At 38.1% G+C, this 72089-nt stretch overlaps 1 protein-coding gene and 1 long non-coding RNA gene across 2 annotated transcripts; one reads left to right on the top strand and one right to left on the bottom strand.

The window, feature by feature from the left end:
• Positions 1 to 43585: 43585 nt before the first annotated feature.
• On the bottom strand, positions 43586 to 52980 carry LOC144377705 (uncharacterized). The gene is made up of 2 exons (XR_013438719.1): positions 47714 to 52980; positions 43586 to 43788 (listed from the first exon to the last, which is right to left on the bottom strand). It is a non-coding gene; the product is annotated as an uncharacterized LOC144377705 (long non-coding RNA).
• On the top strand, positions 52813 to 69493 carry Spesp1 (sperm equatorial segment protein 1). Its single transcript, XM_013358763.4, has 2 exons — positions 52813 to 53206; positions 66328 to 69493. Exons 1-2 carry the CDS (start codon positions 52945 to 52947, stop codon positions 67410 to 67412), a joined length of 1347 nt encoding a protein of 448 aa, XP_013214217.2. The 5' UTR covers positions 52813 to 52944; the 3' UTR covers positions 67413 to 69493.
• The last annotated feature ends 2596 nt before the right edge of the window (positions 69494 to 72089 follow it).

The raw sequence follows: 72089 nt of genomic DNA, 5'->3' as shown, positions 1-72089 counted from the left end.
GAGAATAAGGTTCTACCTCTATTCATAAGGTGCACGGGCAAGGGGAGGAAAAAGATGTTCCTGCAGTTTTAAACTGGTGGCCCTTTATTGGACGCCAGTGCACTATGAATTAATATCCTTATAATTCTCTAGTAATGTGTTAAGGTTGTGTTTCTTTTGTATTTTTCAAATGGGTCGCATTCATTGCATATAAACATTTAAATCTATTCCAGCTTTTGAAACTCTTGCTTTAAATTCCTGTATTTTGCAATATGTGCTTGATAAAAGGAGGAAATGGGCTATCTATGGAGAGAAAACAGTTTCCATTCACACCTGAGCTACTCAAGGTGCAGGGGACCCTATAAGGATGTTTGGTTTCATGCTCCTAGAAAGGAACCAAATATACTTAATTTCTTCTTGCACCAAAATAGACTATTACGACGAATGGGGGGACAGAAAGGGAGAGAGAAGGGAAAGCCTATGGAAATGGTAGGAGACCTTCAATGATACACAAAATTATAAGAGGTTATGAGGGGCAAGGGGGAGGGAAAAAAAGGGAGAGAATTGAACAACAGCAGAGGAGGTAGAGAGGGAAGATGGGAGGGGAGGGGAGGGGAGGGGGGATAGTAGGGGATAGGAAAGGTAGCAGAATACATCAGTCACTAATATGCCATTATGTAAAAATGTGAGTGTGTAACCGATGTGATTCTGCAATTTGTATTTGGGGTAAAAATGGGAGTTCAAAACCCAACTGAGTCAAATGTATGAAAGATGATATATCATGAGCTCTGTAATGTTTTGAACAACCAATTAAAAAAATATAAATATAAAACAAAAAACAACAAAATAGACTATGACTCTAGAAGGAGAGTTGCCCACACATACTTCAATCATACCCCCTTCCCCAAACCTGACAGTGACCCTGTGGACTTACCAACTCAGAGAAATGTTTAACCACAGGGAAAAGGAAAAAAAAAAACCCAACCTCAAACGACTTCTGCTTTCAGTCATGACAGAGTGGCTGATATGGGATTTACTCTCCTCATGAGAACCATTATGAAACTAGGTGAAAGAGCTCTCGTCTCACAAAAGTTGTTTGAAAGCCGTGGAGAAAGAGTAAGCAAGACTGCTGGGACCTGAAGGACCAACAACCTGGAGAAAGAGGAGTGCACGGAGTTGTTTTCCAGATTCTTGATAGTTTTTCAAGTCAGGGCATCTGCACAGCTCCCACCACAGAGGTGGAAGGTAGAAAAACACATGTGTGTACATGTGTGTGCACATATACATATATGTCTCTCTCTCTATATGTACACGCATGCAGACTTATTTCCTTGCTCCGTCTACTGGAAGGGCCCGGGAGAGGAAACAACCCAATAGTGAAGAGCCGCAGGGAAGCCTGAGACATCTTGTTGTATGCGAATGCCAGAAAGTGCTCAAAAAAAAAAAAAAAAAAAAACGATGGGAATATGTCAAACACAGAAGCAAACTTGAAGGGACTCCCGCTAGCCAAATCCAGGATAATTTGAGAATAATAATATTTAATGATAGTAATGGATTATGACTACTTAACTAAACAGAAAGTCATGGGTCCATACTGATCTAAATAGGTAAATAAATTCTAACTTTGATGAGTAAGGATATAGATATGATTTAAAATTATTTTCCTATAAATTTGCAATTTATTAATTGCAAAGGGCAATTCTACATACATACTTTAGCTGCTGCTGAATAATTCTATTTATATGACATCTTGCTCCAAAGCATAAAGATGTTTTGAAAAAGGCAAAACCATAGGGATAGAGAAAAGTGGTGGTTTGGTGTTCATGAAGTGGGAGGGCTTGGCTACAGAGGGGCAGCAAGAAGGAATATATCCTGGGGGGATGGAATTGTTCCTTATCTGAACTGCAGTGGTGGTAACATGGTTCTGCAAAATTTGTCAAAACTTACAGAACTGTACACCAAAAAAGAGTGAATTCTATTATATGTGAATTAAAAAAAAATTTCAGTTGTGCATGAACACATTACCTTTATTTAATTAATTTATTTATTTTTATGTGGTGCTGAGGATTGAACCCAGGGCATCACATGTGCTAGGCAAATGCTCTATCACTGAGCTACAGCCCCAGCTCTATATGTAAATTTAAAAAAAATTAACTTTATAGTGGAAAAGGCTAAGCAATAGCTCAATCAAATGATCAAAGAGGACATCATTAGTAACTGTGCTGAGAGCATGCAAAGTGCTGGCTTCTTTGATTGTACCAGCCAGGGTTCTCTAGAGGAACAGAACCAATACAATGTATTTATAATTATAAAGGAGATTTATTAGATTGTCTTGCACAATCTAAACCCAGATGGTCCACAATGGCAATCTGCAAGTTGGAGAGCCAGAGAAACCAGCAGTTGGTCAGTATAAGAAGGCAGCAGTCTCAGAACAAGAGGTAGCAATGTCACAGCCCTGTCCCAGGCCTGGATGCTCCCTGGAGAGATGCTGGTATGAGTCCACACTGAAAACCTGAAGGAGCTGGAGTCCCATGCCCATAGGCAACAGCAGCAGCAAAAGACAGGAACTCTAGAAGAATTGAGCTCACACAGAGTAACAGTCTCCCCTCCTTCTGCTTCTGTTCCACCCAGGCCCCTACTGGATGGTGCCACCCACAATCAGGGTGGGTTTTCCCCTCTTGGTTTGCTGTTCCACGTGGAGATCGTGTCTGGAAACGTCCTCACAGGCACTCCCAGAAATGTGCTTTACTAATTTCCTAGGCATCTCTCAATCTAATCAAGTTGACAATCAAGATAACCATCACAGTGACATTCCTGACAAAGATGCATACCCTGAAGCTAATCATGGGGAATCATCAGACAAGCCCAAATTGACCTACATTCCACAAAATACCTGTCAGGTATTTTGTATCAAAGCCAGGAAGCCAAGGAATTCTTTTGTAATTTTTCAGCAAACATATTTTGTTAGATTTATATCTGGATTTTTTGGGAGTGATTTAAATAGTATTGTGTTTTAAATTGCCGCATGCCCGTTGCTAGTATATAGAAATATGAGTGATTTTTGTGTGTAGATATTTTATTTTGAAGTTTTTCTGAACTTGCTTATTAATTCCAGGACGTTTTCTTTCTTTTTAAACGACTCCTTGGTATTTTCTACATAGACAATCATGAGATTTCATAAGACAGTTTTATTTTTACCGTTCCCATCGGTACATTTTATGTTTCATTCTCTTCCTCCTTGCTCTGGTGAGGATTTCCAGTACAACTGAATAAGGGTGGTGATAAATTTAAAAAATAATAATTAAAAAAAAGGAAAAAGTAAGGGTGGTGAGAGGGGACACCCTTGTTGATCCAGATCTTAAGGAAAAAGCATTCAAACTTTCGCAAATAAGCTCAGTGTGATCAGTGGGTTTTTAGCAGATGCTATCAAGTTGAGAAAGTCCTCTATTCTTAATCTGGGAAAGCTTTTAGGTGTTTTGTTGTTGTTTCTCAGATTCTTTCATGAATGAATATTGGATTTTGTCAAATGTGTTTTTTTTCTGAACTGATTGATAAAATGACGTGACATTTAATCTTCATCTTGTTAATGGAGTAGGTTATACCGATTAGTTTTATATATTAAACCAGCCTTGCATTCTTGGAACAAAACCCTCTTATATACTGTGTTTATATTTAGATTCACTTTGCTAATATTTTGTTGAGAATTTTTGCTTCTGTGTTCATGAGAGATTTTGATCTGTTTTACTTTTTTTTTTCTTATACTGGGGATTGTACCCAGGGTCACTCTATCACTGAGCAACATTCCTAACCCTTTTTATTTCATATTTTCAGTCAGGGTCTTGCTAAATTGCTAAGGCTGGCCTCCAACTTGTGAGCCTCCTTCCTTAGCCTCCCAAGATGCTGGGATTACAGGTGTGCACCACTGCATCCAGCTGTTTCACTCCTTGGTACTTTTTGGGGGGGTCTGGTTTTGGTATACAGATTATGCTGGCCAGATACAAATTAACTGAAAAGTGTTGCTTCCTCTCCTGTTTCCCATAAGAGATTTATGAAATTAGTGTTAATTCTTTAGTAGAATCATCTTTTAGTAGGATCATTTGACACCATCTGGACATGGAGATTTCTCAGACTTCAACTACAACAACAACAATAACAAAGGTATAAATTCAATCTCCTTATTAGTTTTGGACCTATTTAAATGACCTGATACTGGATGAGTTTTAGTAGTGGTCCTTTTCAATGAGTTAGTCCATTTCTTCTAAACTGTCAGATCTATGTATGTGTACAGAGTTGTTCACAGTATCCCTCTTTTATCCTTTCTACATCTGCAGGGTTTGTAGTGGTAGTCCCTGTTTAATCCCTGAGATTAATCATTTGTGCCTTCACTAATTTTTTCTTTGCTAATCTACTAAATGCTCTCAACCTACTGATCTTTTCAAAGAACTAGACTTTGTTTCACCACTTTTTTCTTTTGCTTTTCTGATTTTTTAAAAATCATCTTTCTTTCTGCTCATGTGGGATTTATTTTTCTTTTCCTTTTCTAGTTTATTAGAATTAAAATCCACTACTTATGTTGCATCCTGCACATTTTAATATGCTCTATTTTATATTTTCTCTTGAGATCCTCTTGATCTATGGATTAAAGTGTGGTGTTTACTTTCTAGGTTTAATTTTATATTTCATATATTCTCTATCTTTGCCTGTCATTTCTATTTTTGATTTCTAGTTTGATTCCCTTGTGGTTCCTGGACATATTATGATTTTAATTTTTAAAAATTTTGTTGAGGTCTGTGTTATGACCCAGAACATAGTCTATTTTGGTGAATGTTTCATGGGCTTGTTGAAAGGATGTGTATTCTGTTTCCGTGATTAGAATATTGTATAAGTGTCGACTAGATCCTTTTGGTCAATGGTGTTTAGCTCTTCTCTGCTCTTGCTGCTTTTCCATCCAGTTGCTTTACCAATTGTTAAGAGACGGGTGTTGATGTCTTCAACTGTAATTGTAGACTTCTCTCTTCCTCTCTCCTTTTTTTTTTTTTTTTTTTAGTTTGATAAATTTTTACTTTGTAAAAAGTTTGAAGCTCCATTGTTTTGTGCATCCACATTTAGGATTGCTATACCTGCTTGGTAGCTAGACCCCTTTATCATTGTGTAATGACCATTTTTTTTTGCTGGTAAAATTCTTTAATCTAAAAAATACTTTATCTGGTATTAATATTGCCACACTTGGCTTCTTTTGATTGATATGATATGATATCTTCTTTTCCATTCTTTAACCTATCATTATTTCTATAGACAGAATATACCAGGGTAGTGTTTTTTTCTAAAATCCATTCTGCTAATTTTTTTCTTTTAGTTTGTATACTTAGATCACTTATCTTTAATGAGATTATTGCTATGTTAGAATGCAGGATTGCCATTTTATTGTTTGTCTTCTGCTTGTTCAGCCTGGGTTTCTCTCTCTCTCTCTCTCTCTCTCTTTTCTGTCTTACCTGCCTTCCTGTGGGTTACTTTTGAGTAATTTAGAGTTCCATTTGACTTATCTAAGTGTTTTTTTAAAGGGATCTCTTTCATAGGTTGCTCTAGGTGTTGTATCATGCCGATTTTTACACTACTCACTTCCAACGCAAGCTATGAATTTGGGGTGTCCCTTGCTTGAAATGTGCTGGCCAATACATAACGATGAATAATCACACAACACAGAAATAATTTTTAAATGGAGAGTGGGACACCTTGGCTACCTTAAAGGTCCTGCTTCCACACTGGAAGGAGAGAGAGAGAGAGTGAGAACCTGTGTTTCCTTTATTTTTCCGATAGAATGTTCTTCACGAAATAAGGCAGGGGGTGGGCTGCCCAAGCCCCAATGAGTAAGGCCCAGGTCCAGAGCCATGAGAAAGCAGACTTCCAGGCCGTGAAGGTGGAAGTTAGAGGCCACGTGCATTGGGCAATCCATCAAGTGGGAGGGGTCACAACACAGCCATGCCAGACCAAAATCTCCTTGGCTCCAGGCTGAGAGAAGATGCGCTGTAGCTCAAGGGTGGCCCCCCCACAACATTATACATGCATCACTTAACAGTGCTCACTAATACCAACTATTTTACCACTTTTGAGTCAAGTGTAGAAACCTACAGGTTTGTTTCCTCCCTCCTCCTGTGTTAAATATTTACACATATACATTGAGAGCCATGTTGTATAGTATTATAACTTTTGCTTCAAGTATCACATACAATTTAGAAAACTCAGCAGGAAGGTAGTTTATTACTGGTACTGGGATTGGACCCAGGGCCTTGTAAGTCTAGGCAACTGTTCTGCCACTTAGCAGTGTCCCCGGCCCCTTATGTTTTGTTTTGAGGCAGGAACTCACTAAATTGTTCAGGCTGTCCATTTCTTTAGCATAGGCATCAAATTCAGTTAATTTCCTTCCACTTAAGAATGTCTTGATTTCCTCCTCTTTTCTAAAGGATATTGTTGGTAGGTATAAAATTCTAGTTGACAGTTCTTATCTTTCAGCCCTGAAAAAAACGTTGTTCCACTTTCATCTGGCTTCCACAATTTCTGATGAAAAATTGATCATCAGTCAAATTGCTGTCCCTCTATAATTAATGGATCATTTCTCTCTTGCTACTTTTGAGACGTTTTTGATCTTTACTTTCAGAAATATGACTATGATATGCCTTGTGTGGGATTCTATGGGTTTATCCCTGCTTGGATTTTTGTCACCTTTTTAAATCTGTACATTTATATCTTTTGTTAAATTTGGGCATTTTTCAGCCAACATATTTTAAATTGTTTTTTAACTCTACCTTTTTTGTTCCTCTCCATTTACATTATTAATAATGTCACATTAAATATCTTGTTTTTGTACTATAGGTTCCTGAGAGTCTCTCTCTCTCTCTCTCTCTCTCTCTCTCTCTCTTTCTCTCTCTCTCTTTCTCTCTCTCTCTTTTTCCAGCCCATTTTTCTTCTGCTGTTTAGGTTCGCTCATTTCTATCCTTCTCACTTTAGGTTCACTGGTTCTTTCTTCTATTATTATTATTATTATTTTTAATTTAGGTTGTTGCACTTTCAAATTCTAAAATTTCTATTTGGTTCTTTATTACAGCTCATATTTCTTTAGTTTTTTGCTAAACATTTAAAACATTTCATCACCAAATACTATAATATACTTCTGTATTAGTCAGCTTTCACTAAGTGATGCTGCTTCGAAAAGTAATCCTCAAATCTTAGCAGCTTTTAAGACAAAGTTTTATTTCCCCTCACCTTCATGTAAGCTGCTGCTCACACTTTTCCTATGAATAGGCCGTGGACTACTACACCTGTCTCTTCATACTGAGACCCAGGCTAAAAAAGCATTCCCTATCAGGGCCATACCATCCTCATGGAAGAGGAAAAGAATGAGAAAGCAAACAGAAACTTTCAGTGTTGACCTCAAGTTTCTGCCAGGACTGGTATACTATCACTTCTGCTTATATTTCACTGACCAAAAACCAGTACAATGTCAGTGGGGTGTGGAAATACACTCCTGTAGGAAATTCTGTAAATCTTATGGCAAAATTATGAAGGGAGGCAAGAATAAATAATCCTTCCATAATTCATTGTCATCTCTGACATATTTACTAGTAATTCCTTAATATTATTTAATACCTAATCTATATTCAAATTTTCCAATTATCCTCAAATTTATTTGAAATATATTTTTAAAAATATTTTTTAAGTGGTTGATAGACCTTTATTTTATTCATTTATTTATATGTGGTGCTGAGAATCGAACCCAGTGTCTCACACATGTGAGGCAAGCACTCTGTCACTGAGCCACAACCCCAGCACTATTTAAAATCCATTTTATTCCAGGATTTAATCAAGGAACAATGTAATATGGCTACCTGTCTGAAAGTCTTTTTGAGTTGAAGATGGTCAAGAGCCTTCATTTTTTCATTGTAGCTTTTTTAAAGAGACTAGGCTAACTGTGCTGTAACATTTCCCACCTTCTGGGTTTTTCTGGTTATTGTCATTTAATCTGTTCCTCCATCTCCCATAATCCTTATCAATTGGCATTTTAAATTAATCACAATTTTAAACCAGGTTAAACATTTTTGGCAAGAATATTAACAGGAATTACTGCATTGTTTAAATTACAGCACACTTGGAGGCACATTTCTTATCTACCATAAAGAATAATAAGATTGATTGTTGAGTTCAAGTGTTGACAACTTGATTCTTCCAATGTAAAAGGGATTATTTTTCCTCTTGTAATCATCAAGTAACCTGTTATGTGAGACTTGTGAACTATGTTGTATTAGTCTATTTCATGTTACTATAGTGAAATACCTGAGGCAATTAATTTATAAAGAGAAAAGATTTATTTAGTTCACATAGTTCAGGATTGGATAGCCCTCTAGTTTAGACCCCTGGTGAGGGCAATAGCTAGCAATGGTGACGAGCACATGCTGGAGGAGACTGCTAATGTCATGAATCAGAAAACAGAGAGACAGAGAGGAAGAGATTAGGGTCCCATAATCCCTTTCAAGAGCATACTTCCAAAGACTTAAGACCTTCCTACTTGGTCCTACCTCTTAGAAATATGCAGCTCCTAATAGTACCAACCTGGGACCAGGCCTTTACCAGGTAGACATTTGAGGGATACCCATCCAAAACATAGCACATGTGAATAGCCAGTTCCCCACCAATTTTTTTTCAAATGCTGACTCCATTTCAATAGTTTTTCCAGTCATAGTAAAATGGTAATTCACTGTAATAACTTTTACATTTGTTAGTGGCAAAGTACATGCCTTTCTGTGTAAAGAAGGGCTTTCCTAGTATCATTTATGAGGCAGAGAGAGAATATATATTAGATTAAAAAATAAAGCTCTTAGGATCATATTCTTTGAGCTTTTCATCTTACATTTACATAATATTATATCATGAGCACTTTACTATGTATTTGTTTTTTGAAAATATTGTTTTAATGTGTGTGCAAATGCACTGTGGTGATAAATGACTATGGAAAAAATGAAACAAAATGTACGGGACATGTATGCTGGACATTAGAAAACAGTCTCTTAGGTTTCTTTGACTTTTGTGGCTCTGATACTTTGTTACTCAACTGGTTTTAAGTCATAGTTCCTTGTGATTCGTTCAGGTTTTTCATGTATGATTTCTATAGTATTCTAGAATTTCTGTTTAGTTCTTAAAAATGTTTTCCCATTTCACTATTCCATACTTGTTCCATACTTGTTTGTTCATTTTGTGCATCTTTTTCCTAGAGATTATTTAAATTATTTTGTTACACTTTAAAGTCCTTTTCAGCTAATTCTGACATCTGAGTCATTTGTGGGTTTATTTCTGCTGACCATTTGATCATGGGCCATATTTGTGTTTTGTTTCTTTGAAAGTCCAGTAATTTTTAAAAATCGTGTGCTGGTTGTTTTGAAGAGTTTGTTGTTGAAACACTAGGTTATGTTATATTCCTCTGAAAGACAGCATTTTATAGCAGCAACTAAAGTACTGGCAGACCAGCTCGTTGTGCTTGGTTTGGGGCTGTGTTCGCGTGGGTGCTTTGAGTATTGCTCTGGGCTCTAGCATGTGTTCTCTGCCTTCTGACCCCGAGGTGTGGACTCTTCACCATCAATAGAAAGCCCAGCACACTTAGCAAATTCTGCTATTTTGGTTGGACTTAAATGTTATCTCCTGAGTGCATCTCGGTCTTTAGACTCCTTCTTTTTGCTGGCTTCCTTGGTGTCTTGCCCAATGCCTGTACAGATTATGAACCAGTCAAGGGTTGAAGGGAAATTTATATGAATATATTGAATCTCTTTCTTCTGAGGCTTGTCTCCTTTCTAGGTGCCCCGCACTCCTCAATTTCCATAGCCTCTGGGTTGTTTTAAAACTCTGACTTTTGTCTCCTCAGCTTAGGAAAGATGCCACTCTCTACTTTGTCCTAATGTCCCCAGGCATGGCGGCTGGAGAGACATGCTGAAGAGTGTGGCCCACGCCCACTGAGCTTCCCTGCTTCAGGAACAGAACCCACTCCCACTGCTCCCTGGTTTCAGTTGCCCTCCAGTGCTTCACACAGTTGATTTTTAAATATTTTGTCCATCATCCTTGCTATTAGTAGAAGAGTTAATCTAATATAGGCTACTCCTCATTACATGAACGGGACTGGAGAAATATGTTTTCATTCAAGATACTTAGAATTAAGTATAAATGATGAGGAGGTAAATCAAGCAACCAGTATTAATATTTACGTGTTAATAAATGTGTTTGTGGTTAGTACTTTAGATATTCCTAATGTTTGATAGAATGTAGTGTGTTAGGTTTACACATCTACCTTATACTGTGTAAATAAGTAATTGGTTTAAACTTGTTATTTAATGTCTGAATCTTCCTTATTTTATAAACAGGGGAATAATTAAAGACATTGGGGACATATTTATATTTAGCTGATTAAATTTACAAGTATTACTTAAATACTCTGGAAGGGTCTCTTTGTTAATGAGATAATTGAAATACTTAAAAAAGAAACTGACTATATTAAATTTCAAAATTCAATTTGAAATAATTAAAGCATTTAATTAAATTTGCAAATGGGACCAAAAGTAATCCAAGCTCCTTATCAATGATTATTAAAATTCTTTAGATTTATAAGGAGAATAAAAGAACGATTAATATTTTAAATTGAGCCAAGGTTTTGCATTTGTAACTTTAGTAAATTGAACAATTAATTTAAAACCAACATTCTAAATGAGTATTTATTGATATAGATTAACTGCATGGGCTTGGCATGTATAAGACTCCAAAATTGCTTCAGAACACAACTTACTTAGCATCTGTCATGCTCAATTTTTTCATCTGTAAAATAGAGATAATGCTACCTCCCTAAAAGTATATGTTTCAATAATTAATAGCACTAATGATAGTGGTAATAATAGCTTATTTTAAAGGAGTGTTACAGAATAATGTGCACAGTATAATTCTGTTTTTTGGTTGACAGAGAAAGAAAGAAAGATGCAAACATATTTTTAAAATCTCCAGGAGGCTATATAGGTGACTATAATTTTTCTGTATAGTTATCTATAATTTGTAATTTTCCATTATGTCCATCTGTTATGTTTTGATGTCTATTCATGCGAATACCTATTCACATACATAAATTTTAATTGTAGTCAATTATTTCATGGGGTGGGATTATAACTAGTTTCTTAATTTTATCTATGTGCTTTGTTGAACAGAGATAACTTACAGAGACAGAACAAACATACACCTGAGCATTTTAAAGTCACGAAAAAGATGTTCTTCCCTTTTAGAAATCCTCCATGGAGATCTTATCCGAAGTGCTCGGGGAGAGAGAAAGAAGGCATTCTCAGAATTATCCATCAGCACAGCCATCAAGCCATTAAAACAAAACAAAACAAAACCCCTTTCTTAGAGGAGTTCAGTCAAGGCATCTTAGGGAACGCCTGGTGCTTGCTCTGAGGCTGGGTACAGGCTTGGATCCTGCCCAGGAGTAGGTCTTGAGCTCTTGCTTTGCACTCAGAGAGTAGATTTCCAAATTTACCTCTTAAACTCCTTGGTCTCCCAGGACCCAGACCAGAGTACACAAATGTCTACTGATGTTCCCTCAAATCCAGCAAACCCATCACATCCAACTCTGACAGCTACACAGCCTACAAACTGGCTTTTAATCCCACCCCCCACCCCCCACCCCTGTTTTTTTTTTTTTCTGGTAATGATTAATATGATCTCCAGATATATACTCAGACAGGTGTACACAGCTGCACGCACATGTCACTCCCTCTAAGCCTCTCCTGAACCCCTTTCTCTCTTCCAGCAAATAAAGCTCTCTTCCCAGGGCCTTTGAGGCTCCCCAACCCTGGGGACACACCGCACCTCTGACTTGGGATCATGACTCTTTGCTTACATATTTGTGTCCCTGACAAGGAGGTATGTTCTTCAAAACCAGGGCAATATCGGGTATCCCTAGCACTGACCCCGATGCTTATAAAATGTTCTCATCACTTGTTGTTTGTCTTGAAGCAAAAACAATGCATTTTGAGTTTTAAGATTTTCCTCCCTCATGGAGCAGAGGTAGATCTGTCCCTAAGATCCAAATAGCATAGGAAGATACCGCCACTCCCTATCTCAAGTATGGGACAGAGGAGAGCTCACTTCCAAAGACCAGAGTATAGAAAAAGAAAATGATAGCTTCATGCGACGGAAACCCAGCCAACACTCCCTTCAGTGAAGAGAGTTAGTGTCTTCTGTGATGTCACATAGACGTCACGTGCCCCAGCATGATGGGCCGAGAAAGGAACTTTGCCTCTGTGGCCTTCTTCCCCAAACCCACAACCATGTGGAACATCTGACCAGCCCCAACAAGGGACATTCTACACACACATGCCAGCACTCAGTCGAGGTCATTAAGAAAAACAAAACAAAACAAAACAATACAAACAAAATAAAACAAATAAACCAAGGAAAGACTGAGAAACTGCCACACACGGAGAAGACTATGGAGAAATGATCACTTGAAGTAAAGTGAGATCTTGGATTGGATCCTGGGACAGCAAAAGGACAGTAATGGAAAAACTGGTGAAACCTGAGTAAAGTTGGGAGTTTTGTTAATAACAATGTACAGTGTTGGCTTTTTAGCTTTGACAAACGCGTTGTGGTAATTTAAATAATATTTGGGAAAACTGAAACTGGGTGCAGGACTGCTCTGTATTTATTTAAACTTTTCTGTGCTGAGGGCCATTACCAAGTAGGAATGACGCATCGAAATTTCCTTGCCAAGCGTACCCCATGCTGCTTAGAGGACATTTGATGGAACATTGCATGCATGCTTTAATAAGGTGACCTTGCTCAAGGACCAAGGCGGATTCGGGTTTAGAGCTGATCAGGTTTGAGGAAGTAACCGGCTCCTTGAGTTTAAGGCGTTGCCAGTTTAAGATAATGGGTTTTAGGGAAGTTGGCGGTTGAAGATTATTGCTGGGATTAGGGTGTTCCTGCTGCTTGTTCCCGTTGAGTTCTCGTGAGATTAAAATGGGATTTGGAGATAGCCTCGTGGAGTAGGTGAATTGTGCAGGAGACAGGAGAAGGCGTTTGCTCCTGGACCTGTGTGGAGGTGGTGTGAGAGCTGGAATAAAGAATTGCTGTTTGAACCTACAAAGCTGTGAGTGCCTCGTGATTCTGGTGCCAAGCCGAGACATTGGCCTTGGCATTTCTGTAAGCCTAAAATTATCCCCAAATGAAAAGTTTATTTAAAAAACAAAAACAAAAACAGTCACCCTGATACTACACCCTCTGTAAAGGCCAAAAGATCAAACATCTCTATCTGGATACAAATAAAATTTATTACATAAATTCTATGTAGTAGAGCTGAGCAGTAGTAGAACTGAGTAGTTAAAAGCAATGTAACTTATTTTTTATGTTAATTTATGTTAATTGTATGGTTTGTGCAAAGAATGCCAATTACTTGTTGCCCCTGACCATTTCTCACTAACAGAACCCACGTTGGCACTAGAGGATTACATGTATCTACCTCCCTTGAAGCTGGGGGACACTGTGCCTAGCCTCTGGTCATTGCCAGGGAAAGGGAAGTATAGGACATCTCCAAGAGGTGTCCTAAAAGAGTGGGCACACCCCTACCCTTCCTGTCTCCTGCTGGCCGATGTGAAGGTGGAAGGGCCACTGATAACTGACTGAGCAACTAGTGAGAAAGCCTGGGTCTTCCACGAAGCTGGAGAGCACATATTTAATCTTGTTTGACACAGGATCACACACATCCATTTTTAAAAACTGGACAATTCAGTAAAGCATATAGGTGCATATGGAAGAAAATGAGAATGACCCATACTTCTAGCACCTAGAAGTCGCTAGTTTGGACATATCCAGTAACATCAATGAGATAAACATATATATGAGATTAAGAAAAAGCTTTTTTATGTTACTTTTAAAACTTATCATTATACCATGGGTAATTTTATAATACATATTTTTTTAAAATATTGATTTGATGTTTGTGTAAAATGCTTTATGGTGATGAAAGACTATGATGAGCATGAGTTTGGTGTCACACAGAACTGCATTCAAGTCCCATTTGGGCCATTGACTGGCTGTGTGACTTTAGGCAAGTTGTCCAATTCTTCAGAAAATGGAGATAAATAAAGGACTTAACTTTTAGACTCCTTGAGAGAATTAAATGAGTTATTGCATATAAAATCTCTAGCATAGGGCCTGGATCACAGTCAGTTCATACTTATTGTGATTGTCCTATTGTGATTGTTAACATCCTTTATCAATTTCCCTATTCTTAAATAGTTAATGTCAAGGTCAACGAGAAACAACAACAAGCCGGGCACACACCTATAATCCCTGTGGCTTGGGAGGCAGAGGCAGGAGGATCCCAAGTTCAAGGCAGCCTTAGCAACTTAGTGAGACCCTATCTCAAAACAAAAAATAAAAAGAGGGAGACTCGGCTCGGTGACAAAATGTCCCTCAGGTCAATTACCAGTACCAAAAAGAAAAGAAAGGACACATGAGTTACTACTTAGAATGGAAGGAATTTTGTAGAGAATTGGTTACAAAGATGATAGAAAAGCTGAGAAATTAAATAGGGAAAAATAAACAGCCCAAAGATTAGCATCAGCAAGAAAGCACTACCACAGTAGGTTTGTGTGGGAAGGGGGGACTGGTGTAACTCAAGCCCAGGGCAAGGGTCACCTGAGGGAAGCTAGAGTCACACAGACCTTTCCTGATGGAGATAACAGGAGTCCCACTACTTCTGGAAATGCCACCTTAAGGTAAAGAGAGCCGGGGAGAATACTCTGGTTGTCCCTTTCTCCTACTTTGTTATCTATCCCCAGAATCTCCCATTAGCCAAATCCACCCAGGATCCTGGGAGGGGGTCTTTAGGAACAGCCTCCTTGAGATAGAGAGCAGAGCAGGGGAACTAGAGCTGAATGGGATGGATCTGACAGAAACGGACCGGAATGGCACAGTCCACCCTTTACCATGCAGATTCCTTCTCCTCCTTCCACCTGTACCTAACAACACAGATGAAGATGTTTTCTTCTTCCCTCCAATAAGAGAAAGAGCAAATCCCAGCAGTTAATCTCATCCATCTCAGGTCTAAGACTTCTAGGTGATTGTCAGTCCCCCCCATCTAGTGTGAATGTTGCTTCTCATGGTCTAGTGAACTCGTAAAGTGGAGCCCCAACAGCAGTCCTCATGGGAAAGGCCAGGGGAGGGGAGGAGAAAGAAGATGTCAGTGGTTAATGGTACATACAGCCATGCAAAGATCCTTCAGTTCTCGCTTCCACGACTGGCCATAAGGCCATGATGGACACTCATCACTTTGTTATTCCACCGCCCATTCTGTTACTCTGGCAGCACCGTGGCTAGTTGGGATTATTTACTTGGTGAGAAATATTGTCATTCCTGAATGATCTGTCTTTGGTGTTCTTTGACTCTATTGGGTTCCTTTAGTCTTTAATTGCATTGATTTAACATTTTATTATTATTATTATTATTTTTAATTTTCCTTTTGCAGCACTGGGGATTGAACCTCGGGCTTCACACATGCTAAGCAAGCACTTCACTACTGAGCTACATCCCCATCCCTTTAAAAATTTTATTTTGAGACAAAAATCTCACTATATTGCCCGACCTGCCTTTAACTTGTGATCCTTTTGCCTCAGCTTCTCGGGTTGCTGCAATTACAGGTGTGTGCCCCTGCATCCAACTTTAATTGACTTTTAATATTGGACAAGCAATTACTATCCTTTAAACATTTTCCCTAATCAAAGTGGCACCCCAGTGATTCCTTCAGTTCCATATATGGTGATCCTTTCCGCACCAAAAGTGTAGCAGTAAAACTTTTCTCTTGATAATAAGTACCAACACTTCCAGACAGTGCAGTTATCCTCCCTCAGCCTGTCAATTCAGTGACAGGAGAATCCTAAATGGTCAGGCAGAGAGCTCAACTCTAAGTTTCATGGAACCATTTTTGTGTCTCCTGGAGGTATAAACACCTCTCTTGATCTAGATTTCAGAACCAGCAGGGCCCATGTTTGGGGGATGGGAGGCAAGACTTCCAGTGATTTTATTAGGTATAATGAGAGACCACTCCTAATTTTACTCCTTGGTGAACTTGTAAAGTGAAGCCCCAATAGCAGTCCTCATGTGAAAGGCCAGGGGACGGGGAGGAGAAAGAAGATGTCAATGGCTATGGTACATACAGCTATGCAAAGATCCTTCAGTTCTCATTTTCTTCCATATATACTTATATGCTTTACCTGTTATTCCACCACCCACTTTAACTTTGTAGGAATTATCTTCTGGAAGATAACACAGAAAGACTTCAGAGGGTCATTCTTTGGTTGCTGGTATAGTGTGGATCTAGAATGTCCTCCAAAGGCCCATGTGTCACAGGGTTGGTCCCCAGCTTGGCGCCATCTGGAGGAGGTGGAAATTTTAAGATGTGGAACCCATTGGGAGGCTTTAAGTCATCAGGAATGTACCTTTGAAGGGGATCGTGGGACCCTGGTCCCTTCCTCTCTTGTTGTCCTGTCCTGATGAGCAGCCAGTGAACAGCCTTGCTTTGGAGCCCTCCTCACCACGCAGGCCCTGAAGCAATGGGGCCCACCAACCAGGGATAACCTCAAAATAACCCTTTCCTCTGGGGAGTTTGTCTGGAGGTTCCAACAGGGAGCACAGCTACTGTAAACCCTCGATGGAAGAACAGTCCCTCTGTATAGGGAAAGGTTGTCTTCTCTGACTGAAGAGTGCAGCTCCAGGGGGGATGCATGTGGAACAGAGAGAGCGGAAGGGGACACCTGTCTAGCCATCCAGATCAGCCAAATCAATGCTGGTAATCAATAGGCTGACAGTCAGACAGCCTTCACATCCTGAACCTTTCTTCTTTTGTTAATGAAAAGTTGATAATCTCACATGTTTTCTTGCAGTAACAGAAAAACTAAATTTTATATGAGATCTAATAATGGTAAATATGGTTTTTCTGTTTGAATTAGGAAAAATTGATGAGTCCAAGGTAAGAAAGCTACAAGTGGGTAGTTGACAGGTCCACCTTAAACTGTGTTGAGTCATAGTTTCCGCTGTTGGGTGATCCAATCTTGATTTGTGATTGTGTTTGCTTGGTATGTCCACCATATTTTAAGAGCCTCCACTACAATGGATGCCTATAATGTATTTGTATGGGACACAAATATTCCCACACTCTGTGTCTATTTTAGATATCCATTCTCCTCTCATCTAGACTGTTTTATCACTAATCTCAAAATCCTGTTCTAAGTCCCTAACTAGGTGGCCAAATTATTAGTCACTGCCCACAACTCAGTGTAGAATCATTTCTCGGGTTCTTTCATCAACAATGGACAACCAGATGGATTCCTACAACCAGTTCTATAATGCTGGTTGGAATTCCTTCACCACTGTCCTTCAGAACGATGCCTGAGTGGGGCTATCATGTGGCAGCATCTGCTTCTGGCAAAAGCCAGCATGTCATCTAGGCATGGTGACAATGCCTATAATCCAAGTTACTCAGGGGACTGAGGCAAGAGAATCTGTCTCAAATTTAAAAAGGGCACAGGATGTAGCTTATTGGCAGAGGACTTGCCTAGCATGGGTGAGGACTTGTCTAGCATCGATGAGGCCCTGGGTTTAATCCCTGGTACTAAAGTGGGGTGGAGAGCCAGCATGTCACACAGAACATTTGTAGACCAGACCCAGGTTCTGTCTTCTTCTATCAACTGGACAGTGGGAGGCGCTCCTAAGGGCTGAATTGAGGGAGGCTAAACCCTGAAGCAGGAAGTGGCAGATTAACTTGCATCTGCTTCCACATTCACTGCAGAGATCCCGCCTCCATGCAGTAAGAGACTATTTTTGCATACACCAATCTGTATGGCTCAGGGACCAGAGGACTCTCTCCTCGTGGTGGGAAACTGCAGCTATGTTGTCACTTGGAGTCCTATGGTATAGTGGACACTGTGGCGCTCTGCTCATGTCCTCCAATCCAGAACTAAGCCTCTCATTACCCCCTTTGGCAGGAGCACCATCACAGCTGAGCCTCCTCTGGAAATTTCTCAAAACCCGTGTGGACAGCTTTGCCAAGGTTTCCCCTTCTCTTTGGGAGAAACTCATACCTCATGCCTGCCTACTGTGCCAATCATGGTGCCTTTTCCTTCTTAAGGCAGAACAACTCTGCAGAGCTCTTCCAGCCAGCAACAGAGGCCTCAGTACAACAGCATCTGGTGCAACTGTACTCTCGACCAGTCCTGACTTTCTTACTCTCTTACAAAATGTTGCTCCCACATCCAGTCCTCAGTATACTGAACCCCATCTCAGAGTCAGCTTTCTTGGGGAACCAACCAAATAATCAAGTGTTGAGACTCTACAATGTCCTTACGGCAAGCCAGGCACTACTTTGCAAAGGAAGAATAGTCAGCTCAGGAACACGTAGCTTTGCTTCAAGACCCTGTGGGACTATGCCATGGTTCTCTTTTGGGGACTTCCCTGTTCTAAATAGCTCTGAATGCCATTGGATCTCTTGGGCATATAGGACTGAGCCATGGGCAGGGTGACCTGTACCATAATCTGGACCCACTACAGAACCTGCCTTGCTCTGGACCCCACTTAAAACTCAGTCTCATTGGTAGATAGAATGGAGTAGCACAGCCCGTATGTAGCCTCTGAGGTCCAAAGAAGCTCAGCAACTGTACCAATAGTTCAATCAACACATTAGTTCCACAAACACTGATGTCTACTGTATGTTAGTCACTCCAGGAGAAGCATGGAAAAAATGAGCAATGAGTTCACTCTTTGAAAAATTTGGTTTGTTCAGCTACAGTGCCACATTGTACTTATGAATGAGGCTCCGTGAAGGAGAAGTGGGGAGCGATCATCCTTCCCCTACTGGGCGGGACGGGAGAAGTCAGCGCCAGTAGATTGTATGAAACTGCCAACTGGTTAGTTTAATAACCAAAATATTTTATTCAGGCCAACTATGAAAGATGTTAAGCTATTTCTTTATTCTGGGATGTCATGACCCTTAGGAACATCTAAGTGTGCAATTTATGTATCAGATACATTTTTTTTCTGGGTTTGATCCTAAAAGAATTCAATAGAATGACTTTTTGCTCATTTGCAAAAGGAGAATTAAAAAAGAATATAACAGGAGGCTGGGGATGGAAGCCCAGTTGGTGGAGTGCTTTCCTTGCACACCCAAGGCCCTGGGTTCAATCCCTGGAACCACACACACACACACACACACACACACACACACACACACACACACACACAAATATATATATATATCAGATAATTCTTGATTGCTCATCAAAATAGCAATCATATCATTGTCCCTGTCATCACCTTCTGCTCACAGCCTATTGTCAAACAGTGATAAACAGCTACATACCTAATGATAAATTATGTGCTAATTTCTGCATACTAGGTATATTATTGAAAATATAATGTTGGCACCAAGTTTTGAGAGACAACTACAGCCTTTTTTGTTGTTTTTATTGCTTAATCAGATGCAAGATACTCAGAAAACCCCAGCATTAATTCCTAATTACTATTTCTAAAGCTTTTTTAAAAGAATTTTAAACAAAGATATATGCTTAGAAATAAAGTAGAGAATGTTCAGCTACTTGGGAGAACAATCTCTGTATTTCTTATATACACTTAGGTCAAATACTATTAAGACTGCATAATTTATATTTTCCTATTGACAGGGAAGATTATTTTTGGATTTACTTTACAAAAAAGGAATTGCCTCCTTTCTAAACACACTCTCTCTCTCTCTCTCTGTCTCTCTCACACACACATACACACATACAGACCCACACACACACACCCACAAACACACACCCCTTATTAAATCCTCACTGCTGTCTTAGGCTAAGGCTGAGCAGATACTTGGGGTGCTGTTGATGGTTAATGATAGTGGGAGTTAAGTACTGTATCTCCATAGTCTTCTTGATATTTTCAGGTCTTTCTAGCTGACTTCCTGTCAGACCTGATTATTTGATGGTTGCTGTTTCTAACCTTGTAAATTGGCAGGAGATGTGTCAAGCTGGCCATTTTCATGTTCACTTGTGCTTGCTTTATTAGTGTTATCTTTGATCCAAGGTCTCTTTGAAGGTCCAATTTTATAACATTTGTACATCTTCAGTTAAAAGGAGATAATTTATCTGAGTACAGTGGTGCACATCTGTAATCCCAGCGACTCCATAGAATGCCCTCAGGTTCAATCCCCAGTCCTGGAAAAAAAAAAAAAGAGTTCAGTTTCATCTGTTAATTCTCATAATCTAGTGCCCATGAACCTCATTCAGTGCATTGCCACGGCAAGAGGAGAGAAAAAGCTCAAAAACTCATTGTCAGCTCCTCCAAGTCGTGGAGTCACCTCTGGTTCTTCAACTTCCTGGGCTTTTTGCAGGTAGCATGTGGTCATCGTACAGTGGGATGAGTTTGAGGGTCAATTTGATTATACAAAATCACGCATGGATAAAACTGACTCCAACTGCAACATAGACCGAAGGGTTTTAATGTTATAGTGTACTGAAAGTTTATTGTTATAGTTTCAGATTCTACCTGCAATTACGCTCCAAAACTGGCCATCATCATCTGGAAAAGCTGTTGAAATATTCCTCCTGTTTTCAGTTCCACATCTAAGTGAGACTGGATTATCTTCACCTACTTACCAAACAACAGATCACAACAAATGGCATGCAGGACAGGCTATCTGGTTGTCTTCTGTTAGTCCAGACATGAAGAATATTTGTAAAAAGGCAAAGTGATGGTTTTGTTTTCCTACTGAACTTTTTTTGTGTTTCAAAAAATAAAGTTATTTCCCCATAAGAGGTGTTTTTATGTTAACATTTAATGGTTTCTTGTTATTTTAGAGCAAATTAACAAATATTTTCGAAATTCTCAGATTTAATATATAAGAATTGATAGAGATAACTTCCATAAGCAAAAGCCACGAGGAACCTCAATAATTGTGAAGACTTCAAAAAACAGAGAAAACAAATGTATCACAATGACATCAGCAACACGGGTAAATTTCATTAACATAATAATACACTTAGAAGAACTGATTTTTTAAAAAATTCTATTTTTAGAACAGTGTTAGGTTTGTAGCAACATTGAGAAGAAGGTACAGAGATTTGTCCATAGGCGCCCCTGCCACCCAAGCCACCGGCATATACAGCCTCCCTCATTATCCAAATCTCCTACCATGTAGTATTTGTTATAACTGATGAACCTCCATCAACACATCATTATCACTCAAAATCCATGGCTTTCATTAGAGTCTCACTCATGGTGTTTCCTAATCTATGGGTTTGGCCAAAGGCATAATAACATGTGTTCACCATTACAGTATTGTACAGAGTATTTTCCCTGCCCTAAAAAAAGCCTGTGTGATCTGTCTATTCACCTTGTCCCTGACAATCCCCTGGCAATCACTGATCTTTTTACTGTCTCCGTATATTTTGCCTTTTCCAGAAAGTCATATAGTTGGAATCATGCAGTACAAGCCATTTTAGACTGACTTCTCTCACCAAGTAATGTGCACTTAAGGTTCCTCCCGGTACTTTCATACCTGGCCAGCACATTTCTTTTTAGCACAGAATAATATACCATTGTCTGGATGTGCCACAGTTTATTTGTTTATTCTCCTACTGAAGGATATCTTGGTTGTTTCCAAGTTCTGGCAACTTTAAACAAAACTGCAATAATAAACAACTGTGTGCAGGATTCTGTGTGGACATATTTTCAACTCTTGGAACGATACCAAGGAGTGTGATTGCTGGAGTAGAGCAGGAGCATGTTCAGATTTGTAAGAAACCACCACACCATCTTCCAAAGTGGCTGGGCCATTTTGCATTCCCAGTGAGGGAGGGAGGGTTCCTGTTGCTCCACACCTTTGCTGGCATTTGGTCTCAGAGTTCTGGATTTTAGCCATTCTAGTTGATGTGTGGCAGTATCTTGTTGCTATTTTTATTTGCATTTCTTTGATGACGTGTGTTGCTAAGCATTATGATTCGCTGGTTTGCCATCTGTGTATCTTCTCCAGTCAGGTGTCTGTCAAGGTCTTTGGTCCATTTTTTAACATTTCTTTTTTAATTTGACAAATAAAAATTGTATATCATGATATCTTGAAAATGTATACATTGTGGAACAGTTAAACTGAGCTACACAGCACCTGTATGATCTCATGAACTTTTTGTATGTGTGTGTGGTAAGGACACTTAAAATCTACTCTTAGCTCTTTACTAAATAATGGAATATATTTTATTGACTACAGTCACCATGTTGTACAATTGGTCTCTTGAACTCATTCTTCAACTGTAACTGAAATTTTGTATCCTTTGACCAACATCTGCCCAATCTGCTTTCCCCTTTTCCCTCCTCTTAGCAATGACTATCCTACCCCCTCTTCTGTGAGTTTGCCATTTTTAGACTCCACATACATGTGAGGTGATGTGGTACCTATTTCTGTACCTGGCTAATTTCACTTAACATAATGACCTCCAGTTTCACCCATGTTTTTAACCAATGACAGGATTTCCTTTCTTTTTGAGATGGAATAATATTCTATTTTTGTGTATACAGATCACATTTTGAAATCTGTTCACCTGTTGACACATACTGTGTTAGCTTTCTGTTGCTGTGACGTGATCACTGAGGTAAATAATTTAGAAGGAGGAAAGGTTTATTTTGGCTCATGATTCAGAGGTCTCAGTCCATGGTTGCTTTGGGCCTGTGGTGAGGCAGGATATCATGGCAGGGAACATGTGGTGGAGCAAAGCTGCTCACCTCATGATGGCTGGGAAACAAAAAAAAAAAAAAAAAAGGGAGAGAGAGAAGAGAGAGGAAGAGGAGGGGGTCCCAGTACTCCCAGGAAGGGACTACCTCCAATGATCTAACTTACTTTAACTAGGCCCCATATCCTAAATATTTCATCACCTCTCAATAGCGCCATCAGGTGGCAACCCAGCTTTCAACACATGGGCTTTGGGGGACATTTAAGACCCAAACCCTAAGAAGCACTTAGATGGATTCCATATCTTGGCTCTTGCAAATGTTTCTGTATTAAACATGGGAGGGGTAGATATCTCTTTGACATACTGATTTCACTAACTTTTGGATAATGGACTTGATGGTGGAATGCTACTTAATATGATAGTTCTATTTGGAATTGTTTGAAGAGCCTCCATCTAGTTTTCTATAATAGAGGTTGATGAGTTCAGTTCCATCATCATGAGAGAGAAATGATACTGAGTTCAGATAATGGAAACCTGTGCACCCTTGTCTTGGCCCATTCAGTATCCCAGCTGACTAGCCCAGACTTCCACCAGTTTTGAAACTCCAGTTTCATAATTGTGATAACTATTGCACCCAAGGGTGAAATAAGATAGAAGGTATGAAAGGTATTAGTAAAGCCAAAAGATAATGAAACCATAGGAATGATTAGTAAACATACTACTGAAGTCCTCTAGACCCAAAGTCACCTCCCTTCTAATTTGGTGGCACCAGTCAAGAGCTCTGCATATCATTGAACAGACTCAAGAGAGCTAATCTTTCCACTAAACTGTGTGAAAGACACAAAGACATGATGATCCCTGCACTAAAGAAACTCATGACCTAGTGGGATAAGGAAGTGCTTTTCAAATATAAAATTAGAGTCTTGGGTGCTGATTTCATGGGTATGCTCACTTTATGGAACTCCATCTAGCTATTCAGTGGAATATGTGTTATTCTGTATATGTCCTAGGTTCAATGAAGAGTTTACAGAGAATTCATTGTGAATTGAATTCATTTTTAATCTATGTTTGTAAGAACATTTTCAGAGATAGGAATGTAGCACAGTATTTTGTCATGTGAAAACATCACAATTTATTTGCACATTTCTCCAGTAATGGGCATTTAGGTTGTTTCTAGTATGGAGCAGTTGTGAACTAGGCTGTTCAGAATATCTTTGTATGAGTATTCATACACAAGGTTGAGTGTCTCTGGAAGGGAAGCAGCTCAGTCATTGATTATTACAAATTTACTATATAGTATGTCTTTGTCCATTCAGGCTGCTATAACAAAATACCATAAACTGGGTATTTATAGAGAACAGAAATTTATTATCACATTCTGAAGGCTGAGAAGTCTAAGATGAAGGTACTGTTAAGTTTAATATTTGGTGAGGGTCAACTCTCTGGCTCATGAATGATACCTTCTTGATGTCCTCACATAGTGCAGGGGAAGAGGGGATTCTCTCAAGCCTCTTTTAGAAAGGCATTAATACCATCAATGAGGACATCACCCCAAGACCTAATCACTTTTCAAAGGCTCTACCTTCTAATACCATCACCTTGAAGAAAAGCTTTTGACCCATGAATTGAGGAGACATAGGCATTCAGATCACAGCACAAAGCTACCCTGTTTTATAAAGTAGTTACTACAGTTTGCCTTCCCACCAACAGCATGAGATATGAAGTCCATGTTACCACTTGCATTTGGAGTTTATGTTTGTATGTTTGCCAGTCTGACTGCCAAGTTTTGACTGTTTCATTGAGGTTTTACTTTGCATTTTGCTGGGAACCTTTTGATGTGTTTATTGACCTTATGATTTCCTCCTCTGTGAAAACTTCCTCAAGACTTTGCCCATTTCTCTACTGGATTCTCCTTTTCTTATTGATGTGGATGGTGGACAGCTTAAGAATTCTGGGATATATCTGAGTGAACAGATACCCAGGGACATCTCAACACCATCCAGTGGGAAAAAGTTAGTTTGGATACTATCTTGGAAGTAATCAGCCGGGCTTCTTCAACATGTCCCTGGGAAGAATGAATTTTCCCATGATGATTTTATTATTATTTCTGTAGGGTTCGCAGTAAATTTTGTACCTATTCCATATGTGACATGAAAGATTTATATTTTGCAAATGGTTATTGCAGGCCCCTAACTATTGATTATGACAAGTGTGTTATCCATGTTGTTTAAACCCATATCCTTTATTGAGTTTTTGGTCTGCTTGTCCTATTAACTAGAGATGAAGATATTAATATTTCCCATTCTAATTATGAATTTGTCTATCTCTGAAATTCTGCTCACTTTTGCTTTAGGTATTATAAGACCATGTTATTAATCTTGCCATCACAGGAGACAGGCAGCCCCTGTATATGCCTGATGTAGCCCAAATTACACGAGGCTCTTGTATTGTTCCCCTTTTATAATCTTGGTACTCTCCTGTATAAAAGGAAGCTTTCTCACCCATTTCACATCTTACTATGCTTCTTTGTCTCTGGAGCACCAAAAAAAAAAAAAAAAAGGGTACTCTGAAATATTCAAGATTAATATGAATCAAGACACCATGAACTGAAGCCACGGGCTTATGGTTTTTATTGTCTAAACATATGTGTATTAAGGATGTAGCATGGCTTTAGATCTTTATGGTTCTTTTGGCAATGTAACTCTGAAGATTTCAAAAGTTGAATGTCATTACATAAAATTCCTTCCATTTCCACTTACTGATGTGTGTCAATGTTTTCTAAATATTTACACACATAGAAAGGAAAATAGGAATAAAATCTGTTTTGAATCCCACCTAATTGGGGGATTCTAATAATTGGTAATATTCATCATAGATAAATGAACTAACTGAAAAACAAGCCCATCTCATCTCATTAAGATAATTTAATTTAAATAAAAGGTAGTAAGCATAATTCAACATTTTATGTTGAATAAATATAAGAATTTATAATTAGGATATTTTAGTTAATTATATATTGATATAATTAACTGCAATTATAACCCAATCTAGAAGTTGTTGAGATTGTTTTTAAACACTTAAAGATTCATGGTCATGTGAAATTAAAAGGTTTTAAGTTCAGTGCTGACCCCCTCTCAGAGCTAATATCTGATGCCTACTTTAGTTACAGATAAGGTGACAGGGTAATCAGTAAAATAAAATAAAATAAAGTCTTTGACCATAAAGACATATTTTTACACAAAATTCTGAGTTGAAAGGGAAAAAAAAGTTACAATTATTGACTGTTGAAGATAAACATATATGTTTTAAATGGAAAACAAGAGGAATCCAATGAAAAGCTTTATTGTCCACCTAGGAAAGAAGGGGGGGATGTGACAATGAATGCCCAGAGCTGTCAGTGTTCAGAGACAGCATGGTGGTCCCCGCTCCAGCCCAGAGTTAACATACGTGCGCGTGTATGTGTGTGTGTGTGTGTGTGTGTGAGATGCTGGGGATTAAACCCAGGCCTTGAGCATGCTACGCAAGTGCTCTACCACTACTCTACATCCCAAGCCCTCAGAGCTAACATCTGCTGCCCACTTTGCTCTAGCTGGAAAGAATAAGAAGGGAAGGAAAGATGAACTGAGGCACAGGGAGACCTCCATATTTTTATGAGCCTTCTGTGTTCGGGTCTCCTATGTCATCATGTGTTCTGTTGATTTCCATAGTGATCCATGGGCCTCAGGAAGATTACAGGGCTTGTCCAGCCTGTCAGTGGAACAGTTGAGATTCAAGCCCAGGTTTGTCTGACCTGGCTATATTCGTGGATGTGTATGCCCCTGAGCAAATTATTTAACTTCTCTGAGCTCAAGCTTCCTTATCTGTAAAACGGGTATAGTAATAGCTGTTCTATGGGATGGTAGTGTTGGAGCTCTTCACATATTACCCCGAAGAACCACTTTAGCTTGCTGAGGACTTTGAACTAAAGACAATCGGAAGCCCTCACAAACAAAGGCCTGATCTTCTCCTGTCCTCCTCTCTCCCATTCTTCTCTCTCCCTGGAAGTGAAACAGAACCATCATTCCTCCTCCCCAAGGCAAGCCACGGAAACTAGAGCCCTTCCCTCGACATCAAGCCACAAAACCTAGAAAGCTCACACTCTTCCTTGTCCCTTGAAGACCTCATTCCAGAGGAGCCCTGCCCCATACCCGGAAGGAAGGAATGCTGCACAGAGAGGCCAGGAAGAATCTGAACAGGCAGGCCTTGCTGGGTTTCCTCACTCGGGCTATTACCATTAGATCATGCTCCTCTCTGATCACATTTCCACACAGCTGTTCATGCTCCTTTGAAACAGCTTTCTCTGGGTCTTAGAGTATTTCTGAAGGCTCCAGTAAAAATTCAGTTAGATAAATTTATTATGTTTTTCTCTTTAGCTTGTCTTTGTTATAGGAGTGTCACCTGCGACTCTTATGATGGGTGAGAAAGAGGGTCTGCCCCCCCATCCCTCCCTCAATGAGTTAGCATGTGCATGTGCTCAGCTCAGGGCCTAGTGCACAGAAGGTCCTACAGGTAAAAGCTGGGTTCGCTGGCACCATACTTCAGCCAGCAAAGTGATCACTAGTGTTGGGACACATACCTTTGGGAGTAGAGTTGTCACTTCTAGTGACAAACTGAGTGGCAGCTTGCTTTAAACTTTGAGACTGAGCAGCTAAGACTGAAGGCTGGACATTGTGGGGCAGCCAAGAAGAGATGGCTGATGTCTCCTGAAATCTCCCTAAGAGATCTGAGGCTGCCCCTTGCCTCCTCGTCAAGAATTTCGCACTGTCCATGTGTTAAAACTGGACACTGCAGCCGCAGAGTCCAGTCACTGTCTTGCAGTTGAAGATTACAAACTCCCGTTGCCCTATTCCAGTGGGGCAGCAACCCACAAGGGACATCCTTCCTGCCTCCACAGCTCATTTCCAGTCTTTAAGATTATGAAGCAATTTCATTCCAAGACCCGTCCTCAGCCTAGCTGCAGATGGTAAGCTGTAACAGAACACAGCAAGCAGAAAAGCTTTTCCTAGACATCCTGATGCCAATCTCAGTTGGAAGATGTATGCTACTTTATTATTATTATTTTTTTTAGAGAGAGAGAGAATTTTTAATATTTATTTTTTAGTTCTCGGCGGACACAACATCTTTGTTGGTATGTGGTGCTGAGGATCGAACCCGGGCCGCACGCATGCCAGGCGAGCGCGCTACCGCTTGAGCCACATCCCCAGCCCTACTTTATTATTTTTGATTCACTATTAAAGCCATCGTGTTCTTCCATGTAGTTGTTTTTCAAAGCACTGATGTGTGTGTGTGTGTGTGTGTGTGTGTGTGTGTGTGTGTCCTTCAGAAGCAAAACCTGAAAAACAGACCCCAATCTAACACTGTCACTAAAGAGGTGAACTTGTCAGGGAAAGTCCTTAGCTGGCTTTATGCGTTTTCTGGATCCGCAGACGTTGTCTGGGCTCCCTCTGCTGGTCCATGGCCTTCCCTGTCGTGGAAATTAACACAGGCCATCAGTTTAACCCAGATTGCTCAAGAAACATTTTGGGAGTCCAGATCTATATAAAGTCAGTGGGCATTAGTAGTGTGCGTGTGCGTGTATGTGTATGTGTGTGCGTGTGCGTGTGTGTGTGTGTGTGTGTGTTTAAGAAACGGAAGAAAGAAGCTTCACAGGTGATTTTAATTTGCATTCAGGACTATGAAACTGTACTAGTGGATTTCATTTAGAATTACTGATTAATGGTTTTCTTTGATTGATCCACTTCACAATTATTTATTAAGGTTCTTCTAGAAGTTAAGCACTATGATAGTAGATGGTAATCCACAAAAGACTAGTCCCCTGTGCTCATGTAGATTACAGATATTAGTAAAATAAGTACACAATTTAAAATAGTCATTGGAGCTAAGAACAGGACCACCAAAGCTCATCTGAAGTCAGCAAAGGCTTCCTTGAAAAATTTACACCCTCCACCCCCCAGGACTGGGGACTGAACTCAGGGATGCTCTGCACAACTGAATGACATCTCCAGCCCTTCTTGTTTTTATTTTGAGACAGGGTCTTGCTAAGTTTCCCAGGCTGTTCTCAAAATTGTGATCCTCCTGCTTCACCCTCCAGAGGGGCTGGGAGGACTGGCCTGTGCCATCATGCCTGGCTGAGGAATTGACTTTTGAAGTGAGATCTAAACAGCGAGTTGTGGGTCATGAGGCCAGGCTGCTTTACTGAAACGCCCAACTTATTGCCCCAAGTATCTTTGCCCTTGTTGGGAAAAGTGCACATGAAGTTGGAGGCAGGCCTTCCTTGATATGGCTCTGGCCTTCCTTACCACATGGTCAAGTATATCCCCTGGTGACTAAAGACACCTAAGCATTCCATTGAGGTAACATAAGAAAATATTGAAGTAGGAACATGTTGACTCTAAGGATAGCAGAAAGTGTGTGGGTGAAGAGGGCCGGGGAGGGAGGCAAGACGGAGCACTAGAAATCAAAGAAATGCCACATGAAGCTGATTGGCAAAGGTGGATCATACACAGTACTGATAGGAAATTCTTCTCTCCCAGCAAACTAGCTGTGAGCAAGTCTCCCTGCAAAATTATGGACAGAGATATTGGAGTGTCTGGTAGAGAAAGGGAGTGTGGCTGGGCTTAAGTGACGGGATCACAGCCCCTTTGGGAGGAGAGGTTTGTTTTTGAGAGATGAAGAATAAGTATTACAGGGGAGGTTGTCTCGGTGACTGAATTACCATTGATCGCTCTATGCGGGATTATATAAAAGCAGACTTGTGCAGAAAAATTTCTATATAACAACCTCTCCCATCCTTTTAATTTCAGTTGAATTCAACATGCCTGTTGAGTACCTGCCAACGCAAGGCTTTGGCGGGGATAAAGAATTGCATTATAATGAAGGATGGGTAACACGCCTGGCTCCCTGCCCTCCAGGCATGTGGTCTAGAGGTGAAGGCTGACAGGTAACAAATTCATATACAGTAAATGATGATGTGGTTCAAGAATGTGTGTGTGTGCTGGGTATGGTGGCATATACCTGTAATCCCAGCAGCTCAGGAAGCTCAGGCAGGAGGCTTGCAAGTTTGAGGCCAGCCTCAGAAACTTAGCGAGGCCCTAAGCAACTTAGTGAGACCCTGTCTCAAAATAGAAAACAAAAAAGGGCTGGGGGTGTGGCTCAGTGGTTCAGCACTCCTGGGTTCAATCCCTGGTACAAAAAAACCCAAAATGTGTGTTTTAAAGTATTTTGAGAAGAAAGGAGGAGAATAATGAATTGTAATTAAAGAAATGTGTCTAAAGGAAATTCCAAGAGGACATGAAATTTGAACAGAATTTGGAATAATTAATTGGATTGTGACAGTCTTGATGTGGGTTAGTGATAGAGGAAGGCCCTTTCACCTGAAGGAAAAAATTACATAGGGCTTGTTTATTTAATGAGTTTTTGTGAGCATGTTGCTAGACTCTTTGTAATATACAAAAATATGAGAACTTTCCACCATGAAAAGGGACCAAAAGATGGAAAAATGTTGACATTAAATTAGACTGTGTAATTAGTTGTCAATATTGTCAGTGAGATCCAGAGATGAGGCTGTTGCCTTAAATACTTGTGGCATATAGAAATAGGAAAAGCAGTCATGAAATTCATTTAGAAAAATAAGAGACCCAAATAGCCAAAGCAATCCTTAGCAAGAAAAGTGAAGCAGGAGACCTCACAATACCAGATCTTAAATTAAACTACAGAGCCATAGTAACAAAAACAGCATGGTATTGGCACTAAAACAGACACATAGACCAATGGTCAGAATAGAAGACACAGAGACATACTCAAATCAATACAGTTATCTCATACTAGACAAAAACATACATTGGAAAAAAGATAACCTCTTCAACAAATGATGCTGGGAAAACTGGAACTCCATATGCAACAAAATGAAATTAAACTCCTATCTCTCACCATGCACATACACCAACTCACAGTGGATCAAAGACCTAGACATTAGAACAGAGACCCTGCGCCTAATAGAGGAAAAAGTAGGCCCAAATCTATATCATGTGGGCTTAGGAACTGACTTCCTTAACAAGATTCCTAAAGCACAAGAAGTAAAATCAAGAATCAATAAGTGGGACGGAATCAAACTAAAAAAGCTTCTTCATAGCAAAGGAAACAATCAAGAGTGTAAAGAGAGAGCCTACAGCATGGGAGAAACTGTGCCACATGCACCTCAGAGCACTAATCTCCAGGATATACAAAGAACTCAAACTTAACACCAAACAAACAAACAAACCAATCAATAAATGGGCTAAGAAACTGAACAGACACATCACAGAAGAAGAAATATGATCAGTCAATAAATATATAAAAAATATTCAACATCTCTAGCAATTAGAGAAATGCAGATCAAAACTACACTGAGGGGGCTGGGGCTGGGGCTTTGAGGTGGAGTGCTCACCTAGCAGGTATGAGGAGGCACTGGGTTCCATCCTCAGCACCACATAAAAATAAAATAAAGATATTGTGTCCACTTATAACTAAAAAAATAAATATATATATTTTTAAAAAAACTACAATGAGATTCCATCTCATTCCAGTCAGAATGGCAATGATTAAGAACGCAAGTAACAATAAGTGTTGGTGAGGATGTCGGGGAAAAGGCATACTCATACATTGCTGGTGGGACTGCAAATTGGTGCGACCACTCTGGAAAGCATAAGGAGATTCCTCAAAAAACTAGGAATTGAACCGCCATTTTACCCAGTTATCTCACTCCTTGGTGAGATAGCCAAGGACTTAAAGATCAGCACACTACAGTGATGTAGCCACATCAATGTTTATAGCAGCTCAATTCAGAACCAACCTAGGTACCCTTTAACAGATGAATGGATAAAGAAAATGTGTCACCTATACACAATGGAATAGTACTTATTTCTCAACCATAAATAAGAATGAAACCATGGCATTTACTGGTAAATGGATAGAACTGTAGAATATCATGCTAAGCAAAATAAACCAATCCCTAAAAATGTTTTCTTTGATATGTGGATGGTAACTCACAATAAGGGGGGAGTAGTTAAGAAGCAATAGAAGTACTTTGGATTAGACAAAGGGGAATGAAGGGATGGAGAAGGAATGGGAATTGGAAAGTTAATAGAATGAATTGGACATTAATATCCTATGTGCATGTATGATTACATGATCAATAAAATTCTACATCATGTACTACCAGAAGGATGAGAAGTTATACTCCATATACGTATAATATGTCAAAGTACATTCTACTATCATGTATAACTAATAAGAACAATTTTTTTTTTAAAAAAAGAAGCCTTCTCAGGATGAGGGGTGAGAAGGGAGGTGCATTCTTACCATCAGCCACCTTTCCAACAGACTTATAGATTATGAAGTATTATTATTTCTCAACATGACATGAACCATGCCTGAAAACACTTTGGTAAAAACTTCAAGCATGAATGGTAAAACATGAGACCAAACTTTCCCTCACCACTCCCAGTTCCCCTCCAATTCCACATCAATCCCTAGGTAACTACTATTGCCAGTTTGGTATAGATTTTTCTAGAATGCTGTGTATGTATTTGCATGTAAAAATGTACATATTTGACTACAAAATTTTTGAGAAATTTCTTAATATTTATTTTTTAGTTCTCGGCGGACACAACATCTTTGTTGGTATGTGGTGCTGAGGATCGAACCTGGGTCGCACGCATGCCAGGCGAGCGCGCTACCGCTTGAGCCACATCCCCAGCCCAGACTACAAAATTTTTGGTCACCATATGTTATTTGTAAATGTTAACTTTCTGAGCATTTCTTCAACTTTTTTTTCACCTTGTATATTTAGGGAACACTTAGACACACCTCATTATTTTTAAGTTTTCCATGGTATGGTACATTTAACTATCCCCACTTGATCAGACATAAAATGGGCATCTCGTTAGGGCTCTGCTTGATTTGTACATCAGTGACAACAGTAAAATCCACTTTGAGCTTGACAAATGGAGTCCTGTCTTGAGCCACCCCTCTGGAGAGTCATGGACCCATTGTGGATTCCAAGATCTGAGTCAGTTCACAGATTCAGAATGAAGGGGAGCCTGGGGTCATTGACTAAATAACTACATGTGAAGAAAAGAGAAATACTGGGAGCTCAAAATGCACTGTGGCGCATCAGAAAGGGTGGGGCTTCTGGCAGGCAATGGAATAAATTGTTTGTTTTGAATCTGTCTCACAAAGGCAGGACTCTAAAGACATTCAAAGATGTTTGGGGTGGGGATGGGAGCACTTTGCATCATTAAAAATTAAAAGAAGATTAAAATGAAATCTCTATTTTACCAAGCCGATGGGTAAGTCAATAATGTCATTTGGGAGATGGAAATCTCCATGCTTTCCCTTGACCCAGCAAGCCCACTTTTAGGAATTATCCCACAGACTTTATTTCACAGATATGTAGAGAGGAGCAGAGCCTCCTAGTTAACTTCTATTTTACTAAAATCATGGAAGTGAAAGAACCCTTGGATTTGCTGTTAAATGGGTAGAACTGGAGAACATCATGCTAAGTGAAATAAGCCAGACCCAGAAAGTCAAGGGTTGAATGTTTTCTCTCATATACGAAAGCTGGACCAAAAGAAAGAAAAAAAGAAAAAAAAAACAGATGGGGAAATCCCCACGAAAATAGAAGAGAGATCAGTGGAATAGAGGACAGGGGTTAAGGGGGAAGGAGGGAGGGAGGAGGGATACGAAAAGGAAGGAATGGTGGAATGAATCCGATCAAACTTTCCTATGTACATATATGGACATACCACAGTGAATTTCACCTTTATATATGTACATATTGCATTAATTTAAAAATCATAAATAAATAGAAGAAAGATCAGTAGAGAAAATAGAATAGAGGTAGGGAGAAGGGGAGGCAAAGAGGAAGTACTGGGGGCTGAGTTGAAGCAAATTATATTCCATGCTTGTATAATTATGTCCAAATGAACCCCAACTTATGTATATTTATAATGAACCAATAAAAAATTAAAAGGAAAGAGCCCCTGGTGAATGCTATTTTGAACCCCTATGATGGTTTTGAACTCACTCCACTCTTAAGCACAGAGTACTTAATCAAGGTACTGGATCCCTAATCCATGAAGTGAGAGCTATTATGGTTGGAAGAACTCAAACATCGTCCCATTTTTTTTTTAATCAAATGAGAGAGTAACACTGCATTCCTGGGAGAACAAGCACTTAGTGCCACCAACAAAAACTTGAGACACAGGAGGGATGATTTCTATCCCATCTGCAATTCACTTGACAATATGGCCCATGCACAGTTTAGAACTTGGAGAATGAAATGGCAATGACTTTAATTGCATCTGCTTTTTCAGATGTTGTCTCTTTCATAACCCATGTTAGGTCACTATCAATTTGGCAAGTGCTTTTCTTCCATCCCCATAAGCTGTGGCACCAGCAGCAGTTGGCTTTCACGTGACAGGGACTGCAGAATGCACTTGGCATCTCGTCCCAGACTTCCAACAGCTCTTTTGTTCTGTGCTTTCATTTGATATAGGTATCTCAATCATCTTTCCAACATAGCCCCAGTCTTCTACACTGATGCCATCATGTTAAGATGGCCTGGTGAGCAGGAGGGAGCAGATTGCCCTGGCTGACTTGGTAAAACGCATGTATGCTGTGGGTGGGAGATACAGTCCAAGAAAAGTAAGGGAGCCACCTAATCATAAAGTTTCCAGGGTTTAGTCATCTGAGATTTATTGGATGCTTACTCCAAAATGAAAGAAAGGTGTCTTGATTTGTACCCTGTACAATCTTGACAGGGACCAGTATTTGATAGAACACCTTTGGAGAGGCAAAAGCTTGACAGCTTTGAGCAAAGCCTAGAGAAACATACACTTGTCAAGTTTTACCAGTCTACAGGAGACACAGCCGCCACCTGGCCTCTTAGATCCAGTACGTCGAGTGGTGTTTGAAGTGTCTGTGGCAGATGGGAGTGGAGCCTGTGGCAGCCCAACATGAGGGCTACAATATACCTGACCTGATGGCCGTCACTGTCATTCTGTGATTATACCATGTTGATTGTGTTATTTCATTGACAAAAGTTTTAAAAATTTAAATATAAAAAAATTTAGGAGGTCAGATAGATAATATGACATTTATCTTTGTAACCATTTTTAAGTGTCTAGCTCAGCACCACTAAGGACATTCACATCGTTGCACAGCCATCACCACCATTCATCTCCAGGACCTTTGCAAAACAAATTCCAGGGCTGAGGTTGTGGCTCAGTGGTAGAGCACTTGCCTAGCAGGTGTGAGGCACTGGGTTCAATTCTGATCACCACATATAAATAAATGAATAAAATAAATGTCCATCAACATCTAAAAAAAATTAAAAAAAACAACAAAAAACAAACTCTATACCCATTAAACAGTAACTCACACCCCAGCCCCCCCGCCACGGCCACTGGCAACCACATCTTACTTTCTGTCTATGAATTGGACTGCTCTTAAAATCCCTCATGGTTTTAATTTTGATATCTTTAAAGTGCCTTTTGCCCTCCAGAAAGCTCTTTCCCATTGCTCTTTAAACAATTCTCCTGGGCACTCCTGTACATTTGTTTTTCCAGTTGAGTTTTTGAGTCAACTCATCATGTTTTATAAAACCATTAAGTTGGAATTTTTGATATTACATTGGATAGCCATCCCTCAGGTGTGACAATTTAAGCTTCAAGATATTTATGATTTATTAAACCAAAAAAAAAAAAACCCACCATGTTTTAAAAATCTATTTTTAAAAGTCATGGGACTCTACTGACTCGAAGTATTTCTTTTCTTTCCAAACAAATACAGATGATTCTCAAGTTATGATGAAAGATGAAGGCATTTTAAAATAATCAGTTTAAATTTCAATCAAGTGTATTATTTATTATTTAACATTACTAGTCAATTGAGGGAAGTAAAATTTGTGTTAATTATAACCATGATTTACTAAAAGGAGCTTCTTTGGACTTCAAAAAAATCTAGAAAAGATGGGCTTTTGCTGAATGTAGCACTTGTAGTAAACCAAATAATGTTGATGAAAGTAATTTTGGGGAAATGATGACCCAAAGAGTTTCTACTAGATGGACTCAAAGGTATCACCCCTCATATATTGAATTCAATGTGCATCTCTCATTAATGGAGATGTACTAAAATTTCTAAGTGTTATTTGTGGAAGTTTACTGACTAATGAAGCAATTCAGTCATCAAAATATAGGTAACATTTACATGCAACTCATAAAGAAATATATTCATAAAATTATTTGAAAGAAATAACATTGAATCAAAGAGTCAACAGAAGCAGATGTTCAATAATTCATATATGAACAGTAAGTAGTGCTTTGCAGGCTTCTTAAAAAAGTAGCGCTTTGCGTGACTAAGACAGAGAAATAAGATTGCAGAAACATAAGCAAAAAACTTCATCAAAAATGTTTGCTTGGGGGCTGGGGTTATGGCTCAGTGGTAGAGCACTTGCCTAGCATGTATGATGCATTGGATTCAATCCTCAGCACCGCATATAAATAAAGGTCATTTAAAAATTATATATTTAAAAAAAATGTATGCCTGGAAATGTTGGGAGAATTTTGAGCAAAGATGATAACTTAAAGTCTACTTTCTAATAACACTTTGGATAAATGTATTTAGAAACTGGCTAAGTATATGGAAGATTAATTTATGGTAAAATAAAAACAAAGTATTTTTCCATGCAATCCAATGCACACATGATGCTAAGAAGGCAATTTTTTTAGCAAATGTGTGTTTTATTTTTTTAAAATTTTTTAGATGCTTATGGACCTTTATTTTATTCATTTACTTATATGTGGTGATGAGAATTGAACCCAGTGCCTCACCCATGCTAGGCAAGCACTCTACCACTGAGCCACAACCTCAGCCCCAAATGTGTGATTTAAGCATTATGGTGGTATGGATATAAGATTCTTTTTTCCCCCAACTTTATCACCACAAATGGAACTAACTCTTAACTACATAAAATAATGATGGATCACATTGTCTATGTGGTTTGGAGATTAGGTTTGGGGTAGAGTGTATTTTGAATATTTATTTTTTAGTTTTCGGCGGACACAGCATCTTTGTTTGTATGTGGTGTTGAGGATCGAACCCGGGCCGCACGCATGCCAGGCGAGCGCGCTACCGCTTGAGCCACATCCCCAGCCCCAGTAGAGTGTATTTTGTTGCACAGATGCAATGATAGGTAAGCAGAGAAAGGAGCTGGGCCAGAATGTATGTCAGCATCTTGCTACTTTATTGAGAATGTCTTGCTACAACAAACAAACAAATTGCTATATGATGCCTTAGTGATAGAATAAAAGTTTTGAGTCACATAAAAGATTATGTGTTAAATTAGAGATGAATGACCCTGTATGTGATCATATGGAAGCCTATCATAAACACGTGCTTCATGATGGGGTGTGAAAGTTGTTGGGCTTAAAGGTCTGTGGAGAAAGTTGGCTCTGTGGACAAGATCTTCATGTTTCTTTAAGAAACTAATTTGGTTCCAACTTTTTTTTTTTTTTGAGGAGAGAGAGAGAGAGAGAGAGAGAGAGAGAGAGAGAGAGAGAGAGAGAGAGAGAGAGAGAGAGAATTTTTTTAATATTTATTTTTTGGTTCTCGGCGGACACAACATCTTTGTTGGTATGTGGTGCTGAGGATCGAACCCGGGCCGCACGCATGCCAGGCGAGTGCGCTACCGCTTGAGCCACATCCCCAGCCCCTGGTTCCAACTTTTTAAAGGTGGAAATACAATATCCAGAATGGCTCATTTTTTTTCTGATGGTTTCGATTTTCTTACTACTTTCAGACAAGGAAGGAATTCAACATGCTTTAAAATGGCAGAGAAGATGGAATGACAATTATTAGAAGTTGGGAAGAGTAGAGTTTCTACAAATGGTTAGGACATGTTTCAGGATTTCACAATTATTAATAATGTAGATAAAGACCTTGACATTGTACACGTGCAAAAGATGGAATGACTGAAAATGGACCAGCTTTCTAAAACAGGAAATCTGTATAAACCAAGCAACCCAGTAAGGGCGTTGCATGGACGGGGTACTTGGCACACTGCAGGTCTAGATGTAGATTAATACAATTTGTTTAAGTGTGTGTGTGGTGGGGAGGGAGGTGGCGGGGTTTGCATGCTGGGAATCAAACCCAGAGCCTCATGTGTGCTAGGCAAATGCTGAGCTACATCTCCAGCCCTACTTTGTTTTGAAATGTACAGAAAAGCATATGACAGAAATAACAAGTTCAATGATTATCACCAAATGAGCAGCCATGTAATTTTTACCAGAGTCAAGATCAAGGGAGGCACACTAGGGTCTCCTGGAGGCTCGCAGATGGCTCTTTGCCTGGCCTCCAGGGGCTTCGTTACAAAGGTGGACTAGGCCATTCTTGGCCGACTACTGAGGGCAGATCCTTTGCAGATCTGCAGATCTGTCTGTGTCAGGGCAGCTCCTCGCCCTGGCTAACTGTCCTGCAAATCCTACCCGCCTTGGGCTACCAACTTCCACTCCTCAACTCAGGGAGCCCTCCAGGTTCCCACTGGAGTCCCCCTTTCTGTAATATACTCCAGAAACTCTCTTAAAAAGTGAGAACTGGGCTATTATAGAGTTGACATGATTTGTTCCCATCGCTCAGGGATCATTGTCCCTTCTTGCCTCATTTTCAGTGTCTCGAAAACCTCTGTTTCATATATTTTGCTTGCTTTTTGAAGGGGAAGGAGTTTGTTTCAAGCATGAAGATAAATCTGATCATTACTCCATCTTGGCCAGGAGCAAAAGTTCCAAAAGCTTAATTATGTTCACATTGATTTTTGTTTTCATTTTTGTTGTTTCCTTTTTTTCAGGAATAGGGAAACCGACCTTTTCCTCCATTTGTCACTGAACAACGGAGGAATAATTCATTTTCACTTTAGTCAATGATATTACCATTTCATATTTTGTAAACTAGCATTTCATTTTTATTAATAATAATAATACATTTTGCATTCTGGCTGAATGACTAGTTGAAAACCACATTAGCACATCTACCTTTTGAAATAACATCACCCAAACATGACCAGTTCTACATACACAGCGCATGCCTTTGAAAAGTTCAATAGGTAAAAGAAATCAGAATATTAAAAAGAAGAAGAATACCAGCTCAAATGTTTATAGGAATAATACTCTCTGAAGAAGCAAATTGAAGTTGATAGATTCTCATGGAAGTGGGGTTCATGAGATTGAGGAAAGGGGGGTGTGGCAAGAGGGGAGGAGCAGTGAGAAGTCCTGTGCAGGAATGGCCCAGCAGGGGGTGGGGGTGGGGCAAAAAATTGCAGAGGAGCCCTGGAGCTCAGGGAGAGCACAGCAAGGCTGGATTTCAGATTGGCTGCTGTCATCAAATTCCATGTGTGTAAACACAACCAAGTTTTATTTATTTATTTGTATTATTATTCTAATTGTACAAATTTATGGGATAAAGTGTGATAATGTGATAACTGGATACATGAATCCAATGCATACTGAACCAAATCAAGGTAATCAGCATTTCCATCTTATCATTACTTGTGTTTAGAGCCTCTGAGCTTCTCTTTTAGTTATTCAAAAATAATGGTAAACAGTGGTCCCCCCACTGCACTGTAGAACTTACTACCTTGATCTGACGGTGTTTTGGTACCTGTTACCAAACCTCCCTCTACCTTCCTGCCCCTACTCCTCCAAGTCTCTAGCAATCACTATTATACATTCAGATCAACTTCATAACATCTACATACGTGATATCTGCTTTTTCTGTGTCTGATTTACTTCATTTAACATCATGTCCTCTATTTCCATCCATTTTGCTACAAATGACAGGATTTCAATTCTGACTTTTAAATGTGTAAAAGGATGCTCACTCTGCTCCCCCGTCAAGAGTGCATGTCAGGTCTCTCTGAGCCTCATGCCCTTTCTATCACTTTACACTTGAGCACGTGGCCAGGTGTTCACAGCCTTTTGGATTGAGAAGAGTGTAGATCACAGAGGTTTTATCTAGTTCATTTTTTGAATGCGTGGTCATCTGTTAAATCTTATTACAAATTAGTAAACAAATGAACAAAAATGCCAAATAGTTCAAGCCAAAATATTCAACCCTTTCAGAAGAGAATAAACTTGGGCTGGGGATGTGGCTCAAGCAGTAGGACGCTCGCCTGGCGTGCGTGCGGCCCGGGTTTGATCCTCAGCACCACATACCAACAAAGATGTTGTGCCTGCCAAATACTAAAAAATAAATATTAAAATTCTCTCTCTCTCTTAAAAAAAAAAAGAAGAGAATAAACTCCAAAGTGTTTTTTTTTCCCCCCGTGGGGGGCCCACTGAGAGCTAGATTGGGATTTTTATTATTAAAGTTAGAATGATAGAGCTACTTTGATTGGTCATGCTTGAATAATAAAATTAATATCTGTTAACTTTTTTTTTTTTTACTGAATGTGGATTCATTTTGATTCTATCACTAATTTCCTAGTCTAAAGGGAAAGATTTTAAACCCATAAATGTGTGTGTTGAAAGGGAGGTAACACTGCTTCATGACACCTGAGTAACTGAGAGCAGTAGGTAGAGATCACCTGTAAAGAATATGCAAAGGCGTGTCCCTTCTTTACTCATCTGAGTAAAACACCTCCACCTGTGAAGGTCGTTACTGCATCTTAAGTCACTCCAACTTAAGTGGAGCAATGACAATAACATTTCTAGACAATATGCAATATCTAAAGAATATAAATAGTGGGTCTAGTGTTGGCTTTATGTACTATAGATGTCCTATATCAAATTTTTAAAGTCTTCAAAAAGATGAAGTCTTCTAAAATGTATTTATTTATTCATTTTTGTGGTGAAAATCACATAATTTTAAATATATCAACTTAACCAATTTTAAGTGCACAGTGCAGTAGTATTAACTATGTGTACACTGTTTTATAACAGAGCTCCAGGACTTTTGTTTGTTTGCAAACTGGAGTTTGATACCCATTAAACAATAGATTCTCTTACCCACTTCTCTCAGCTCCTGAGTTTGCACTAAATACATCACATATTTCTCCTTTCTGTTTCTAAGAGTTTGACTGCACTAAATACATCACATAAGTGGAGTCAGGTAGCATTTGTCTCTTTATAACAGACTTGGTTCATTTAACATGATGACTTCAAGATTCATTCATGTTGTAGCATGCAACAGGATTTCTTTTTTAAGGCTGAATAATATTCCATTGTATGTATAGTATACATAATATACATAATATTCCATTGTATGTATACAATGTCTTTAAGTGTGTGTGGGATCAAACTCAGAGCCTGGTGTATGCTAGGCAAGTGCTGAGCTATATTCCCAGCTCTATACAATTTTGTAGGTAGTCCCCCTTTATCTACACTTTTGCTTTCAGCAGTTTCTATTACCTGTGGTCATTCACAATCCAAAAATATTAAAAATAAAATTTCAGAAGTAAAAATTCATGTTTTAAACTACACACCATTCTGAATAGTGTGATAAAATCTCACACTGTCATGCTCCTTCCCACACAGGAGACGAATCATCTTTTTGCCATTTTATTGTATATGCTACATGCCTGTTAGTCACTTAGAAATCATCTGAATTATCAAGTTGACTCTTCCAGTATCATGGTAGCTCTTATTTTACTCAATAATGACCCCAAAGTGCAAGAGTAGTGATGCTGGTGATTCAGATGTGCTGAAGAGAAGCCACAAGAGCTTCCTTGGAGTACCATCTCATGTCATCACAAGAAGACTGAATACAGTACATTTAGGTATTTTGACAGTAAAAAGCGACATTATCATATCTTTTATTATAGTATATTGCTATAATCATTGTTTATTAAATATGGCTGTTAATCTCTTCCTATGTCTAATTTATAAATTAAGCTTCATCAGAGGTATATATGTATAGGAAAAAATATAGCTTATACAAAGGGTTTATTCTCTCTGAGGCAGCCATCAGGGGTCTTAGAACATATCCCCATTGGATAAGGGAGGACTATTGTTCTACATGTTCTTTATCCACTCATCTGTCAATACACATTTAGGTTGACATTTATTTTTGACCTGCTTATCTTTTGGAGGGCTTTTAGGGTTCAGGATATGATGTGGAATCTAGGGTGAAAAAAGCTCTCCAATTTCACACATATGTATTCAAATGCCTTAAGCACTGAATTGGCGTGTACTACTTAGAGCCTGCCACACGTATCTGCATGCAAGGGACACACATATCCCCAATTCCTGCTGGTCCTCCCTTCACTCTGCCTTTGCTTTTCCCTTTAGGTTCCCACTGCCCAGACCTACCCCAGCCTGTGCATGGCATCTGGGTTGGTAGAGAAGGCTTCTGTGTGGTCTCTGCTCCTAAAGTGTCCCTGCCTTGCCTCACCGAAACCACCAGATTTTCCCCCTTTTCCATCTCTCTGCCACCTAGACGGTCACAGAGCTGTGGTTCTAGCCACCTTATTCCGTCCTAGTCATCTTGAATGGAAGGGTCTCTGTGATCAGAAAGGACTCTATCTCTCCACCCGTAATGGCTTCACCTTCTCACAGCGCCCTGCGCCCAGACTCCCAGGCTTGTTCCTCCTTCTGCAACCCATTCCTGCCTCCCCTTGGTGAGAGTACCCTGCCTTGCCTTCCATTTCTTTGGGTCCTATCTGCTCTTCCAGGCCTTGTCATCTATCCCTCAGTGGCCTTTTGTGGAGTTGGGTCTCGTGGAGGGAGTCTGTGCTAAGTTCCCAGAACCCACTGGGGCTGTGTAACGGACTGAACTGTGTCTCCCCACAATTTATATGTTGGAGTCCTAACTCCCAACACCTCGGAATGGGACCATGTTTATAGAGAAGGCCTTGAAAGAGGTAATTAAGATAAAATGACATCATGTGGGTGGGTCCTCCTATCTAATATGGTCAATGTCCTTATAAGAAGAGATGACAGCAGAGACACACACACAGGGAAGACCATATTGCAGACACAAGGCTACCTACAGGTCAAGGAGAGAGGCCTTAGAAGGAACCAACCTGCCAACACCTTGATCTTAGCCTCCAGAATTGTGAGGAAATACATCTTTGCTGTTTAAGCCACCCATCTGTGTCCTTTGTTACAAAAGGCAGCCCAAGCAAACCTGTTCAGAGACAAAGTGGCTTACCCTCACTGGGTTACCACGAAGAGGGGTTGATACTTAATTTAAGAGGCTTTGAAGATTATATGAGATAGTTTATGAAAATACCAGGCGTGTAGAAAGAATCAATAAATATGTTTTTCAGTGATGAGGATCAAATCCAGGGTCTCATGCATGCTAGGCAAGAGCTCTACCACTGAGCTACAACCCCAAGCTCAATAAACATTTCTTGTCTTTCTCAATTGGTGCCTATTTTCAAAAGGCTGGTAAAAGAGTTTGTGTATTATTGAAATTGTGCTTCAACTGTCTGATTAGCTATTCCACATATAGTAGACTCTCATTTCTCTACAGTTCTTTGAAACATTGCTGTTCTGGTTAATTTAATAGTCTGGGGGCTGGGGATGTGGCTCAAGCGGTAGCACGCTCGCCTGGCATGCGTGCGGCCAGGGTTCGATCCTCAGCACCATATACAAACAAAGATGTAAAACTAAAAAATAAATATTAAAAAAAAATAATAGTCTGGTTGGTAAGAGTGACCAGATATACCATCACATATTAGCATCTATCAGCAGGCATTAAAGTCAAACTCACTTGTAGAAATCTGAAATGATGAAGAATTAAGGATCTTAAGGGTTTTCTTAGCTGAATTTATTTATCTCATAGGTGAGGAAATCAAGTCCCTTGGAAGTGAAGTGATTTTCCCAAAGTCATGTCATCTTTATTGGCAGAGCTGGCAGATAGCAAGCAGTGGAGATTCCTGACTTCCGTCTCCTCTTATTGTCCACGCTGATGCTGGGACTTTGGGTAAACTCTTTCTGGATCATTCCATCTGTAGGAAACATCCATGACAGGTCAACCTAAAGAGATGGCTGTTTTCCAGGAGCTGTACCTTCAGAGTGACATCTGAGAGGAATAGTAGAACTTAATGCTTCTTTCAGTGCCTCTCTTTCTTTATTTCTATATTATGTCATTGCAAGAATGTTATGTAAATAGAATCATACAACATGTAACCTTTGGGGATTGAATTTTTTTTTACTTAGCAAAATTACCTAGAAATTCATTCATCCAAGTTGCCACATGTTATCAATGGTTCATTTTTTTCTTTTAATTGCTGGGCTGAGCTAAAGCTCAGTTGGTAGAGTGCTTGCCTCACATTCACAAGGCCCTGGATTCAATCCCCAGAACCATAAATAAATAAATAAAAGAAAGTTATAAAAAAAATTGTTGAGTAGTATCCCTTGGTCTGCGGTGTTATGGAGAGTTTGGAGAGTTCAACCATTTGCCCACTGATGAACAGCCTAGCTGTTTGGTTATAATAAATAAAGCTGTCATTACAATTCATGTACAGGCTTCTTGTGGATCTAAAGTTTCAATCTTCATGGTGAAGTGTCCAAGAGTACACGTTATATTTAAGTGGCATGTCATATTTAAGTGAGTCATATTTAAGTGGCATGTTTAAATTGAGTGATCCGGTGTCTCTGCATCCACAGCAGCATTTGTTGTCACTATTTTTATTTTAGTCTTTTTGAGATGGGTATAGTGATATGTCATGATAGCTTTAATTTGCCTTTTCCTAATGGCCAATAATGTCAAACATCTTTCCATGTGTACTGATTGTCATCTGTATAGACTGAAGTGTCTGGTTGTGTCTGTTGCCCATTTTCCAAATGACTTTTTAATTGTCAAGTTTTGGGAATTTTTTTTATACTATTTTAAGTTTTTAGTTTTAGGTGGACACAATATCTTTATTTTATTTTTATGTGGTGCTGATGACCAAACTCAGTGCCCCATGCGTGCTAGGTGAGCAATCTACCACTGAGCCACAAGTCCAGCTCTGGGAATTCCTTTTTTTTTTTTTTTTTTAGTTATAGTTGGGCACAATACCTTTATTTTATTTATGTGCTGAGGATTGAACCCAATGCCTTGCACGTGGTAGGAGAGCACTGTACCACTGAGCAACAACCCCTGCCCCTACCAAGGAATTCTTTATGTATTCTAAAACTAGTCCTTTGTCAGAGTTGTGATTTGCAGATATTTTTAGCTGAGTCTATAGTGTATTTTATCCTCTTAACAGGATCTTCCAAAAAGCACAGTCTTTAAATTTTGATGAGGTCAAATTTGTCATTTTTGTTCTTTTATGGGTCATGATTTTAGTGTCAAGTCTAAGAACTTTTGGCCTAATCCTAAGACCTGAAGATTTTCTCCTGTTTTTTCCTTGAAGTTTAAATCATTAACATCTGGGATTTGTTTGGAATTAATTTTTGTGTAAGGTGTGATATTTGGGTGGTGTTCATGTTTTTACTTATGCATGTCCCATTGCTCCAGCATCCTTTGTGGAAAATGCTATCATTTCTCTATCATTTGCATTAAAAAATCAGTTGACATATTTGTGTAGCTCTATTTCTGGATTTTTTATTCTGTTTTCTGCCAATACCACAATCTTGATTACTGGCTCTTTTTTATAGTTTCTGCATTTATGCTCAGTAAGGGCTGCAAACCATTGCTGGATCTAGAAGAAAGGCTCCAGGAGATTGACTAATCCAATGATCTCTTGTAACCCAGAGTGGCTGAGGGAACATGTGCTGTGTTAAGAGCCAAAGGACCTGCTCCTATAGACTTAGTGGGTCGGCATGTGGCCTGGTGACCTGGTCAAATCATTTAACTTGAGCCTTAGTTTCCTCATCTATGGAATTTGGATGCCAATATGTGTTTAGCCTATGCTCCCAGACTTGTGAGTGTAAAAGGAAATATGGGGTCCACAAATTTTAATGAAAGTACAGTTATTATTTCAGGGGTAAGGAAAATGACATCTAAGGAGATTAAGATCTGCCTTACTCAAAGTTACCTTCTGTTTGATTTGGTGGCACCTGCCAGAAAGTGTCACAAATTATTCAGTACATACCTGCAGATCCCACATTCTGCCAGGCACTGTGAAAAGTCTCTGAGAGGCATGCGTGCGAGAGCGCGCGCACGCACGCACGCACACACACACACACACACACACACATCATCATCATCATCATCATCATCATCATCATCATCATCTCTGTCCTTAAACATCTCTTTATTTATTGTGGACATATTTTATTTCTTAAAACCTAAGTGAATTCTAATTAAATTTGTATTGAAGACTCCTTTAAAATTTCAGGACCTCCTGGGTTGATGGATCCACAGAACAATAAATCATTGTTTTGACATCTCTGTAAATCACCAGTTTCCCTCTCAGATTTCATGGGGCTGCACATTAAGATAGAGGCAAAAGAGAGAGTTAACCTGGACAGAACTAAAAAGACACAAAAACTCACATGCTTGTAACTCCTTTCCAATTACCCCCATTCAGGATTTCTTTGACATCCATTTATTAAAATGAAAAGAATCAGGGATCCGATTTGGAGTCCTATAATAGTGAATTTTTTAAAAAAATGCATTTTACCTGCCTCAGGTGGGGCAGAACTTTTGAAAGAAGGTACGCCCAAGGAACAGCCTGCCTCTTCTGTGTGTTCCCAGGTCTCATTTCACAAACTGATTTCAATCCAAAACTGTCAGTTACGCAGCTACACTGCACAGGGACTGGCTTTAACAGAGGAAGACTGGATGTGCAGCTTTCCTCTAGACAGCAGCACTGAAAAAAAATCTAGTTTGGAGAACAATGACTGTTCTTATTAAATCATTTAAACATTAGTACATGCTATTTGTGCATGTAGAATGCAAAGCATGGAAATAAAGCAAAATACACAAAAACAAAACATGTTCCAGCATAGCAAAATCAAAATCCAGTTAAGATTCACAGCTGGAGATACTCTGAAGTGATTGCCAATGCCTCCTGCGGTGGGTGAGGCTCTGCTGCCCCCACGTGGCTTTAGTCCTTCTCTGACTATGCCTCTGGTGCTGAGAGTGGAGATTTTGAGAATGGTGGAGTGGATTAAATGGCTGGATAGAGAGATGGGTGGGTTCATTCATTTAATAAGTATCAGATTCTGACTATTTTTCTAGGCAGTAGACCAAGTGCTATTAGGAAGTAATATTTGAGAACCGAGATGTGAAAAAGGCATTGGTGTTAATTAAGTAGGTAACGGCTATATCAGAACTGCCCTGTGTGTTGGTCCCAGAGGGGGTTAATGTGTAACTTGTGATGATGGAGGAAGGATTTCTCGAATATGCTTTTTCCTCTATGGAGAAAAACATGTCTCTGGATATCCATGGCCTACTTACTCAAATCTATTGGTTGACAGGGGAAACAACAAAGGCAACAAATGTGGGTTTTAGAAGTGCATTAAAAGTCCGTTATCGAAAACCCAGGGTGGGATCATTAAGGGAGAGTAGGCAGAAAAAACAAAGCACGTGGGTTTAAAACATGATATTTGACATGTATTAGTAATTTACTACACTATTGGTAGATATGGATGCTGGTGCATTCCCTTTCACAGAAATTCCATAATCATGAATTTATTTTCCAAAATTACTTTCAGGGTATATATAGAAAAGAACAGATGAAGGGCCAGGTGTGGTGGCACACACCTCAATCTCAGCCTCAGTAGGCTGAGGCAGGAAGATTGAGAGTTCAAAGCCAGCCTCAGCAACTTAGTGAGGCCCTAAGCAACTCAGTGATACAAAATAGGACTGGGGATATGGCTCAGTGGTTAAGCACTCCTGGGTTCAATTCTGGGCACCAAAACCAAAACCAAAACCAACCAACCAACCAAACAAACAAACAAACAAAAAAACCAGATGAGACGATATGTCACTAATTTTACCTGGGATTAAATAATGAAGTCACACAGTAGGAGTCACATAAACTTCTCATAGAGTAGAGGAGTTTCTTCTGGAGTCTAAGAAATATACCAGAAGTTGTCTCAATATTTAGGTCATTGTAATTAGCTCCTTTTAGGATTCTGCAAAAGCCTACACAGAAATTCCAAAGCTTTTATTTCCAATAGAACTCAAACATGGGTTTATTGAACACTTGGTGGATGCAAGATTTTAGCTGGGCTGGGAAGACACAATACAGGGACAACCTCCTGGCTCCCTTCTTCAAAGATCTTGGTCTAGGCATGAGTGGCTTGCAAAAGCATAAAATACAGTAATTCAATGAAGTAATGCCATGGCATAGCAGTTTGGAAATATGGGATGGAAATATGGTACCTGCCTGTAGTCCCAGATTTTTGTGAGACTGAGGAGAAGGATCACAAGTTCAAAGTTAGCCTTGGCAAATTAGTGAGACTCTATCTCAATATAAAAAGGGCTGGGAGTATAGCTCAGTGATAGAGAATGTCATTGTGTTCAATCCCCAGTTGTACCCCCACACACAAAAAATTTTTAAAAAATTCAGTGAAGTTAGTAAGGAAAAGCATGAGGCACCAGATTCATGTTTCTACTTATGGGCCTCCTTTCTCCAAGCATCTGGATTTTGTAAAAAGTTATTGTTTTTATTTTTATCTACATAAGCAATGAAAAAAATACAGTGTAATCTTGTTTAGAAAAATTCAAGGGATAATAAAAATACCTAAGAGTGGGGCTGGGGTTGTGGCTCAGTGGTAGAGCGCTCACCTAGCACATGGTAGGCCCTGGGTTCGATCCTCAGCACCACATAAAAACAAATAAACAAAAAAAGGTATCGTGTACAACTAAAAAACAAATATTCAAAAAAAAATACTTAAGAGTAAAAAGTAAAATTCTCCTTTTGGAATTTCCTGTTCTCCTCATTCCCATTTCTCTTCCTGGAAACTAACATTGTTTTCATCTTGCTCTATTTCTTTCCCAAATAATTTGTGGTGATTTCATGTATAGACATAACTGTACTATGATTTTACATAAATACAAATATATGTTTTCCTGTATTATTTTTAAATGTTTATTTATTTTGGTTATAGGTGGACACAATACCTTTATTTTATGTGGTGCTGAGGATCAAACCCAGTGCCTCACTCATGATAGTCAAGCGTTCTACTTCTGAGCCACAACCCCAGCCCATCCTGCACTGTTTTTATTCCCATTGAATACTATATTTTAGAAATTTTTCTGTTAGTACAGATCACAGAGAATACAGAGTTAAAATTCATTCTTTTAAACCAGAATTCCACCATAAAAATATACGTTGCTTCATTCACCATTTCCTTTTTGATAGTTCACAAGACAAAAGCTGCTAAGTTCTTATGTGATTTATACAGTTAAACAAACAAACAAGCAAAAAATAACCCCAAATTGAAGCATAACAAAACAGACATCTCACTTGATCCTTTCACTTACAACTCCTCACTAAATTCCAAAAGCCCAGTCTGTTGACTAATGCAGAATCTTCTAAGTGAAAGGAAAAGCCAGAAACCTCCAGAAAGAATTCAGTGGTAGAATCATAGGAATGTGCTTGTGACTCCTAACTCCTTGACTTTTCCTTCTGGGAATGGGTTCTGGTCCTTTATAGATTAAAAAAAGGGAAGTCTTACTCCTCTGAGATTGACAGTCGGGTAGCTATGCTAACTCCCACAGATTCAGAGGACCATATTATTTTATGGGTTAGAGCAGGGCTTATTGGGGTGAAGTGATTAAAGAAATTTTAACCTGAATTTATACCCACAGAGCTTTATTCTCCTCCCCTTCCCCCAGTCCAAATAGAAGGTCTATCAGTCCCTTGGAGTCTAGCTATAATAAGTAACACCATCAGAGATTTAAAGATACACCTAACCTGCCAGTTTGAATGGTTGATGAAAATGAATGGATCTTGAAGAAGAATGATTTTTAAATTCAATCAAATGGTGTAGCCAAATGCAGATGTTTTTCCACATGCATCCTCTTTCAAGGAGCAAACTGACAGAGGCACTTGTTTGCAGCTCTTGCTTGGGCAAATGCTTTTGCCTCCACAGAACAACAACCATTTATTATCTCAGTTCCTGTAGGTTGGGCATTTGGGTGTGGCTTAGTCCAATGCCTCTGGCTTGGGGTCTCTCCTGAGGCTGTAATCTAGATGTCAGTTGAGTTGTGGTCATCTCCAGGCTTGCCTGGGGAGGATCTGTTTCAAGTTCACTCACATGATTGTCATCCCTAGTGGTGGGCTGAAGATATCAGCTCCTTAACAAGTGCACCTGCCTTCCCTCAGTAAGTCAAGAGCAACAGGGTGTGCTCAAGATGGAAGACATAGTTTTTTTGTGTCTTCATCTCCAAAGTGACATCCCATTGCTTTTGTCATATTCTATTCATTATAATCAGAATTAGGTCGGCCCCTGCTCAGGCTAATATTTAATGAGTACTTGCTGTATGTCAGTAATTATCCATATACTTGACTTCCTTCTGGTCTACACTGTAGGCCTTCCTGAGGTGAGAGGAACTTGCTCAGCATTTTTGAGCTCTCCTGGTGAGCAGTCTGCCTAGACTGTCTACGAAAGCAACTGAGTCAGCCAGACCTGCGTAAGTACTTGGCCCCATGTTGGATGCAGAGTGTGTTTGAAAAGTTGGCAGTTTCCCCAGAAAAGAAAGAGACAGAAGCCTTCTCAGTGACTCCCAATACGTGTTGGGCGGTTCCATGTACACACTTCAACCCCTCTTTTCTGCTCCCAGAAATCTTCCTCGTTTGAGATTCTAGCTATCCTTCCCTGTAGCAAGTATATTAAGAAGATTATTACCAGTGTCTCAATACAGAAAAAAAGGTAATGGTACAAGGCAGCCAAAGAAGGTGAGAGCTTAGTTAATATCTTAAAATACGATCCACTACGAGAAGGTTTCGCCATTTAGTCTATATAGGCGGCTGTAACAAAATATCATAGACTAGATGGTTTAAATAACAAATATTAATTCTCACAATTAGAAATCGGGAAGTCCAAAATCAAGGCACTGGCAGATTTGGTACCTGGTGGGAGTCACTTCTTGGTTCACAAATGACTGTCTTCACTGAATCCTCACATGGAGGCAGGGTTCAGGGAGCTGCCTTACAAAAATACTAATCCCATTCTTCAAGGCTCCACCCCTATAACCAAACACCTCAAAAGCTCCTATTCCTCCTTATCACACTGGAGGTTAGGATTTTAACATGTGAATGGGGGTGGGGGACACAAACATTCATTCCATAACTTTATCATTCTTTCAATTTGTATTTTGATTATCATAGATCATAATCATAGATTATGGTTATTTTAGAACACAAAGTTTTCTCCCCCTGAATTTATAGTATATCATAGTGTTTATAGGTTAATTCTTTTGTTACATATTCCAGATTGCTTTCCAAGTAGTTGCAATTGTTTGATTGTAGCATGCTGCTGTATGTGGATTGAGCACTGCTGAAGTGCATTGAAGACTCATGCACCAATCTTGAAAAGTTGTCTATACTGTGCTGTCACCACTTTATCACCTCTAACTCATCTCTCAACTCACTGTGGCCTGGCTTTTGCCTGAGCCACACCACTGAAACTACTTCTGTCAACGATCTCATTGCTAAATGAAGTCCTTCTTTTGTTGGCTTCTCAGAAGTATTTGACAGTCTGAAACTCCTACTCTTCCACAAAGGTTCTTGGTTCTCCTGGTTTCCTTGCCCCACTTTCGGTGTTTGCAGGTCCATCCTGCTCTCCAGCATGCCATGTTTCCCAGGAATCTTTCCTAGGCTCTACAGCCTACTTGTTCTACAGACTTTCTGCAGATATCCCCAATTCTAGATGCTGGATGCCTTCCAAACCTCCACTTCCATTTCAGCTCTCTCCAGGGCCCCACATCCATCCTCTCACTGGACAGGCCACTGTGGGAGGAAATCCCAAGCCCACCTCACTATAACAATGATGAAAACAAACTCCTCTCCCCCATCATCTTGCTCTACTCCTGTAAGTGCCTGAATTGTTGTCCATCTCAGTAAATGGTACCACCCCATTCCCAGAGGAATGGGGGTATCACCTCCTCCTCTTTTCATTTCCACATTCAAACAACACCCTAATCTTGTTGATGTTAGTTCTAATGTCTCAGATCTGTCCACATGTCCATGTCCTTTGCCACCAGGAGTCTAGACCCTTATCAGTCCATACCTGGATTACTAGAACCGCCTCCTAACTTGGCTCTTTGTCTCTAGTCTTGCTTCCCTTCAACCCATTTTTTTTGGGGGGGGGAATAGAAATTGAACTCAGGGACACTCGACCACTGAGCCACATCTCCCCCCCCCCCCAGCCCCAGTCCTATTTTGCATTTTATTTAGAGACAGGGTCTGAGTAGCTTAGCTCCTCGCTTTTGCTGAGGCTGGCTTTGAACTATCAAGCCTCCTGTCTGTCTCAGCCTCCGGAGCTGCTGGAATTGTGAGCATGTGCCAATTCAACCCATTCTAGAGGCTGCAGGAAAAGTGAGACTTTTGAAATGCAAATTTAATCACAACTTTCCCCAGCTCAATACCCTGCAAATTTAATTACAACTTTCCCCAGCTCAATACCAACATCCTGCTTCCCAGGGCAAAGATGTAAATATATGTCAATTAAAAAATAATTGTACAGTAAGATGTATTTTTTGGTGTACAGTTCTAAAAATTTTAACACAAGTATAGATTCTTATGGCCACCACCATTGCCTGTAACTCTCCAAAGCTATCTCATGACCCCTTTTGTAGTCACACTCTCCCATTATCAAAGAAACAATCTTTTGGAAACCAACTAGACAATCTACCTAAGCCCCTTAAGTACTTTAATGCACTTGCCTACCTCCCCCCATGCAATTAGCCTGAGCTGTTTTCATTTTTTAGATGATGCTTTATGGTTACTGTCTTCAGTTCTTGGGGTGCTCCTCCATTTGGAGCCCTAGGGACAGCAGGACATCTGCCTCAGCGCTGAGAGGCGCGGGGTGCTTCCCTCTATTATAGCCAGTTCACGCTATTTTTTTTTTTTTAATTGCCAGGTTGTCTCAGACACCGGACAGCTCCTCCTGCGCAGGGCCGGGGTTTTGGCCAGGGCTGTGTCCCCACGTGAGACCCCGCAGCGTGGGGCCGGCGTCACGACCCTTCATTCCGCGCCCGCTCCAGAGGCCGCGCGCACATGCGCATTGGCGGGCGCGCAGGGCCGACCTCGGCGCCACCCCTCCCCCACGCCGCCGCTACGTTGCGGTGGCGACGACCCGACCGTTGTGGGGCGCCCCGGGCCCTGAGGTGGGACCCTTCCCTTTCAGCCCCGAGGTACCCGGCCTGGTGGCCCAGGACGTTCCCGTCGCATGGCGGAGTGCTGCGGACGACGCCCATGAAGCCCGTGGTCCTTCTAGTCGCGCTTTTGCTATGGCCTTCGTCAGCGCCGGCGTTTCCGAGTGAGTGACCGGCCTAGGCGGCGGCGACCCGAGGGTCCTCGGACAGCCTCCAGGTCTCGGCCACTGGAAGTGCGGCTCTTGCTTTTCCCGCGTCCGGCATTCCTCCTGCCCCAATGTCCAGGGTGCTGGCCCGGCGCCAAGATGTGTCCCCCTGCTCGCGTCCCGCGCCGCCACAAGGCGGACCCGGGACCGCAAGCGTGCGGGAGGCGCTGTCGGGCAGGCGGAGCCCTTGGAGTGTGGCCTCCTCCGCGGGGAGACTCGCCCTGTGCCACCCTGGGCCTCTTCCAGACGCCTGGGTGAGACAGCAGGGGAGGAGGACGCGTTCCCTGCGATGCCAGCCTGTTTTTGGCTGATCTGCCCAGAATGGCCTTGACATTTCAAAACATAAATAGGACATGTGAAAAAGTAAAAAGTTCAGATTTCACTGCTCATAAATATTAAGTTTCAATGAGACACAGCAGCAGTTATTCTGCTTTCCTGCAGTGGAAAGGCGTGTAGCACACGCACACAGTGTGGCTTGCAGAGTTGGAAATCATTACAACCCCGCCTTTTAACATGAAAAGGTTGTCTGAACCCAATGGTCAAAGGATGGCCAAAGTTAGCATGCAGATTGGGAGCTACCGTCTAGAATACTCACTCACTCATTCCCACAAAGTGCGTCATGGCGTGCAAGGGTTGAGAAGCCTTAGCTAAGCAGAATTCTAACTTAGATCTTACCGAGGAGCTCTTTTGTTCCTCCCCAAGAGCTGAAAACCATTAAGGTCAAATTCAGCAGTGCTGAGACTTCACTACATTACCAACATCTTGGGGACATCTGGAGGTGTTTAAGTATGGTCTCTGATAATGATATTCCAGATAATAACTGTGAGGCCTGCTCATCTAGTCTTAACTGTAATTCATTGCAGTATTTAATAACGTTAGTTTGGTTTAACCAAACTAATAAATAAAATTCACTCAACGGGGTATGTGTGAAAGAGTCTTATAGTGCATGTTAAGTATGCAGACCTATATTTCAGACTTGTTAACAGGATTGTAGTTGAAAATTAGATTTAAAAATTAAAATGCAACACAACCTAAATTATCATGAATAGTAGTGGGAAAAGTTCTTGAGGAAGTGTCTTAGTAGTTAAAATTAGCCCTTTAAAACTAGCACTTATGCCTGATGGCATCCGCCTGTAATCAGTTCTGGAGACTGTGGCGGGAGGATTGCAAGTTCAAAGCCAGCCTCAGAAAAAGGGAGGTGCTAAGCAACTCAGTGAGACCCTGCCCCTAAATAAAATACAGAATAGGCCTGGGGATGTGGCTCAGTGGTCAAGTCCCCCTAAGTTCAATCTCCAGTATCGCCATCCCTCCAAAAAATCAAGTAACACTTATGATTTTTAGCTGTTTTTAATAAAAATCTTTGTAATTTTTTTCTTCTTTGCCATAAATGAGCAAAACACAATGAAGATAATTATCTTTTCTGGATAATTGGTGATTCTTATTACTAATACTATTATTGCATTTTGGTAGTAGTAGAGCAGTAGGTCACAGTTGACTAAAGTATATGGAAATTTTTAACTAAAAAGTGACATTAACTGTCATACAGTACAGCCTGGAACTGCTATTCAGCAGTCCTGGATACTCACTTTATGCAGTGCAATCTCCTGCCTAACTATACAATTTTGTGGCCTGTTCTTTTTCTTTGCACCCCTTTAGCTAAGATTCTTTAAGGCTGTTAGGAAATGAAGACATTTCTCAGAAAAAAGAATGATTTTGTGTTGAATATGTAAATAGTATAAGACAAATAACTAACTAACCAGATTGTAGATCATAGAAGATATCTTGGAAAATGGGATTTACTTCTTTTCCACAAAAATAGATTAAGAATTTTGTAGGGTAGTGGCTAGGGTTATGGCTCAGCTGTAGAACACTCCCCTCGAATTTGCAAGGCCCTGGGTTTGATCCTCAGCACCACATATCAATAAATAAAATAAAGTTATAAAAAAAAGAGTTATGTAGGGTAATATTACATGACTACTTTCTCCTTCTTTCTTATTCTTTCTTTCTCTCTTTTAATTAAAAAAATAAGTATACCAGTGAAACTAGGCTTATGTTATTAGGTTTAATTTAAATCAATTAAGCCTTCTTTTATATGGCCACTATTGGAACAACTATTGATGAGAAAGTCAAATAAAATAATGCTCTCTCATGCCAATGATAAGATAGGTTTTTATAATGAAAATTGCAGTTCTGATGGTTTTTTTCCTAAACTACAAGAACAGTTTTGAATTTATCTTATTCAACAATCATAGGCATATTAAATATATATATGTTGAAAAAAACTTCAGTTCTGGTTTAATCTAAATTTGTCCTGACATGAATGAGGCTTGGGTATATGCTTTCCTACATAGACACACATCCTGATGGTGCTGGGTAAATATCCTATATACTTAATTTTTTATATATTAAATTAATTTCTTATATCTGATTTTTCAGTTTTAGTTTGAAATATTTTCTAATTTAAAATCATTCATCTTTAATATATTTTCACTGTAGCTTGCTTTACTACCTAATATTAACCATTACTAAAATTATATAATTTGCTTTTTAAAATTTCATGTCACTAAAATAAGGGCCTGAAGCTACACACACAAGCCTGTGAAATAGTAGTTTGGGGGATATATTTTTTTAATTTTCATGAGTAAATTGTTTTTTCTAGGCATCTCTTCATATAGATCAGCAAAAATAGAGTTAATGGTAGGTGTCAGTTTAGAGTGACAAAACCTCTTAACTTGCTTCTCTAGATTGATATTAAAAGGAAGTACAATATGTGAGTCTTTGACCTGCATCCTTGTCCTTTGTCCTAATGAGCCAAACAAGGCAAGGGAAATATTAAGGAGGCAACTAGCAATAATTGTTAAAATCTATCACTAAATACAATGAGAGAAAACATTTATTTTAAGTACACTCTAAAGGTAAAATTCACTTGGTTTTTAGTGCTGCAGGTTCACTTTACATCTTTCAGTGCTCAAGGCTAAGGCACTCAGGAAGGTCTCCCAAACCTGTGAATGGAATGTACTAACACACTTCCTAATGTTTGAGATAATGAGCTTGTCCTCTAATTGGTGAATGTCCAGAAAGGCCTTAGGGGAGAAGGAGGAAGTTTCATTAGCCTATCCATTAATGTTTTAATGGGGGAAAATGTTCTGTCTTTTTGTTCTTTTGATCATTTTAGCCCTTAAATGGAGATACTTTAATCTCCTTATAATGTATGTAAATTTTAAAATTAAGCAACAATTTCACTTTATGAATAAAAGAGGTATAATACAAGTTGTTTAAAAAATTTTTCTTTTTTAGGATCATTATGTATTTGTGACTTTTTAAAACAAGTTATTTAATTTTTTTTCTGAGGCTAAATATTCATGTCTTGACATGGTGGAGCCACTGCAATCTGTTTTCTCTGTTCCTTTGGTAGGATCCCATATATTTTATTTTATTTGTTCCTTTTTTAGTTATGCATGATAGTAGAATCTATTTTGATATATTTATACAAGCATGGAAATATATCTTATTAGGAGCCCAGTATTGTGGATGTACACAAGATCCCAATATATTTTTAAAGATTTCTTATTTAGTGACATTAACTGGTTGTCCCACTTTGTATCTCCCCTGCTCTGAATGGAATTAGTCATGCTTCCAAGGAAATATAGTATAATGTGATATTAAAGACAAAAGCACCTAGGATACAACAGACTTGTGTTGTGAAATGATATTGTTATTTGAGTCATTGTAGTTAAATAGAACTAAAAGAGATAAAATTTAAGGTCAGGAATTTATGTTGTGTCCTATTATATTTTAACATTACACATAGATAAAGTTTTTGATTTTTTAACTCTTCACCCAAACCAAACTTTAATTCCTTTTTAAAAAACAAATTTAATAAAACTATTTTGGTTACCTATGGTAACATGAAAGACGTCCCCCACATTTATCATTTTTCATGATTGTATGAGTTAACTAGGCTCAGCTGGGCAATTCTGCTTCATTTGGTATAGCTGAGGTCATTCATACAGCTGCATTCAATTGAACACTCAATTGGGATGAGAGACCCAAGATGGCTTTTTGTCTTTCAAGGTCTTTCTCTCCATGACTTCTTGTCTTTCACTATCTAGCCTAGGTTTCACATTAGCTGGCTTCCAAGAGGAATCTTTACAAGCAACAATATGAAAACATTTTATCAAGCCCATTGGTGCTGGACTTGGTAGTGTCCTATAGGCCAAGACAAGTCACATAGGGCAAGCCCATATAACATAAATACCAGGAAGTGCAAAACCATAAAGTTACATTTCTTTAAATGGAACACTTGAGTAATCTGAATATAATTCCTTGTTTGGCTGTCTCCTTGTTTTTTGTCTATCAGCACAAAACTAAATAATTTACAGGGAAACTGCTGGATGAATAACATATATAATGTATATTATGTTTCCTTTTGTGACCATTCTCTGTGTGGTGCTTGTGTGTGTGAGCTTGCAGGCTAGAAATTGAACTGTAGCCTCACACACACTAGGTAAACACTTTACCACTGAGCTACAACCCAGCTCTTTTGACCATTCTTTTTGAGTACATCCTCCTAATGAATTGAGTACATCCTCCTAATGAAGGAGTTATTCCTACTTTGATTTATATTGGAAATATTAAAGTTATTTAAGTTTATTTTAATTTGATGGATGTTTGTGTTTTAACTGGAATTCTTACATGGTGAGAGTTTTCAGGTATTAGTTTTTACTTGCAGCTTTTAATTGCTGTAAAATAAAGGAATTCTATTCTTTGTGAATCCATTTATATGACCTGGATGGAAAATATAAGCAATTTTTTCTCCAGAGTTAAGGACATAACTCTGCATAGCCAGAATCTATACCATCTATGCTTGGGTTTATATTTTAAGTTTTATATACTTAAGTTCTTTATGGATAAAGACACTGCTTTTCCTTTCTTGTGGTAATAGAAATCCTGTTTATATTTGAATCTTTAACAAATGAGCATCAAGAATTCCTGGTTAAATTTTGGGTGTAATCACCAGTTGCCATGTTAAAGTTATAGCCCAAGGACAAAGTGAATAAATAAAGAGTTCTTAAAGCACAAAGACCAGATGTATTCCATGGAACTTTAACGTTTTTGTCTTTATTTGAATGTTTTAAAATTCATCTTTTCCTCTTTACTGAACTACCAAGTTTCCTCCTATTATATGCTACATTTTGCTTCTACCTTTAACTTACCAGATATTTATTCCTATATCAATCCATTTTAAAATTAACAATATTATTTGGTTTTAAACCTTAGTTTTTAAAACATAAATTGTATTAAAACACATTATCAGTATCCATTTTATATTAAGGGATATCCTTTTTTTTTTTTTTTTTTAAGAATTCCATTTGACAGAACCACATCAGAGTGGCACATACTCCTTGCTTCAGCTGTCAGACATCATTTGGAAAATTCAAGAGGCAAAGGGAGTATTTACCCATATTTTTCCTCTTTCTGTTACTCTTTCTTCCTTTCTAGTCTTCCTTTCTTCTTTTACCATTTTACCATTTGCTTGGCAAACTTCATTTAGCTAGTCTTTTAGGGTATGTCTTCTGGTAACGACTTCTCTTAATTTCTCCTTGTCTGACAGTGAATGATCCTTTCATTCTTGAAGGATGTTTTCCCTTAATATGGAATTCTGCATTGCTGGGCCTTTTTTGGTCAGCACTTGAAAAATACATTATTTCCTTCCTATTCTCAAGATTTCTGATAAGAATTGTCAAATTATTTTCCCCATCTCTCTTGCTTCTTTTAAGATTTTTTTTTTTCTTTGTGTTTGGTTTTCAGCTTCTTGAATCTAGAAGTTCCTATATTGGCCAAATTTGGGAAATGTTTAGCCATTGTTTCTTTGAATATATTTTCAGGCCCACCCTTTTTTCCTCCTTTCCTCTAAGATTCCAATCACACCAAATGTTAGATTTTTTTTTTGTTGTTGTGTTGTTATACTTTCACAAGTTCTTGAGGCTGTGTTCATCATCCCCACCCTTCTTTTTCTCTGTTCTATCAGGTAATTGCCGTCATTCTGTCTTCCACTTCACTCTTTCATCTGTGGAGCCTACCCACTGAGGTTTTTACTGAAATGGTTACCCTGTTTTTCTATTCTAAATTATCAGTGTGGTTCTTCTTTATTTCTTCTTTTTCTTCTGAGATTTTTTATTTTTCATTTGTTTCAAGCATGTATGTATTACTTGTTGATGCTTTTTTTTTTCCTTTTTGTTTAGAGGGCAATTAACCACTGAGCCACAACCCCTACCCTTTTTTGTATTTTATTTAGAGACAGGGTCTTGCTGAGTTGCTTAGGTCCTCACTAAGTTGCTGAGGCTGGCTTTGAACTCATGATTCTCCTGCCTCAGCTTCTAAAACTGCTGTGATTACAGGCTATGACACTGCGCCCAGCCTTTGTTGAGGCATTTTTATGATGGTTGCTTTAAAATCCAAGATGGATAATTCTAACTTCTGTGTTGCTTCAGTATTGGCATCTTTTTTTTTTTTTAAATTCAAAATTAGATTTTCTTGGTTTTTGGTATGAAAACTGATTTTTTAAAAATTTAATCCTGTATATTTAGTTATTATATTGTGTTGACTCTAGATCTTATTTAAATCTTTGGGTTTGATTTAAATAGGCCTCTTGCCCACTTTGGCAGGGGAAGAAGGGTTTTGCCTTATTTTCATAGGGTGAAGATGAAAGTCTGAGCTCCTCATTTGGCCTTCTGTATTGAGAGAGAAGGTATTAACTTTTACTTGGCAGCAGTACTTATGGGATAAGGGCAGTGGGTTGGAGCATCTTGTAACAGCCCCATAAGGGTGGAACCCCACCATTTACTAGCCTTTGCTGATGGGAGTAATGCTGCAGTTTTCTCTGTTACTTGACTGGAGCATTGCAGTTATGATCTAAAAGTCTTGCTAGTCTGCCCCATCCTGAGCATTTAGTTACAGAGAGAGCAGGATTATCTTGAACCACCTTCTTTCTCTTTTTAGTCTTTAACATCTGTGCACATTGCTATTTCTTGGTTGCTAAACTCTCTAGGCCCCAGTGTGGAATATATGTGGCAAACAGAAAACCCAGAGAAAAATGTGTCATTTTGGTTGTCCTGAAGACCCTAGTGGTTTGTTTTTCTCTTAGCAACTTTTATATGGTTGCTTTATGTTCAATAACCAGCATTTTTAACTATGTCAGCCGAAGCAAAGGGGAACAACTACATGTTCTCTATCCTCATGGACGCAGAAACCCAAATATGTTCTTTTAAACCGTTTCATTAGGGGCTTTTGGAAGAGGCAATGTGTTTTGAAAATGAACAAAATAAGTAATAAGAGCATATAAGGGAATTATATGATGACCTGTTTTAATTTTGGTCAAGATATATTGGAATTTGATTTTTAATGCTTTGGTCTATATTATTTTGCAGTTTTGATATAAAGTATATATCAAGTATATAAAGCCAGCCCTATTTTGTATTTTATTTAGAGATAGGAGTCTCACTGAGTTACTTAGCACCTTGCCTTTGCTGAGGCTGGCTTTGAATTTGCAATCCTCCTGTGTCAGCCTTCTGAGCTGCCAGCAAAACTAAGTTTTTGTAAACTTTAGTTCTTTAAAAAACAGGTGTCTTTGTTTTTAACTACAATGATGTAACTATAATGGAAAACAGAGTTACTGTAATGCAAACAAAATTATAGCATAACATTTTAAGTATGCAAGACACACAAAACTCAAGGTATAGCTTAATGAAACAATAGTTCACCCCTGTGTAACCAGTGTAACCAAAGAAAATATTACTAGCCTCAATTAGTTTACAAGCATGATATTTTAATGTGTACAAATGTTTGAAATCTAGCACAGAAATATGAAGGACAACAATTTTCTAAATTTATGATACTTACAAAGCTGGGTTTATAAAAAAGAACTTATGTTCTTAGTTTCCTCAGAATAAATTCAAAAGTAATTAACTTGCCTTTTACTTTTGTATGAAGTGGATTTATTCTTTTTAAGTCATTGACTGTCCATTCTCACTCATATTTTGTAGTAAGAAAACATTATATTTGTATTATCTTCAATATTTCTAGATAAATCTTGATGTATATAAAGAATGCATTTTTGACAATAGGGCAAAATTTTGAATTATTGATCTTAATATTCACATGTATTTTAAAATAGAGATGTATTCCTGAAGGATGATTTTTATTACCATAATCTTACTGCTTTGCCAGTATTCTTGTGGCATTTCTTTATGACAACATTGTCCAGATGTTATGTGTACCTGCTTTGGAGTAAGACAGCTTATATTGAAATCCCATCCTTACTGCTTACTTGTTGAATATAATCTTAGGCACATTATTTATCTTCCTTTTTCTCTTTATCAAAACACTCCTCACACTCAAAGTCCTTAATGTAGTGCCTGCACATACTAATTACTCAGTGAGAGCTATTATGATCTTTTTAATCACTGTCTTCCAATTTCCCCTTCAGAATTCCTGCTACATTTGTTTCTAAATTGTTAGTACAGTTTTGTTTACTGTCCTATTATTTCGGTTATGTGGCTAATTCTCCTTGTACTATTTGAAGAAGAAGAGAAGTGCAGGCAACTTAAGCTCAGGTTGGCCCCACAAATGAAAATTCTGGCAAAAACCTTGAGTCTGCTTAGCAGTTGGCCATCTTGCTACAGAAGGCATTGGAGAGAGACATCCTGATATCTGAAGCTGGAAGAGATTCTTACCTTAGCCACATTATGGGACATTGCTATTTGCTTAGCTCCCTAACTGGTAAAAATAGAGAAGGTATTATACCATTGTAGACTACAAATATTCGAGGTAAAATAACCCAACTTTATCAGGGTAGTCTGTTTTTTGTAAGAATTTGAATTTTGTTTAGCTTCCTAGCACTTCCTGACGTATGGAGAAAAGCAGGTTTTCACTATGACCAGGTCTGTCTGTAAGGATATTTGAGGCTATCTTTTATACCTTTGCCTGCAGAAATTTTTATAAATATCAGATTAATTTCCAAGAACAGTTACGATTAGTATAACTGAGAAAGTCAATGTGACATATGTAGATGTTTTAGGGGGGACAAAAACAGGTGGGAAGTATGTGGAGATGAGTATGAGAACAGATCAATGCGGAGACAAAGGCATTACAAAGGGAAGAAAACCAAGGTAGGAGGAAGGGTTCTCTGTTGCTAGGTAGCCATGAACAGGCTTTTGGGTGTTGCCTAAGTAACAGTAGAAGGAGCTAATGAGTATGTCAGTTTTTTTTTTCTTTTTTAGGAATGAGCTAGTATTTCCTGTCCTTTGACACCCTAACTTGTCTAATGACTACCTGGGTATATTATTTACACTAAGAAACGAAAAGTTAAATTATTTGGAAATCTAGCTTTTAGTAGACTTATAATGGCAGTGTCTCCTTAATGGCAACTAAACTCTGCTGGTTGTATATTCTAAATTTGCTTATGATTTGCTATTTGCTTTGGTTTTTCATAATTGAAATATTTCCCAAAAAGATTTTAAAAACCACTGTAGTATAAAAAATTTAAATATACCCACAAATAGATGGAACAGTATAAAATCTCTATACATCTATAAACAGCTTCAACTATTAAGTCATGATTAATCTTATATCAATACTATCTCCATCCACATTCTTTTCCTCTTTCCTTCCTTATTCTCTTCCCTAATTCCCCTTATAACACTTAACAAAACATAGAAACAATGCAATTTTGTATCTAAAAAGATACTGATTCCGTAATATCAAATATCTGGTCAGAACTTTTCTTATTATCTTTCTCTTTATTTCCAGTTGATTTGACTGGAATGGTATTGGTATAAGAATCATGCATTTAATTTATTGATATCCCTGTTAATAATCCTCCACCTCCTTTCCTTTTGCAATTTAGTTGTTGAAAAAACTGGATCAAATGCTTTATAGTTTCCCACAGTCTAGATTTTGCAGATAATATCCCCATGGTGAGTTTAATATCTTCTTTTGTTGTCGTGTATATTTTTCATATATTGGTTAGATCTATCGCGGTCCATTGGAATCAGGTTTGCCTTTGCCTTTTTCTTTTGAAAAAATACCTCATAGATGATATTGTGTTCTTTCAGGAAGCACATAGTGTTTTGATTGTGTATCTTTATAATAATGGCAGTCATAGAAAATAACTACAAAGTGATCATGTTATAAATGATTTCTTCATTTACTAACTGGAATAATTTATAAATTGAAACCTTCCCTGACCTTGAGTTATTTTTACATATGCATTTGGGTCTACTTCTGTATTTTCTTTTTTGTTCCATTTATTAATCTTGTTCATGTGCCAATGCTAATACTGTTTTTATAATAAAAGCTTTGTAATATTTTAATATCAGATTTTAATATCTGGCAAGGCCTGTTTTCTTGGTTATTATTTATTCTTCAAAATGAACTTTATAATTAATTTGTGTAACTCTAGAAAAAAATTCAGTGGTTTTTAAAATTAGAAGCATATAAAATATATAAATTATCAGATTATGTGATGTCTAAGCATCTTTATGATGTTGAGCCTTCTTACTAAAGGCATGATATATCTTTCATTTGTTGATGTTTATATTATGTATTTCATAAGTTTAATATTTTCCTATATTATATATATTGCTATGGCTAATGTAATAAATTACCACAAACTTGTTGCTTCTTCTCTCATTCTGGAGACCAGTAATCTGGCCTAAACCCAAAGCAAGGTATGTTGGTAGGGTCATCCTCCCTGGGGAAGCTCTAGGGAGCTTTTTTTAAAAAATATTTTTGTAGTTGTTGATAGACCTTTATTTTATTTATTTATACATGATGCTGAGAATCGAACCCAGTGCCTCACACATGCTAGGCAAGTGTGCTACCGCTGAGCCCCAACCCCAGCCCAGGAATATAATTCTTGTCTCTTCCAATTTCTGGTGGCTGCCAGCATTCTTTGACTTGTGGCCACATCACTTTTATTTCTACCTATTCCTCCACATTGCCATATCTTTTTCTCTCTTAAATCTGTGTGTCTCTCAGAAAGACATTTCTGATTGGATTTAAAGTCTACCCAGATAATCCAGGATAATCACTTCTGGAAAGACTCTTCTTTCAGATTCTAGTTCCTATTATCTTTAGATGTTCATGAATTTAGCTTCTTGCAATGCCACACTAGGTTTTAGGCATGTCTTTTAAAATGTAATGATTAGATGTTTTGTTTCTTTTTTTGTTATGTAAATGAAAACTTCTCTCTCATTTTATCTTCTAACTGGTTAACATTTGTATATTGGTTTTTATAACTTGCTACTTTACTGAATTCTCTTTATTGTAGTAATTTTTTCAATTGATTTTTATACTGTTAGATTTATGTCATCTGTGTATAAAGATAGTTTTACCTCTTTCTTCTGAATTCTTATGCCTCCAGACATTTTCCTTTGTCGAACTGCATTGACTAGTACCTCCAAATGATGTTAAATAGTAATGGGATATTAGGTATCCTTACTGTGTACCTGTCTTTAACAGGAAAACTTCATGTTTTCTATTAAATAAGCTCCAAAGTATACTTTAGAATATCTTACTAGGGAACATTATATTTTCTAGGAACTTTGAATTTAATTTTTTTAAATAGGAAATATAAGCAGTTACCATTATAAAAATAATATTATCTTCTATAGTACTCTATAGCTTTTGAAGTGTTTTCAAAAATCCAACTCATTTTTATCTGTGAGATAAAAATACATATATCTTTATTTTATATTTAAATAAATATTCAGAGAAATTAAGTAATTGCCTAAAGTCATGCTGCTAGAACCAAGATAACAATCAAGGATTTTAATTTCACTGCACTAATCTACATATTTGGGGGGGGGGAAGCTGGGGTTATGGCTCAGTGGTAGAACACTCACCTCACATGTGCAAGGCCCTGGGTTCGATCCTCAGCACCACATAAAAATTAAATTTTTTTTTTAAAAAAACTACATATTCATTTTATTCAGTATTTTCCTTTATGAACACTCTACACTCAGGACATTATATTTTATAAACATGAGCATATATAAATAAGTTGTTTTCCTTTGTAAAATATGGCTTTTATATATTTTTGTCAATTAAAAATAAAGGAGGTAAAAGAAACTACTTGACCTGTAATCCCAGCAACTTAGGAGGCTGAGGCAGGAGGCTTGCAAGTTCAAGACCAACCTCAGAAACTTAGTAAGGCCTTAAGCAACTTAGACCAGTCTCAAAATTAAAAAAAAAAAAAATGGGGCTGATGATGTGGCTCAGTAGTTAAGTGTCCCTGGGTTCAATCCTGGGCACCAATAACTACTTGAAACTTAAAACATAAAAAATAAATGTGACTTTAAATGGTTTATTATATTAAGTGATAGGTGCTTACTGAAATCATTATATTGCATGTACATCTTACTGATACCCTAGATGTAAATAATCCTAAGAGCATATATAATAGTAAAATGAAATAAAGAAATTAAGAAGTGATGAGTTTTTAATATTATTACCTTTGTTTTTAATATAATTTAATTTTTAATTATGCCTATGTTTTACATATGGCTCACAAAAATTCCTAAAAATTTAATATTTGGCTATAGTAAGTCAATATTGAGCCCATTGGAACATACTACTTGGTTGAAGGATATAACCAAAATTTTTATTTAGTAAGTTGCCTGTTGAATCATAAGTTACATGAAAGAATAAATGTAAAAAGATATAAAGAATTTGGGCTGGGTTATGGCCCAGGGTACAGCACTTGCCTAGCATATGTGAGGTACTGGGTTTGATTCTCAGCACCTCATATAAATAAATGAATAAAACAAAGGTTAATTGACATTGAAAAAATATGTAAAAAAATATAAAGAATACTGTTAATGTGATTTTTGCACTAATCTTGCCCATTCATTTTAATAAGAACCTGATAAAAATAATTTTAAGTTAGAGTAAGATGCTTTGTTTATTGGTTCTTTATTTCAAATTTAAGTGACAGCATAGGAGATAAACTGAGTTCAGTAGATTCTGTCATTGTATCATTTATAATAAATTTTATTATTAATTTTTTTTTCTTCAAGGCATTACTGTGTCTCGTGATGAAGAACAAAACTTGAATCATTACGTACAAGTTTTAGAGAACCTAATACTAAGTGTTCCCACTAGGGAACCAGGCCCTGAGAAAAAATCAAAGTCTCCAAAAAATCTTTATTCTATAGGATCAAAGAGGTCAAAATCTGAGGAGACAGTTACACCTTCAACTGAGAATAATGTTTTAATCAAGGATGTTAGTGCAGGAAGTACTCCTTTCTCTACTAGAGACTTCACATCACCACCGGGAGTAGGGAAGAAACTAATGACTGAAAATACACCATTCTGGTCAATCAGACCAAACAACATTTCTGTTGTTTTACATGCGGAAGAACCTTATGTTGAAAAAGAAGAACCAGAGCCAGAGCCAGAGCCAGAGCCAGAGCCAGAGCCAGAGACAGAGACAGTGACAGTTACAAAACGCAGCCGGACCTCAACGTTGTCACCACGTACTACACAATTATCTACTGCCACATCATCTACTGCCAAACTATCTCCATTTACAACTCTCAGTTCTACCAGCAGATCTCAAATGTACCTGTGGACAGATTCAGAAGATGTTCCCCAGCTCTCAGGTGACTCTGCATCAAGCAGATTTAAATTCCCAATATATGAACAACACTCAGACAATATGCGTAATGATATCATTTTGAGAAAAATTTCAGAAATATATGCACAAATGCAACAGGCACCTCCTGGTGACAGCAATAATCCAGAATATAAAGAGTATATTAAAGCCTCTAAAGAGCTCCTGAAACGAAGCCTTGCTCTAGCAGAAGCAGCAGAATATAGATTAGAAAAAATGTATACATCCGAGGCATTGGCAGAAGGACGAACCGGTAATCAAATTGTTGACATTGAAACTGTTATTAATACGCTGTATAATTCTAGATATAAATTACCGGAATATTTAGATATTAAATATGTTCCAGCTGAGATGAGAGAAAAGGCTAATACAGTATTCACTACATTGAAAAATATATTATGTGCAGGTCAAGTAGAAACTCAAAATCTTATTAAGAAGTTATTAAGCAATAATATAAAAATGTTAAACCTACTTGATATTCCACGATAAAGTTGGTTTAAGCAAACTGTATTCTTTCACAGGAAAATAAGCATATTAGTGATTTCAAAGATGTTTTAAAATATTTTTATTATAATTTAATGCACTAACATCTTTATATGACATGTTCTAAAATTTTTCATATGCACAGAAATCTAATAATTTAAAATAAAAATTTGGTTCAGGAGTTTGTAGTTTTTTTCTCATTAATTAAAAAAGCTATGAAGATCTAATTTTTAAAACATTAAAGTTGGGGATGTAGCTCAGTGGTGCAGCACTGCCTATCAAATGTCTGAGGCCCTGGGTTCAATCCCCCAGCACTGCTGTAAAAAAAAAGAATCATTGATTTTACTTGAATAGATTAGCTAAATTCACCCATTTTATGAGTTGTGACTACACTCCATATGTAGCTAGTTTGAAATAATTTTATGTGTATGGTTTTTATTGCTCTTTCAGGGAGTAATTCAGAGAATCTCAGTTTTCTTTCTGGATAGCACAGTTGGGACTCATATCAGAATTACTTTTATTTGGACATATATGTGCCTCCTTTGAAAAATGATATAGGACCCATCCCTGTTTTTTTGTCGTCAAGTGCTTTTGGAGTATCAATGAAGGACCTGAAATTTGTAATGAAGTAATTTTGACTTATTTTCTCTATTGGCTTATTTGTGTACATACACATCAAAGCTTTGCAAATGTTTTGTCAGGAAGTATGATTGACATCGTTGAGGTCAACTGTTGAGGTCATAGTATTATTATGGTGCAGGTAATTGTTTCATTATTTGACCAGTATTAATTCAAATTCATATACTTATTTCTTCATCTAGCTAGTCATTTGTGGTTTAATCAAAATTTATTGATTTTCTAATAGGATAAATTTGCTAGACTTTGGAGATATAATAATGAAGACCTATTTCCTTCTCTCTTTGAGATTACATTATAGCAGGAAATATAAATATTAAGCAAATAATTTCAACAACTTGAAAATTTCAGTTGTGGCAAGTTATTATGAAGGTAAGATATTTGACCTCATCTAAACCAAGAATAATTGGAAAGTTACTCTGGGAAAAGAGGTATTTAAGGTAAGGTCGAAAGTAGAGGGTGTGTTTACCGGTTAGGTTAAGGGAGCATTCCAAGCCGTGGGATGAGTGCAGGTGAAAGCTCCGGTCTGAGAATGAGTGTGGTAGGTTCAAAAAGTACTTGGAGTATGGGGATGCATCTTGGGAGAGCATCCTGAAATGGAGTGGGATATACACAGGGTCAGAGTAGACCCTGCAGGGCCTTGTATGCATGTTAGATATTTTAGCCTTTCTCCTATGATCAATGAGAATCTATTAGTGGATTTTAAGTGAAGAACTAGTATGATCAAATATTTTTGTTTATTTTTTAAAAACTAGCTAATTTTAGAAGTAGTCATAAATAGTCATGCTTTGTGCACAGGCCAAATTTAGCTGGAGTAGATGGAAAGAAGCAGCAATTAAAAGAAGAATCAAGGGGCTGGGGATATAGCTCAGTTGGTAGAGTGCTTGTGTCACATGCACAAGGCACTGAGTTCTATCCCCAGAACCACAAAAAAAAAAAAAAATCAGTAGAATTTGATGATTAAATGGACATGTGTGATTGAGGGAGTAGTGGGGTTCAAAAATAATTGCCACTAGCTGTATTATAAAAAGGAATATGTAGGTTTTATTTCATAAAACACTATTTACTGTTGTTTATTTTAAACATGATTTTACTATTAAAAATGTCAAACATTTGCAAAAGTAAATAATGATATAATGGACCCATATACCCATCATTCTGTTTCAATAATATGTACTGTTGGCCAGTTTTCTGTCATCTATACCTCTGCTGCTTTGCTCTCTTCCTGTATGCTGAATTAAATCCCAAATACTTTAATCATTTCATCTCTAAATATAATGATATGAATCTCTATAAGCTTTTTAGAATACATATAAGAGTATAATCACATATAAAAATTGTTTTTAATATCAAATATCTAGTCAATGTTTAAATTTTAAAAGTTAAATTGGAAATTTGGAGTTTCTTTGTATGACTCAAGAACAAATAAATTTCACACATTGAGATTTGTTGATTTGACTTGTAAATCTCTTTTAATCTACAAATATCCTTTCCCACTTCTTCCCCCGCCCTTGAAGTTTATTGTTGAAGAAACTGCTTTTTGGGGGGGCCTACATTTGTCCTGTTTCCTGGAGGATGGATTGTGCTGATTGCATAGTACTGTAGCAGATTCTCTAGTCCTCTCTATTTTCTGTAAATGGGTAGTTTGATTTAGAGAGCCTTCATCAAACTGAGAGAGGGTAGAATAATAGGGAAGGAGGAAGAAAAGATTCAGATAAGAATGGGCTTATAGGTTTGGTAAAAACAAGTGAGAAAATTCCAGATTGTAGCTACTATCATTTTTCCAATGATGTAGAAAAGGAGGATATCAGTTGAGAATGAGCTAAAAGGTTTGAAAGGGAAACATATGAAAGGTCTAATACACAATTAGACACTTAAGTAGTAGCTGTATGTTACTTGCAGTTTTAGAGACTTTGTCTGATTACATAATACTAGTGCAATATGAAGTAATTAGAGAACATTCAAAGTATCTTTGGTCTGCTAGAGTGTATAAAACTCTTTGAGAAAATGTTTACAATGTATTAAAGCATTGTAAAATACTCTTATATGTTCATGTTTTGGTGAGTTACAGTGTTTTGAGTTAAAGCCAACTTTTAATTGATTTCATGCAATAAAAAAACTACTAGTTATTTTAAATCTCATAATATTAAAAAATTGCTCATAATGAAACCTCTAATCCTTTACTTAGAGAAAGTTATTTTTGAATAAAAATCTTGCCTTCATCTGTATTAAAATATCTGACTCATGAAATCTAAGTTCTTTTTAAGTAACCTTCTAATATCTATTAAATAAAGACATATATTTTTAAAAAAGTATCTTGCTATGTTACTCAGGCTGGCCCTAAACTCTTGAGTTCAAGTGATCCTTCCATCTCAGCCTCCTATCTATCTATCTGGGATTACATGTACCAGCCACTGTGCCCAGTCTAAATGAAGATCTTTGAAAAACTGAACATGTTGATTAATTTTTTAATAGAATATGTATATGCTAATTTTCAACTTTATTTTTAAAGAAGAACTGGAAGAATTAAAACATGTAGTTTTTGTCTAGTAGTCCTCTGACTACATATTATAGCATTCCTAGTTCTACATTGAAGTGAACAAGATTGAACATATAGGAAGGAACAAATACTAGATTCAGCTCACAAAAATATACTGATGTAATCACAGATACAGTAATTCACATTGAAAATGCCAACATTTTTTATTTGTTCCTGAGTCAGTTTTAATAGCTTTTCTCTTTCTAGAAATTTGTCCTAGATTTCATGATATCCAATTTGTTGACATACGATGGTTCATATAATATTCTCATAATACTTTCTATTGCTATAATGTATCCCATTTTTTAAATCTGATTTTAATTTCTTGAATCTTCTCTCAACTTTTGGTTTAATTCTACTTTTTTTCTATTTTTTTTACCTTTAATCTTTATTATTTTCTTCTATTAATTTTGGGTTTCATTTGCTCATCTTTTTCTAGTTTCCTAAGGTATAAAGTTAGGTTATTAAAAGTCTTTCTTTTTTATTGTTTGCATTTTCTGCTTATATATTTCCCTCTGAGAACTGTCTTTGCTACATCCCATATAGTTGGTATATTGTCATTTTATTTATGTGTAAGATTTCTAATTTCTGCTATGATTGCTTTTTTGACCTATTGGTAGTTTAAAAATTTGTTGCTTAATTTCCACATATTTGTGAATTTTCCAGTTTTGTTATTTATTTCTGTTTTATTTCTATTGTATTCAAAGAGAATATTTTAATTTCAGTCTTCTTAAATTTGTGAGATTTTTTTTGTGACCTACATATGATCTATTTTTTGGAGAATGTTTGTATGCACTTCAAAATAATATGTATTTTTCTGTTGTTGAGTAAAATTTCCTGCGAGTCTTTTAGGTCTAGATTGTTTATCGTGTTGTCTGCTTTCTTCTATTTCCTTATTGATCTTTTATTTAGATTCTCAATCCATTATTTAAACTGGGGTATTGAAGTCTCCAACTAATTTGTAGTATTGTCTTTCTCTCCCTAATATTTGTCAATATTTGCTTCATATATGATGTGTATATGTTTATAATTATTATATCTTCTTGATGAATTGACCCTTTATAAATACAGTGTTTGTGTCTCTTATAACAGTTTTTGACTTGAAGTCTATTGTCTGATGTTAGCATAGCTACCAGCTCTCTTTTGGTTACTCTTTGCACAGAATATCTTTATATAGTCTTTCTCCTTCAACATATTTGTGTCTTTGAATCTAAGTGAATCTCTTATAGATAGCATATCATTGGATCATTTTTGTTTCTATTCATTCTACAAATCTCTGCCTTTGGTTGGAAAATTTAATCCATTTACATGTATAATATTTACTGATAAGAAAGAACTTCTGTCATGTTTGTCTTATACCCACCCCATACCCCCACTTTCTGTATTATTCTTTCCTTTTGTGTTTACTTGACTTTTTGGTAGTGTACCATAGTAATTTCTATCTCATTTTCTTTTTTCTCCTTCATCCTGCCTTCCTTCTTTCTTCTCCCCCCTCCCTCCCTCCCTCC

The sequence above is a fragment of the Ictidomys tridecemlineatus genome, chromosome 5, assembly GCF_052094955.1.
Source record: "Ictidomys tridecemlineatus isolate mIctTri1 chromosome 5, mIctTri1.hap1, whole genome shotgun sequence".
In the NCBI taxonomy this organism is placed as follows: domain Eukaryota; kingdom Metazoa; phylum Chordata; class Mammalia; order Rodentia; family Sciuridae; genus Ictidomys; species Ictidomys tridecemlineatus.
Note: the sequence above shows the minus strand (reverse complement) of the source record. Positions and strands in the feature narration are given on the sequence as shown.

Coding starts and splice junctions, on each gene's coding strand:
- Spesp1 (XM_013358763.4), top strand. CDS start 52,945: ATGCGCATTGGCGGGCGCGCAGGGCCGACCTCGGCGCCACCCCTCCCC. Junction 53,207..66,327: donor GTCAGCGCCGGCGTTTCCGA/GTGAGTGACCGG, acceptor TTTTTCTTCAAG/GCATTACTGTGTCTCGTGAT.